The following is a 68404-nucleotide window of genomic DNA, read 5'->3' as shown; positions in this document are numbered from 1 at the left end:
AAAAAGTTCTAAGATTCGGCTCAAAAGCTCATGGAATCCTCATCGAACATATAAATCCCCATCGAAAATCCCTTAATCCCAACAATAAAACTACTCAGACATAATGAACGAAATCAAAAACATAGTATTAATAAGTAGAATAGAAACCGAAATTGAAAAAGAAAGAACAAGGGTTCAAGAGAACAGATCTCTCTCTCCCTAAAACCTAAAACTTAAAAAGTATTCTAAAACAATAAGAAAGATAGCATATCCTCCGAAATAGGGTTCCTAAGACATGTATTTATAGTGCTCAAGACATCTCTGGACGTCACTTAGGGTTTCTCCAAATGAGAGAATCATTGTGGGCTTCAGAAATGGGCCTTCGGGCTCAGAGTTGGCTTGCCGCGGTCGGGATGGATGTGACCGCGGGGAATGGACTGCTGGCCGTGGTCGGGATGCTTATGACCGCGGGAAATAGCCTGTTGGCCGCGGGTGGAATTGCTTGTCGGCTGGTTTACGGGACATCTTGCTCTTCGCGTATCTTTTGATTGAACCGTTGGATTGCCAAGCTGTAAAGTGTGCTGGAAAGCTGATACTTCCATCTTTAAGATCTTCAAATTTGAAATGGATCAGACGGTGAGAAGGCCTTCAATCAGGGGTGAACTTTTGACGGTTTGACTCTAAGCTGAAATCTGGTTTTCTATCCATTTTGTTAAGCTTTTCCCTAAGTTACCTGAAAAGAGTCTTGGAACTACAAATACTAGAAAAACGTGATAAAAGTACTTAAAAGCAATTAAAAACATAGAAAAAATATTTCAAAACGATCCATAAAAGTGGTCAAAATACGGTGTTATCAGTACCCCTATTGCGTATCCACCACTACACGGGAGTAATGGACTGACTGCATTTAACCAAATAAATGTTGAATCTTCAGAGATTATAGTCGAACCGGCCTTACACGAGAGGGATGCACCACCGTACTTTGACGATCCACTTTGCGAAGGTAATATATAAGTAACCGTAGTTAACAGTATAATATTTTAGTTAACATAGTTATCGGGAGTGACATATTTAATAACTATGCTGGATCCACCAGAGTTAACCCTGAACAGTAGGTCCAGGATAGTGTGCTTGCGGTTAATGTTGTTGTAATCTACACAGAATAACTGATATCTAGATTTTAGAAATTTACTATTATCCCAAACCTTGCATTGGAGTTGGAACAGTAACTTTTGCTAAACATAACCTTTCAACTCTAAAACCCGAAAAACAATTATTAAAACCCAAACTATAAATAGAAAACACTAGCTCCCAGAAAATATAACAAATAAGGTTGTTCAGTTAACTGTGTTTCCATCTGCTAACTGTAAGCGATAACTATTTTACAGATTGTACTATTATTCAAAAAATTTGTATTTGATTTGGAACATTAACTTTTACTAACAATGAAATTATATTTTTCTTCAGCAGATGAACTGGAGCGTGCTGTCCGTGATGTAGACTATGAGGGAGACGATATCTATGTTAGACATATCTTTAAATCCCAAGAGGAATGCAAAATGAAGTTAGCCATACATGCAATTAAGCGAAAGTTTCACTTCAGATACGTGGACTCCTGCTCCAAAGTTGTAACAGTAGTTTGCATTGGACCTACATATCCATGGAGGGTATATGCTGTTAAGATGGCTGAAAGTGAGCGCTATGAGGTGAAGACTGTCAGACCTTTACACACCTGTAGTGTTGACGCCCGCAGAGATTTTCACAAACAAGCGTATATCCATGTTATCGGCAACATGATGCGTGAAAGGTACAGCCTTGGTGGAAGGGGCCCAAGAGCTTGTGATTTAAGAAGACTGCTGCGTCAGGAATATAGCCTCCATGTTAGTTACTAGAAAGCATGGAGGGCACGGGAAATTGCAATGGACAACGCACTAGGGTATGCAATTGGGAGTTTTAGATTGGTTGAACCTTACTTCAAAAAACTCCTGACAACAAACCCAGAATCTGTGGTGGCGCTAGAAACAGAACAAAGCCAAACAGGACAGGACCGATTCAAATATTTGTTCTTCTTGCTTGCTGCGTGCGCTAATGGTTATTGGTACATGCGGAAGGTAGTAGTTATCGATGGTACTCATTTGAATGGTCGTTTCGGAGGATGTCTTATAGCTGCAAGTGCATAAGATGGAAATTTTCAAGTGTTCCCGTTGGGATTTGCGATTGTTAACAGCAAAAATGATGACTCATGGGAATGGTTTTAACGTAAGCTAACTGCCATTGTGCTAGACGAGCCAGATTTGGTTTTCATCTCGGACATGCACTCATCAATATATGCTAGCATTCGAAAGGTAATTATGTTAACATCATTGTTTATGTTGCTAACATGGTAACCCTTGTTTTTAGGTCTTCCGTTGTAACATAGTTAAGATATAATTATGTCGCTTTATGCCAGGTGTATCCGATGTCCTTGCATGGAGCTTGCATTGTTCATCTGCAACATAACATTGTTAGCATCTTTAAATCTGCCCATCTCAGTTTCTTGGTATCAGAGGCAGCTCGTGCTTACCGCCTGTCAGAGTTTGATAAGTACTTTGCTGAGATCAAGTCAATTGATCCAGCCTGCGCAGAGTACCTTGAAAACATTAGATTTGAGCATTGGACAAGATCACATTTTGTTGGAGAGCGTTACAACGTCATGAAAAGTAACATATCAGAGACTCTAAACAAGGTGATTACTATGTGTCGTGAGTATCCAACAATATCAATACTTGAAACTATTAGAACTACTTTGGTTAGTTGGTTTGCTCTACGAAGGAGTTTTGCTCAAACAAAGACAGACATTGTTAATCCAAAAGTCCAAGAGATGCTGATAGAGAGTTTCCAGAAATCGTTAGGATATTTTGTCATGAAGATATGTAAATCTTTATATACTCGTATTGTTAACACTGGATATCTTTACCTGAAGATAAATGTTAACAATGTTAACATATAAATGACGGCGTTTACGAAGTCCGCGACGAGATGGATGTTGCTTACGCCGTCCACCTATAGGAGGAAACATGCACTTTCCGGGAATTCCAGCTACTTCATATCCCCTGTAAACATGCAATCGTAACTGCAATAAAAGAAGGAATCCGAATAGATACTCTGGTGGAAATTCATTACACAACCGAATACAGAAAGTTGGCATACTCCGGACTAATATTGCCAGTATCAGATATGGATTTCCTCGCACCATCGGCAACTGATGTCGATGGAGATAATCTTGGACCTCTAGCAGTTCGTAGGCCACCAGGTAGACCGCGTAAGCAGCACATTCTCTCACGAAGAGAGTTTAAGGTAAATAAAACTTATCATATTATTGTTATCGAAACAATGAATAATATTGTTAACAATCCCTGTATACCTTAATATTCAGCGTGTTAGCCGAAGGCAGTGCACTCGTTGCAAGGGTCGTGGGCATAACCGTTCTACTTGCAAGGCCCCACTCCCGGTTATTTGACTCCTCTGATGCTATTCTTTTTCATATGTTAATGTACAGTTTATATTCTTATGAATACCTTAAATTACAGGAGCCATAGGTGAAAATGTAGACGATGGACTTCTGTATTTTGGTTTTTGGCATTGAAGAGGGCTTCTTTTGAAGGTGATGGCGAATGGTTATGTAATTTAGTTGGTTTACCGTTTTAGTTGGTTTCCCATTTTATGTTATGTTCTCAAAACTTACAAGGATAATTATGTTTAGTAAAATATTCTATTTTCGTGATGCTAATGTGAGCAGACCATCATATTTAACTATATTTGCAGTATCTCTGTTTATCGTAAACCTTTGTGTATCCTTTTTTAGTTAAAAAGCTTTGTGTAATACAAATTAAGCAATCAATATTATGTTCTCACATAAATACCTTTATGCTAACAGGTCCTATCTACTTGTTATTATCACAGTAATATGTTTAATAAATTAACCTAGATATCATTATAAATCATCATGTTACTAATAAATAGGATAGTGGTAAAGGGTAAGAGAGAAAATAGAGCAATCCGAAAAAAATATCGAACAAACCCTTAAACATAACGAAATTATCCAACATAGTCCTAAACCCAACATAATGGTTAACGGTTTAAAGGACGTAGTCCTAAATCCAACATAATCCTAAATGTCTGATAACAAAGATAACAACATTAAAAATAGTGTTCACGAGAGGTTGTAGCATGACCTAATTGTTAAAAACCTCAATTAAAACAGTAATCAGTTTACGCGCATCCATCTCCAAATCCGAAAGATCCATCAGTCTGCACTGCTCGACACCACCAATGGCATGAGCTTGCATCAGCAATATAGACACTAACCCAGAATCATTTTGGCTAGTGATCTGTGGGATGCCGGATACCCTTTCAATTGCCAACTGCGTTAACGACATGTTCGCCATTAACTCATTACCACCGATCTGCCTGCAAAGATAAGGAAACATGACCGAAATTGGACGCAGCTCATTCTGCATGCTAACATCTGTCCTAAGCTGTACGTTGCAGTCCAAAACCTCAATCTTTGAGGTGAGGAGATGAAGCGCTAGGAAAACCTAATGTTTGCTCTCAAGGTTGAAAGGGAGGTATAATATGTCCACCTCCGTGAAAAGTGGTTGCAAGACAGTCAACTTTTCCACAACAGCTTTGCTGAACAGATATGCATCGCGGTTATCAGCCTTTGAAAATCTGGGAAACAATTTAACGAGTCCAGCGACAAACTTAGTATCAAACACTTTAATCCGAGGTTTGCGATCGTCAACTTTGAGAAGATGACGGCTTAGTTTAACCAAAGCATCCATCACCTGTAATGTTAACTAGGTTATCCGATAACGTAATTTGAACGGTAATTGGTTATATTCAGTGAGCCATAACTGATATATAAGATTTGGAAATTTACCTTAGTTGACATGCATTTCTCTCTTCCAATGATGTCTGTAACATCTTTTGCTGGCAACGCAAGCCCATCCCCCACAGACAGAGATCTGCAAAATACATGTAAACAAGATTAACAGTTTTTAGATCGGAAATTATCTGTTAACCTGTTAAACAAGATTAACAGCATATTACCTTTTCAACAATTTGATAGACTCCTTGTAATGTTCTACAACGCCGTCCACAGACTTTTCTCTTCATACCCTTATCACAGATGAACCGATTATCGATCTTTGTGGAAGCAAACTTAGTCCGCTTGCTTTTCCTATGACCTTCCACATCAGTTGCGTCATCGCCGTCATCCTTTTGAGGGGCCTTCTCGCTAACAACGTCAGAGATAATAACTTCATCATCATTTCCATCAACGAAATCGACATTGACATCGACATCATGCTGACCCTAAAACAAACAGCAACAGAATTAACGAGCTATTGATTTAGAATAATATAAAAATTGGGTATCGAGACAAAAAATACTAACTCCATCAGCCTCATTCCCCGATAACATCGACTTTTCATTGTGTATAGCGGTAACTACATTGCCAGTATCTCCCCCAGCCGGCAAAACGGATTCAGCAGATGCCATATTTGAATAAGGTATCGGAGTCTGTGCCGTTTTTGCCTCTTCTGCTAACGTAGGGGGAACAGACTTCTCTGACGGTTGGGCTGTTGTTGGTAGCTACAAAAACTTGGAAAATATTGATCAGACAATACACGTATAGTATATTTCATGTTATATCAGATTTTAACATCCCGTGGAATGAAATAAATCTAAACGTGTTACCATTCCTGATGTTTCTTCCGACGGTAACATGGGTGACGGATTCTTATCCCTTTCTGTTGCCTGACAACTTGGGTTTTCCTGATTCAGATATAATATTATAAGAACAGTTTAAAAGTCTTCTCAATGTAAACAAAATTAAATACATCTGTAATAACAAAAACGCTTACAACATTGGTTTCGTCCATTAAATCAGCATGGTCCGCGCATTAGTTACCGCCAACTATGTTATTAGGCATAGGGATATCATGGAAAGAGTCGCCGTCTCCATCCTTATCATGAGTACTTTTGTCACCATCACCAGTAAAGTTAACTGTATCGTTGTTAACAATGTTATCACCAATCGGGTCAACAGTTGGAGTTCCACTAGCTGACGAAAAATCTTTCAAGCTGGTCTGCGAGTAAAGAGCAGCAATTTCGTCGACGGATAGTTCTTCGTTAACAGGGTCCTTGGTACCTGATAAGAGAAAATAAATGTTCAGAATTATAATCTAACAACTAACAGTCCATCTACGTTTATATATCCCATGGAATTAGCAAAATCAAGACAAAGTTGATATTTACCACCACCAACCGCAGATGGACTCGGTTTTGAAATTGGACCTGTTAACATTAATCAAAATAAGTGATTTGTTACCGAAACACATTGACCAAATAACTAAGAAGAGTGCTATGTAGATTATAGACCTCGAGGCGGTCCAGATGGTTTCGGTATCGACTAACTTGCAACCGGCTGAACAGTCTCTTTGGCGACAACACTTGGACTTTGACGGGCTCCAACAGGATTATCGATGACTTCTTCGACGATAACGTTCTCCTTAAACCACTTCGTAACCCCCTCAACAACAATCTTGTTGTTTACGGTTGACTGGTTCGCAGCAACCGTCTCTATTTTCTTCTCCAGTTTGTTAATTTTATCAGAAAAATAGCTCTTCAGATTACCTTCCACCAAGGAAGCTAAAGAAGCTAGCTTAGTGTCAATCATATAAGCAATCACATCGAGATCAATGGCAACATTCCCAGAACCTTCGCCAGCAGACCGAGAAGCAGATGGTTTCCTAAGTTTTCCTTTGACTTTCTTTGAAGTGGCCGCCTTAACCTTTCAAGAAACTCGTCTTTTCTTAGAACGAGTAGCAAGTTGTTCAGCCGTCAAACAAGGTCCAAACATCTCCTTAGAAAACTCCAAACCCTGATTATACAATTTGATCATGTGCTCCACCTTAGGGTCTTCTTCGTCATCCGACCACGAAATATCTTCCGCGTCTTCAAGAAACTCGAGTTCAGGGCGAATGATCATCTCGACTTCCACCTGTTATAAAGAATGAAAACAGTTTTAAACTGTAAATTAAAATGAAAAATGAGGAAAAAGGTATTACTTAAAGTGCTAACTAGATTATATAACATTAATGATGTTATCATTCACGGTAGTATACTCAGAGGGATGCTGCACGCTAATGTCAGCAACGTCAACATTATCAATGTTAACAATATCAAACTAATCCTATATCCGCATCAACCTAAAACCATGAGAGTTAACAGACCCCATCATATGTAACTACTCGTTAACATTGTTATCGGTCACTTAACGTTATATACTAATCATTAATTTAATTTCAGTTAAAAGCTCTCCACTTAATATTGTTATCAAGTATAACAAACAACCGACAATGCTGGTCACAGGTGGACCCATCACTCTCTAGGTAAGCAGTTTTCTACACTAAATGATGAAATCCGTTAACAGTATTATCAACGTGTACATAATAAACGCTTCTTGCCAGTTTACTAAAAAAAAAAAAGAATGTAAGCAACGTCAACACTAACATAATTACATCATTACTTCTAATATAATTTTAAATGATAACAATTTTAACATTATCATAATTGTCGATATCATGCTAATCATATAACTGCATCAACATAACCATCCCCTGTTAACACATTCAAGATATGTACATTATCGTTAACAATGTTATCATGCGTCTAAGGTTACGTTATTTCCTGAATGTGCACTTCAGTTAACAGTCAATTCAGATTATATATCAATTAAGATTATTGCATGCTAACATTATACACGCATTCTTAGTTAACGAAAAAATATACAGCTGTGTTAGCGAATGTTACCTCATCTTGTTCGTCGAGGGACCGAATCTTCTTCATTGACAGCTGAAGTTTCTGACCACCACGACGGCTAACAAAATCATCATCCTCACTCCCATCGCTTTCTTCAACAATAGTGGGGACAGCCTCTAAAACAACCATCTGAATTGCCAGAAAGAATCCTTGTACAACAACATTAGCAGTGGCGAAGTGAGCAAAATCCCTCGTTAGCAGAGACTCCATTATTATTTCATAAGAAACTCTTCCCCATGGATTCGCAATGAATGCATTTAAATCGTCCACCATCTCCGCATGGTCGACATCAATCTTAACTCGCGGAAAATGGACCGACGGTAACAGAATTGCATCTACGATGAGGAGACATGCATATCGCAACCTCAACTCTCTGTCTTTTACGGACCAATTCTGAAGCATCTGGAGCACCTTCTCTGCAGAAACATCTCTGGCACCACCAAACAACTGCTCGTAAAAGTGTTCCCCATTGCCCCTTCTTCTCTTCTTCCCAGACGGTGGATATTTGCCATAACAAAGACCTGTCACGATTTTGAACTCCCGAAGACTAAATCGGATTGGTTTCTCCCCCCCCCCCCCCCAAATAACACCCAGATTTCATTGTCTTTGTCGACTTCAAGCATTCTGGTCAGGGTGAAGAGCGCAAAAGCACCAGACCAAGCAGGCTTCCCAGAAATTTCGAACAGCTTCACAAATTGACTCTTGTAGATGAACTTTTGTTCCTCCTCATCAAGTGCATGTTTGATTTCAGAGAGCACGGATAGTTTCTGGTAGATGTTGACTCTCTCGCCGGTTGGAACATAATCGGCGGCAAGAATTCGTTGAGGAAGTTCTAGATCTGCCATTAAACCTGCAACTATAACTCTATTAGCATCATCATCTGTAACTAAAACTCTATAATCTCCATTTTTAAGATAAAATACTAGAGAAAGAAGAAGGGAAAACTCGCAATACCTTAATTCTGAGAATTTCAGACCACACTGATATGAAGTCTGGAGCATTGAGAATCGAAAAAGGTCGCCGGAACTAAAATGGTGGAAGAGAAAATGAACACGGTTAAAAGTAGTTTTGGAGGGTTGAGGGGAATTTAGTTAGATCCGCATAAACAATGGCTAATAACTACTCTCTCTCTATTGTCTTTGTCGTTTTATCTTTCCTTGATTTTGTTTCGATTATAGCGAACAGTTGCGTGTGAAATAGATATAATATTTACTAACACATTTTCGTATTTTTTGGATTCACCGAATAAAATAAAGTATTATTATTCAGATATGTGTTTTAAAAGCTTTAAAGAGTGCTCAAAAATACTTTTTAAGACCATTTAATTTTGTTGTTATCTATTAGTATATAATAATATTACTCTTATGTTAGGATTATTTAACTTTTTTTTGTTGCAACAAGTTATTAACTATTACTAACAGTTACTAACTTTAATGTATGACCAAAACAATTAACTTTAATAATACGACAAACGAAAATAATAATATACTATACCAGGAAGAACAAAAATTAAACATGTATTAATCGGCGAAGTTGGTAGACACATCAATATAAAATATTCACAAGCCATGTGTTTGACTCCAACTTGTTAAGTTTTTATAATCCATTATATGACTTCTTCTTCTATGGTTTTGTTTTATTGTACTTTTATTATATATCAAAACATGTAAAATATATCATAAAAATCGATGGGTTGGTAAATCAAATTCTTATATTCAAGAACACTTGTTCTTATGCACAACCAAAAATCGCCGTAAAAGTAGAAGAAAAAAAATATATTTTTTTTAAAGATATCAATACTATTATGTTCTTTTCTTGTAGGAATTGATGGCTGCGATTTGGAAATTTTGGAAAACCCTGAAATTAATAGTTTTGGTTTTCTTTTGTAATTTATATTTTCAGACACTATTTAGCTCATTTTTCGGATGTATCAACTGGCCTTTCAGCAGTTGTTTTCATGGTTTTATCACTGCAAAAGGTCAGTTTGCAGGAAAACGCCTCTCTTATGATAACACTCTAAGATTTAAAGTTAAGTGAGTTTTTCCAACTCTAGGTTTTAATCAGGAGCTCCTTAACATATTATACTGTCACAAACACATACATGATCAATTGATTAAAATTATTTTTTGAATTCATATTTGGGCAATAACTATTAACTTTAAGATGAGAAAAATGAAAACGTTTAACCCTAGTTGAGCTTAGATTCCTTTTCACACTTACAATTATGAAAGGAACATATATGCGATTATTTGCAATATCATGTCATGTTTGTTCTTAAAAAAAAACTACCTCATTTTTTAATAGGAAAGCAACTTGAGAGTCTTTAGTCATGTTACTATGGAGTATATGGACGCATGTTTCACAATAATTATTTTAATAAAAACGGGTTGGTGGATAGAGATAGTTTTTTTAAAAAATTTTATAAATAGTAGTTAATTATCAATTCTTCTTTTCAACCACCTATGATTTAGAACTTCATTTCTATATACATTTCATATTAAAATATTAACCGCAGTTGCTTTTCTGAAGAAAACAAAATATACATGATATTGATATTTAAGTAAAAACTAATTGACTCAAGGTTACATAAAGTTCATACCGTATCATTTGTCATTTCTTCAAAAGCTTGTATTAAAATTCCGGACACTATAATGTTTTTCTGTTCTAGGAAACTAAGGTTGACTAAATCTCAAAATGATAGAGGACAAAATAACGCATACAAAAACAAATGGGAGAATTGATTTTATAATGCTAATTGAATTAGTCCTCTTAATGTTTTCTATTTTTTGTCACTTTTTGACATAGTTGTCTTTTTTTAAATCAGTTATGGCAGTTATAATTAAATATAAATTTAAAATAATATTTTTAAAATTTCGAAAATATCTAAAAAGGAATTAAAAATATTTTTGTTTATCATTTATGAAAAAAAATATTTTTATTATATAATTAAAATTCGTTCTACGCTTAGTAGAATGCATGTTCTATGTTCTACGTCCACGTAGAATCATATTTCTATAGTTCTTCACATATTCTATTAGCATGTAGAAGTTATTTTCTATAAGTCTTTATATATTCTACCGATTGATAGATTATAACTTCTACTAGATAGACTATATTCTACATGTTAGTAGAATACATCTTCTACATGTTAGACCAGGTTCTACGTTATTGTAAAACGGTTCTTCTACCTGTTAGACTTCATTCTACATTAACGTAAAATGCATCTTCTATCTGTTAGACTTCATTCTAATTAACGTAGAATGCATCTTCTACATGTTAGACTGCATTCTACATTAATGTAGAATACATCTTCTACCAAAGTCTGAGAAAATTTAGGAAAATTACTTAACTTCCAGATCTCAAATATTTCGAAAATCTTTTTTTTTTTTTAATTTTCAATGTTTTTTTATCAGTTTTGACGTTTTTTTTTCTTTTTTGGCTGTTGTAAACCCTAGAATCAAAATCAAAATTGAATGAGAATACTGAAAGAAAAAGTGAGGAATACGACCAGACAGAGGAGGAAGAAGAACAAATAAGTTTTTATTTACAGGAAATTGTTTTTGCCGGTGACTCTTACTGGAGAAGATGGAGACACACGGTGAAGAAGATGGAATATCGGGGTTTCTCCCTTTTTTTTACGCTTGGTAGAAAGTCTTTTCTACTTGTTTTTTTTATTAATAAAACATTTTTAAAAATAAATTAATTTATTAATTCATAATTAAAGGGTATAATTTGATTAAATTTAAATTAAACATTAAAGGGACAAATTTTATTTAGAAAACATTAAGGGGACAAATTCTAATTCAATTAGCATTATAAAACCAATTCTCCCAAAACAAATAGATCAGAGCGAGGTTAAGAATAACTATAATTGGAATCAGTGACATCCCAACTACCTATAAAATGATGTTCTTAAGAACGAGGAAGAACAAAATATTGCCTCTTTAAAAAAAAAAATCTTCAACATGATTAATACATCCCTTAAATCAACATAGTTTTGATCTTGGAAATATTGTTTTATTAAAAATGTTGTCGTTTCAGTAAATTACGTAGCATCTATAGTTTGTGTATAAGAATTAACATGACAACATTATTTGTATATAATCTGGATGGAGATAGTTTGGATTGGAATCGGCTTTTTTTCTTGTGATATCATAGTTAAAAATTTGATTATGTATGTTGTTTGAGTGATCAGAGTTCAATTTTATTTTTTTAACTGTTAGTTCAAAACTTCAAATCATTGTTAGTTATGGTATGTTTTAGATACAAGAGTATCCGAATTTTGTCTTACAATTTCTAAATACTATTTGAATTTTAGTTTGGAATATCTATGTATATAAACAAATCAAAATAAAAGCAGATTTTTTTTTTTAAATATGACTATGAGGTTTTAGAACTAGACTCGAAAACAAAACATGTTATATAATGTCATTCCAAGTCCAGAACCATAGTATATTATATAGTGTATTTTTTAAAAATATTTTTTTTAGTTGGACTAACGAGTAACGACACTTAATAATAGAAGCAAAATTATTGTATAATGATTTGTTGAGCAATGAATTGTTTAATCTACTAAAATCTATTAGTGTTTCTAAGATAATGAATTATTGACTTTCAACTTTCAAACGCTCTATATTTTTTAGTTCTTTTGAAATTTTCGGCCTGAAAAAAAAATAGTTCATCAGTTCATAGTTCCTAGGATTGGCCGGAGGAGTATATCACGGCATATCTTGGAGAATATCTTTAGGATATATACGAATATGTTAACATATATCTCTTGTATATATTTTAGGCATCTTTCCTATATTCTCTGGTGCTTACATCGACTCTCTAAGATGTATATATACCTTGTAATTACGTTCAATGGAACACACACAGTTCTTCCTAATTCTACATGGTATCAGAGCGTAGATCCCTCTAAAAGATCTAGACTCTGTTTTCGTGGTGTTTTTCATAAACTCTTGTTCTCAAAATAAATTTCTACGACTCCTTTCTTACGTGATAAGAAACGATGTCTGACGACAAAACCTCTGCCGGCGTGATCGGTGAGAAGATGGTGGTGGCCAGTGATAAGGCGAGCCCTAGCACGACGTTGTCAGCTTACTCGCTTTTCTCCTCTGATAACCCTGGTGCGATGATTACGTCGGTGCAGTTAAAGGGTGACAATTACAACGAGTGGGCGACGGAGATGTTGAATGCACTTCAGGCAAAGAGAAAGACGGGTTTCATCGACGGCACGTTGAAGAAACCAGCGGAAGGTCATCCAGACCTAGAATCATGGCTCAGCGTGAACTCCATGATTGTGGGATGGATACGTACCTCAATTAAACCAAGGGTGCGGTCGACAGTGACGTTTATCACCGATGCTCACAAGTTGTGGGAAAATCTCAAGGAACAGTTCTCAGTTGGAAACAAGGTGCGTGTGCACCAGTTGATGGCTAAATTGGCATCTTGTCGACAAGATGGTCAAGCGGTGATTGATTACTATGGGCGGCTCGCTAAGATGTGGGAAGAATTGCAGACGTACAAACCTCCACCTGTGTGTACTTGTGCAGCAGCCGCAGCGTATGAAAAAAGAATGAGAAGATGAACGAGTTCATCAGTTCGTGATGGGACTCGATGAATCCAGATTCGGACATGTCGTGACAACGATTATTGAAGCGGATGTGTTGCCTGATCTGGGTAAGGTGTACTCAAAGGTGATTCGCGAAGAGGATCGCCTTAACTCGGCCAGAGCTCGTGAACAACAGCAAGAGGCTGTGGGGTTTCTGACACGGCGTGAGCAGACAAAAGATGAGGCAGGAAATAAAGATGGTGCTCAGTTCCTGCAACAAGGAGGTGGAGGTCGAAATCGAGATCGGTTGTGCTCACACTGTGGAAGGAGCGGACATGAAAAGAGTGCTTGCTGGCAACTAGTTGGTTATCCTGAATGGTTTTCTGAGCGTGGAGGTCGAGGCGGACGTGGTGTGAACAGAGGAGGTGGTCGCAGTGGTGGCAGAGGAAGAGGACAAGCAAACGTGGCTTATGCTTCAAGTCCTCAAGCTTCGGTGACGCCGGAGTTGACTCCGGAACAGTGGAAGGCGATTTCTCAGATCATCAATGAGAAATCTGGAGGTAGTTCTGATAAACTTGCTGGTAAGAAAAACGGTGATGTGATCCTCGATACAGGGGCATCACACCACATGACAGGAGATTTATCTATGCTTGTTAATCTTGAAGATGCTTCGACTTGTTACATTGAGTTTGCAGATGGAAGCACTACCGTGTCTTCTAAAGTGGGCGTATTACCACTTACTAGTCAAATATCGTTGATGAATGTGTTATATGTGCCGGATCTCAATTGCACTTTAATCTCCGTTTCAAAGCTTTTGAAACATTCCAATTGTTTCGCGTTGTTTACTGATACCTTATGCGTATTGCAGGACCGTTTTTTGAGGACCCTGATTGGAGCCGGTGAAGAACGTGATGGTGTCTACTATTTTACGGATGTCAACATAGCTTGTGTCAACAAGACAGTTGCTTCTAGTGATCAAGACTTGTGGCATCAGCGATTGGGTCATCCTGCGTTTTCTGTGTTATCGTCTTTACCTTTTTTTGCTGGTGTTTCTGTTTCTGCTAGTCCCAGTCCTTGCGACACATGTTTTCGGGCTAAGCAAACTAGAGAAATGTTTTTTGATAGTTCAAATAAAACTACAGAATGTTTTTCCCTAATCCACGTTGATGTTTGGGGTCCATACCGTGTTCCTGCAACCAATGGTGCAATGTATTTTTTGACTATCGTAGATGACTTTTCTCGGGCCGTATGGACGTATTTGCTACTTGAGAAATCGGAAGTGCGAAATTTGCTTCAAAATTTTTGTGCTTATGCGGATAAACAGTTTGGAAAAACAGTTAAAACAGTTCGTAGCGACAACGGCACGGAGTTCATGTGTCTTTCTTCTTTCTTTCGTGAAAAAGGAATTGTGCATCAAACGTCATGCATTGGAACGCCGCAGCAGAACGGCAGAGTGGAAAGAAAGCATCGCCACATCTTGAATGTTGCACGCTCTTTGTTGTTTCAAGCACATTTACCAACAAAATTCTGGGGTGAAGCTATTTTGACCGCTGCACATGTTATCAACGTCACTCCTTCAAAAGTACTTCATGGACTGTGTCCTCATGAAGTCTTGTTCGCCCAACGACCTTCGTATGATCGTCTAAGAGTATTTGGGTCTCTCTGTTACGCTCACAAGCATGATCCCGATAAATTTGTATCACGAAGCCGGAGATGTATTTTCGTGGGTTATCCCTTTGGGGAAAAGGGATGGAAGCTATACGACTTGGATACTGAGGAATTCTTTATTTCAAGAGACGTGATATTTAAGGAAACAGAGTTCCCCTTTGCGAGTACTGCTTCATCGGTGTCGTCCCCTTCTATCATGGTAGAAGCGGCTGATGAAGACTGGGTTTTGTGCCCTTCCAGGAATTTCGAAAGCAGGGGGAGTGAGCTTGGTACATCGGATACATCTCCCGATTCACCTGAAGCTGTGTCTTCATCCTCTGTCGATCCGTCGTCTCCTGCTGCACTTGATCAAGCCATTTTGGAAGTTGGTCCTGTTGTGGAGTTACCAGCAGACGCCACTCCTGCGACATCTGATGGAGACAATTTGGGTCGTGGTTGTCGAGAAAAGATCAAATCTGTTAAGCTAAGGGACTTCGTTACATATAATGCCATCCGTAATGACACTAATCACGTTCCACCGGCTCGGCTCAGCTCCAGTCCCGAAACGGTTCAAGGTATGTCTCTGTACCCCCTCACTGATTTTATCTCTGATGAGCGGTTTTCTGTCAGCCATAAGGCTTTTCTCGCAGCCATTACTGCAGATGTTGAGCCACGTAGCTTCAGTGAAGCAGTTCGTGATAAAAGATGGCGAAATGCAATGGGGACCGAGGTACATTGGCTTGAGGATCTCAAGACTTGGAGTGTTGTTGATTTGCCTCCGGGTAAAGTGGCTCTAGGAACGATGTGGGTGTATAAAATTAAGTATCGCTCAGATGGTAGTGTTGAGCGATACAAAGCACGTTTGGTGGTACTTGGTAATCGTCAGGTCGAAGGTATTGATTACGACGAGACGTTTGCACCCGTCGTCAAGATGACCACCGTAAGGAGCTTACTTCGTATTATTGCAGCACAAAACTGGGAGGTTCACCAAATGGACGTTCACAACGCGTTCCTTCACGGCGATTTGCAGGAAGAAGTTTACATCAAACTTCCACAAGGGTTTTCTCATTCGGATCCGAACAAAGTTTGTAGATTGCACAAGTCTCTATATGGTCTACGTCAGGCTCCACGTTGCTGGTATGAAAAGCTTACTACAGCTCTTACAAAAGCAGGTTTTGTTCAATCATACGCTGATTACTCGTTGTTCTCCTACTCTCGCGGTGAAGTTGAGATTCGAGTGCTTATTTATGTTGACGATTTGGTTATTTGCGGAAATGATAATACTGCAATTGTAAAGTTTAAGGAGTACCTAGGTCGTTTGTTTCATATGAAGGATTTGGGCAAACTTAAGTATTTTCTGGGTATTGAAATTGCTCGCAGTGAGGAAGGGATAATGTTAACACAACGGAAGTATGCTTTAGACATCATCACAGAGACAGGTTTGCTTGGTTCAAAGCCAGCTATTACTCCTTTGGAACAAAATCATCGTTTGGCGTCTGATACAAGTGCGTTCATGGCTAACCCTACGCGCTACAGACGATTAGTTGGGCGTCTCATTTATCTGGGTAACACAAGGCCGGATCTTTGTTATTCAGTCCACATTCTTTCACAGTTTATGCAGAAGCCTCGAGAGAGACAATGGGACGCCGCTTTACGAGTAGTGCGCTATCTAAAAGGGACACTCGGCCAAGGCATTTTGCTGCGTTCTGAGTCAGACCTTCAGCTCTCGGTTTATTGTGATGCCGACTGGGCGGCTTGCCCTTTGACGAGACGTTCTTTAACGGCCTATGTTGCATTACTTGGAGGTTCTCCCATCTCATGGAAGACCAAGAAACAAGATGTCGTCTCTCATTCTTCTACAGAGGCGGAATACCGCGCCATGTCTACGGCTACGCGTGAGATTAAATGGCTTCGTCAGTTATTTACAGACTTGGGTTTTCCACCTATACAGCCAGCTCGGTTATTCTGTGACAGTAAGTCCGCAATTCACATTGCTGCGAACCCGGTTTTCCATGAACGAACTAAGCACGTCGAGGTTGATTGCCATCGAGTTCGAGATGCCATTAAGGAAGGAGTACTTCAAACGGTTCATGTTCGTACTACGGAGCAGCTGGCAGATGTTTTAACTAAAGCATTGGGTAAAGTTCAGTTCAACAACTTAGTGTCCAAGTTGGGCGTCTGTAATCTGCACGCTCCAACTTGAAGGGGAGTATTGGCCGGAGGAGTATATCACGGCATATCTTGGAGAATATCTTTAGGATATATACGAATATGTTAACATATATCTCTTGTATATATTTTAGGCATCTTTCCTATATTCTCTGGTGCTTACACCGACTCTCTAAGATGTATATATACCTTGTAATTACGTTCAATGGAACACACACAGTTCTTCCTAATTCTACACCTAGCTACTACCCCTCAATCGTTTCTCTAAGTTTGTTTTTTCTAGGGTTATCTATAGTTTATAAAACAAATAATATCATCGTAAACAAATCATTTTTTTTAAATGATGATTAAATTAAAGAGAAATTAATTAATACTTTAATCAAAGTACCTCTTATATTGACAAATTATTAATAGATTACAAACATGTTCCCTCTTTGTTCACGCATAACAGAGAGGGTCCGTCCAAATCTATCCACCCGTCTCTTCGCTGTCTAAAAAATAAAAGTCCGGACCCTGACCCGGTTTGACCCGGATCCGAAACTCCCACAATCTGCATACCACCCAAATTTTCTTTCCCCTGAAAACTTATTCCTTTCACTTTCCCGGGAAAACAGGCGACGAAAATTGGGAAATGTACTCGGCGATTCGCTCGCTTCCGCTCGACGGTGGCCACTCCGGTGACTATCATGGACCTCTGGACGGAACCAATCTTCCCGGCGACGCTTGTTTGGTCTTAACCACTGACCCAAAGCCTCGTCTCCGGTGGACTTCCGAGCTCCATGAGAGGTTCGTTGACGCCGTCACGCAGCTCGGTGGTCCCGACAGTGAGTGTTCTTGTCTACTTATTGATTGTAGTACCTTTCGGTTCTGTCTCTCTGATTTCTTACTGTCTTTTTCAAAACATTTCTGGATCTCTGAGTGTGAGACGAAACTGAGTTTATTGTACAATTTTGCGGATTTTTGGAGGGTTTTTGGTTATTTTCAGTGCTCTGTATTAGATGGGTTTTTCCCTCAGAGTTTAGTTAGCTTGATTTGGTGAAGTTTTATTGTTCTTGAGACTTAGAATAAGGTTCTTGGGAGATCTTTATACAAGTAGCTCCTTTACATTCTCTGTGCATCCCAAAATAGAAAGATATGCTAAAGTCTATAAATTTATTTCCTTTTTTTTTAGATTTATAGTCCAGAGTAATTAAGCAGTGTCAGTATCGTCGCTGAAAATCTGAAGCTTATGATTTGCCTATAGTTAAACGGGCACATCTTGTTCAAAGTTTTGTCTTTTTTTTTTGCTCACACTTGTTAATGGAGATCCTTATGAATCTCTCTGTCTGATTCATCTTGCAGAAGCAACTCCCAAAACTATTATGAGAACAATGGGAGTGAAGGGCCTCACCCTCTACCACCTCAAATCACATCTTCAGGTTTGTCTGTTTTACTTACTCGTTTTACCGTGTTCGAACTTAATCCAGAGTTATGGCTTCTAATTAACCGTTCCCAGGGCTATTGGGTTGATGAGATAACACCTTAGATTCTGAGATCTGATAAGAGTTTTTTATAGTTTTAGGCTGGAGTTATAGCTCCTTAGGTTCAACATGATATAGCAGCAATAATTTAAAGATTTTATGGGTGTTTGATGGTGTTATGTTTCTCTCTTTTGTTTGTGTTCTGCTTGACAGAAATTCCGCCTAGGGAGGCAAGCTTGCAAAGAATCAACTGAGAACTCCAAAGATGGTATTTATTCAGTTGACCTTATTTTGTGTGTCTACTTTTCTGTTTTTAAAGTGGCTATTTGTGTCCATATTTGGGAATCCTGTTTTGATGATCCCAGTTGTGTATTAATATCTCATGATTTCCACTAATTATGTGAACTTGGTTCTGCAGCTTCTTGTGTTGGGGAGAGTCAGGACACAGGTTCATCTTCATCATCATCACTGAGAATGGCAGCGCAGGAGCAGAACGAGTATGGTTTACATTGTATTTTTCCACAGCTTTTCTGCTACTACATTTGTATGAACCCTTCTTATTTGTTTGCGATCCAGGGGTTACCAAGTCACTGAAGCTTTACGCGCTCAGATGGAAGTCCAAAGAAGGCTACACGAACAATTGGAGGTTAGTTTTCTTCATTTCTCTTGCTGTTGTTCTTGACGATACAAACAACCCTGTTTATAAACTATGTGACTCAAAATGCTACAAATCACATTAGAACCATTATCCCAAGTTCCCAATCCAAAAATTAGGATGTGGTTATTATTGCCCATATTCTTCTTTCTCGGTTGTACAAATAAACAGTGATCCTTGTTTGAACAAATGTGCCATTGGAACTGAATCAATGGTCATAACTTTTCTTGGAGTTTCTGCAAAAAGTGCAAACCTTTTTTGATTGGTCTTTTAGTATGGTCAGGTGCAACGGAGACTCCAGCTGAGGATAGAGGCACAAGGAAAGTACCTGCAATCAATTCTTGAGAAAGCTTGCAAGGCCTTTGACGATCAAGCTGCTGCTTTTGCCGGGCTTGAGGCAGCTAGGGAAGAGCTATCGGAGCTGGCCATCAAAGTCTCCAATAGCACTCAAGGAACAACTGTCCCGTTCTTCGACGCAACAAAGATGATGATGATGCCATCTTTGTCGGAGCTCGCAGTAGCAATAGACCATAAAAGCAACAACATCACAACCAACTGTTCAGTAGAGAGCTCTCTGACTTCAGCCACCAATGGGAGCTCAGTTTCTGCTGCATCGATGAAGAAGCGGCATCGTGGAGACAACGTGGGCATTGGGTATGAAACAAGCTGGATAATGCCTAGTAGTAGTACCATTGGATAAAGTTTTAGGAAGGAAAGAAGAAATCAACTTGGGAAAAGTAGAGATAAGATTTAACTCTTCTTTACTTGCTTTGGGGGGAGACTGTATTGTTGGATACGAAACTTGTCATCAAAATATCATCTTAGACTACTCTCATGTATATATATATTTGATGTTAAAGCTTTGACCTTGTTGCCTTATTATTTCTTGTATTCAATTGAAAGCGGTTGAAGGCAGAAACAACAAAGAGTCAAAACATTGAAATGATAAAAGTGCCACCAAAGTATGAGCCTTTTAACTTTGAAATGATGAAAGCATGGATATGGTTACAACAAGGGAAAATCTCTCGTAATTAAGCTACTTGCTTGCTTGTTGACACCGTCCGTGACAGACGAAGCCTCGAAATCTTTTCATCATTAGGTATGTTAAGATGCAGACGTCTAAACACCATCATCAACCAGAAAAGAAAACCATAATCCACGGCAGCAGAGTTTGACCGCTTTAGCATGACGTGAGGGGCAACGAGAAAAAGCACCCAGCAGAAGAAGGCAAAAGCACTCATGGAAAAGATGGCTACAAGCCATTTCACTTGCCCAACTGCAGTAATTACGCCAAAAAAGAATGCCAAGGGCATGGATAGCAGAGAATATTGCATTAAAGGCAAGACCACGTCTATGGATGCATGGAGGAGTGCTGGATCACCCACTTGCGCCCAAATAAGTATAGCTATTGTTGCAACCGAGCATACCAATGCCAAGGTGTCAAATAGCAGAAAAAGTATGAGAGTTGGGTTAGTGGCCAAAGCTGCTCTTCCCAAATGCGGGTTGGAGCTGGTAAAGCCACCTGGTATTGTAAAACCTGCAGCAAACGTCATGGTGGCTACAAGAGTTGCCACCAGTAGAAAAGTGTTGACGTAATCCCTCTCTTTGTCATCTGCTAGTGGCTCTGCTGGTCTTCTCATCGACTTTATCTTTTCATAACCCTTTATGCCGCGAGTAGCATATTTTAAGTATGCCAATGTCAACCTCTTTAATCCAAAACAATGGTCAAGTTAGTATATAAATCATAAATGCGTTCTATGATATATATCAGACATACCTGCTGAAAGATGTAGTATGGTTTCAACTCTGTCTCAGCAATATCCTGAGCTCTCAACCCGCTTTTGTTCCGTAGTTGCAGTACCCTTTCATCAGTAGTAAGTAAATCAACGGTTTCAGCGAACCAATTTTTGGTGGCAATGTGCAAAGGCGTATTCCCATCCACATCTTGCCCAAGACCCAGAAGTTTTATCACATCAAAACCCAGAAAGTTTATTTTGTGCCCCATCTGTACTGCAATATGGAGTATGTTCTGACCACGTTTGTTAAGCAAGTATTTTGAATCTGGACAACATTCTATAAACTCTTTAACAATCTTCCTATTGTTTTTCTCCATAGCCAAATGGATTGGAAATGAACCATCATCATCACACACATAAACGTTCTTTGTTGGTCGGTCTAAGAGCTTGCGCACTCCTTCATAATTCCCTATGGATGCCCCAAATGAAAGACAAGTCCTTCCTTCTTCATCTCGCTCATCCTCAAGACTTGAATATTCTTTTAGAATAACATCAAGGATCTCTGCTCAAGCAATTGGGAAACATAAATTACTAGTACAGTATATCTATGAATATCCGTTGAAGTACTAACTAGGAATTAATCCACATAATATGCAGAATTATAATATTTTAAATATTATTTTAAAAATTATTTTCAAAATTTTGATAAATTAATTTTGTATATATAAATATACATATATTAACATCACACAAATAAATTTTACATCCATCAAATAAAAATTTAATTATTGATGACTAAAAAATTTTATAATATTTTTAATATATGATAATAAACAGTACGGTTAAAACAAAAAAAAAGCTTTTTATTTAACCAATTAACAATGAATTAAAATATTATTCAGATTAATTGACAAAAAACACTTAAATTTTTTAATCATCAAGTCTACTTAATAACTGAGTTTAATGGTCGCAACTCTACTTAATAATGGTCAATCCACGAATTATTAAAAAAAAAAAAATTTATCAAGTTTAGCTATTTATGAAAGTAGTATAATATTTTTAATTTAGTTTTAATATATACTCAAATAAAAAATACAACAAAATATAGTTAATTTTAAAAGACAAATCATAATAATTAGTAAACTTAGCGGACGCACGGGAATGTTTTATTTTTTTTATTTCTAATATAAATTGTATTTATCTTTTTTTTGTTTAGATATAATTTATTTTGTTATTTATTTTTTTAAATCAAAAATTGTTATCATATTTTAATTTTAAACAGTAAAATTTGTATATTAGTAGAATAAGAGTATACGTTAATTAAGTATACATTGATCTAATGTTAATTATAAACTTTGTTATTATGTGAATTTAGATTTACACATAAACAATCTATATATCTATGAATTTGTTAATCCATCCGTTTAGTTGTTTTAAGTCATTTTTAATATCTTACATGTTTTGACAAACTAACACGTATAAGACTATAATTATAATTGTATAACCTTATAAATATGTACTAATATGGAATATTTGGACCAATTGATTATGAAAAAAATATAATAAGATATTTATTTACTATTTGTATTAAAAAAATGTATATATATATATATAAATAGGCTAACCTGTTAGTTTAATTATCTCAAATCATCTTAATATCTTACATGTTTTAATAAATTAACTCATGGATCTTAAATATATATATATATATATATATAACTCTAATCAGTTCGATCATATTATTGTATAATAATATTTATTAATCTCAAATATTTGATATTTTAGACCGATTGTTTATGATAAAGTACGATAAAATATTTATTTAGTATGCATTTTTATAAAAATTTTATTTAAATTTAAAATTTATATTAAATCTTTCCTGTATTTAAGAAATTCTAAAGTATTAAAATTATTATCTAAATTTTCGTGATAAAATTTAATTACAATTTTTTTTTGAATTTTTTGAATTTAAATTAAATTGAATGCAAATTTTTGTAACTAAATTTAATTAAATTTCTAATAATTTGAAATTTAAATTAAAGATGACCTAGATTTTAAAAAATCTAAAAATATCTAAATTAATAACTAATTTTCAAAAATTAAATATAAAAATAAAAAAAAATATTATAAAAAAAACTTTATGAGTGTTTGGATGCAAGCACTAAATGTAATTCTGTTTTAATAGAATAGATATTTTGAATTATGCATATGGCGTTCATACTACATGTTGGAGATAAATTTGATCATTTCTACGTGGACAGTCGCATGCTTGCATGTGTGTCTATAGCTTTTTTGCAGGTATGACTGTCCGAGCCAAATGAGGATACGTATTGGGCATCGGGTCCAATGCGGCCTAAGCTTATAGCATCGGGTCTCGAATCCATTCGGATTCGGGAGATCCAGCACGATAGGCCACCTGTTCCTGGACTCTTCGTATTTGACAGCGTATGTCACACTGTCAGGAACAAGGAACTCGAAAACTGAGTGGTCAAGAGGAGAAAAGGTCACATTCTCTATGTCCTAGATCTAAGCTCGGTGATCCGGAAGGGTCAGGATATAAGGAAGAGTCGCCCACACAGGTATCCGGAGGGCGAGGTCATCCATCTGCGGTAGCCCGGTCCCAATATGGTCCCAGTATCGAGGGATCCAGGCCAAGTATGAATGAACAACTTGGGCAGGAACGCTATACAAAATTCTCTCTATTCAACAAAGAGAATATGTTTCAGTTTGATTTGATTACCCATACCCTTATAAACCGACGAGATTGGTATTTAATGCGTTTTTCAGGTGTTAGTGAGTTTTCGCAAGAGCTAGGAGGAAAAGCAAAGGTTCAGCAAAGAGCCATATTGTGTCTGAGCCGCCGACCCAACTCATACACTGAGAACAAAAGGAACCTGCCAACGGACGGTCAAGTTGCAGGCAGAACATGCCAAAGAAAGTTGGTGAGGTCATGAGAAGCGTGACGCCATCACAAGATTCGAACATAGTCAAGTCGGGTCATGGGTCGATCCATCCAATTCGTCATCCATGGATCGACCCGGTATATTAACCCAGGTCAAGTAACTTCTTATAAATACTTTACCTTTTCCTACAGGAAAGGGGTTCACTTTCTCAGACATCTTAAACCTCACAATATCTTTCTAGATACTTGTGGTTCTTAAGTCCAGGTGTTCTACACTTTCCCGACCAATTTTTCGTTCATTTCATTTCATTTCTTTTCTATGGCGGTTCCTAAACCGTGGAGCATTTCTACCTTAAAATTCTTCTTTTCCTCTCTTTCCACCAAAAAATCCCACTCTCATTAAAAGACCTGAGTGGATCCGACCATTGTCAAGGATTCTCGACCTACTTTCCTTCATTTGTTTTCTGACTTCTTTCTGCTTTCCGATTAGCCGCTTAGTGATTTTTTTAGCTGTTTTCTGACTTGAGCATCGGAGAGCCTTCAGAAGACACACCCTCATCGTGTTTTCCAGGTCTTCATGTTTTTTCTGTTTCGCAGGAGACTTGCCCCTACTCAAAGACCAAAAATCTCCTAAACCGTTTGGCGCTAGAGAGAGGGGGGCAACACTCTCGAAGCAAAACAAACTTCCCTTTCCTAAGTCAGAAAACCACCATAAGACCCAGAATTGGGGGAAATGACCCAGAGATGAAAGAAAAGCGGGATCCACGCGATGACCCAATACTAGCAACAGGCGACGAGCTCAAAGAGAAAAACAAACAAGACCGAAACATCTGGCGATCCGAAGAATCCCCCCCCCCTCTCGGAACGGAAACCGCACATAAAAAGAAGGGATCTGAGATTGCGGCAAATCAGTTCGACGAAAATCCGGTTATGCTCAAGGATCCAAATCGATACGACAAATAAAAAAATATATCTATACGAAAAGGAAAGGAGAAAGGGGCAGTAGGAACGTGCTGATCTAAATAGATAAGCGTAAAGAAAAGTTCTAGATAGCAAATACAAAAGTTCCACAAAAGGAGACAACGACAACGAGAACGTAAAATAGATGAAAAGGTCAAGGAGAGCGACGTGGAGACCATTGTACTTAACGCAAGCCGCCAACAAGGCATCCAATGACTCTGAGGATCTCAGAGAAAGGAGAAATCTGTTAGCGACAACGGAGGAACTAGAAGCGATCGAAAAAAAAAACAGAAGGGGAAAAATATTACCAAGAGGAACAAAAGGAGACTCGAGGCAGGAGTTGATCAAAGTGTCATCCACCACACGGGGTTTAGCAGAAAAGCCGAATCCCTTTAACTCCTCGTCTAAATCGAAGAGAGCCTCAGGGTACGGGGCGACGAGATCGCGTGTTTCGGGAAAAGAACCTAGAGAAGGCGGAACAATAAAAAAAGGTAAGAAAATAGTAAACAATATTGAAATGGGGGGGGTGAAGATCGAAAATGCTCACCAGAAGGAGTCCAGTCAGACCGAACGACTCCTGCAAATTGGGGGGTTCGATTGGAGAATGACGGCATTCTTGAGAAACCAGGTCAAACCGGCAGGAGTCGTAGCCCCAGCGAGAGGCACGAATGGCATTCAGTACCATTTCTCCGGTAATGGCTATCTCGAAGAGATCGTAGAGGACTTGTAAGGTGTGGATTAAACCCCACGTCTGCAACTCTAGTTGACTGGAGGCGAGGGCTAACAGTTGGCAGACATCGACCATAAGCCAAGAACAGGTTCTGCCGGAAACCAACAGTGGTGAAAGGCAAGAAAACGGTTATATACCCCCTCGGCGGGTCTGCAGGGGTAGACTCAGGTCCAGGGGCAAGCTCTGGCCCGACATGCATAATAAACATCTCGAAATACTGTGATTAGAGGGAGGGGCCGCCGTTACAAGAATCATTGGGAGAAGACATGTTAGCTAAAAAAAGGATGGAGAAACGGAGAAACATGAGAGAGAAGAGGAGGCGAATGCGAAGATGTTAGAATAGGATAAATAGGAAATAGAGGAATACGCCGCTTATATGGATAACCGTCGTAGTGAAAGTTAAAAAGACAGCCAACTGTAAGAGGCCACGTGGACACCCAAGAGAGAAGGTGGGCTTAAGAGAGTCAAGGATCCCCTTAGGAAGAAAGGTAAAACAGCAAAGAGAGAGAGTTCCCCAAGGAGTTTGATGATAACTTTATAAGGTCGAAGTACACATGTCGAAGCAACGAACGAATATGGACGGTTGCGATGCAGAAAAAAGACGTAGAATGGATAGTGAAGCGACAACCAGTGGGTGCCCTATCACGCACAGAAGGTTGAATGCAAGAAGTAACATCTGTCTAGAGAAAGGAAATAAACATAAATAGGAAGAAAAATAATGGAGGAGAATGAATCACAGAAATAAAAGAAGGAATTCTCCCACGCGGTTATCTCGCCACCAAATGTGCCTCTCTGATTTTCCTGAAGAATCTTGGTTATGTTATTCGGGTGTTTACCCCGACAAGGCCAGCATAGTGGAGGGTTAGCCTGTCCATTGATGCCGTGTCCTAGGAATGACACCCTTTAATCGTGCCACCCGGAGGCATGCCGCTCTGCGAACTGTATGATTGTCCATTTGGAACCTTGTCGGGTTCGCATCCCACAGCGTAGGTCTGGCTCCCTTTGCCGATTGGCCTGTCAGTTCAATATACTTTCGTGGTGGACGAATCTCTTTTAGATAACTGGATATCTCTAAGGGATCGACTGAAGGGTAACTGGGCTAGCCGGGCGACATCCCCTGTAGGAACTGTGTCTTCATGTTACGAGCCCACGTCTCCACGTCACTTCGCCCATAGCAGGTGACTCAGGCATCGCATCCTTTGTGACCCACGGTTCCAGGTCATATCACCCACGGTGTCTCACTCAGACAACACGTCCTTCGTTTGGGCTCACGGACCCAGGCCATGCTGCCCACGGCGGATGACTCAGGCATCGCGTCTTTCATCAAAAATGCTTCACGCGCCTCAGGTCAAAGGGTGACTCAGGCAACACGTCTTTCATCAAAAAACGTTATGCGCTTCAGGCGGATGCCCTGCCACGTACGGCTAATGAGAGGGGTAAACGTTTGTTTCCGGCAAAAATAACTTCTACATCACGGGTTAGCTTTGCTAACCCGCGAAGGGGTTCACTTTCTCAGTCATCTTAAGTCTCACGATATTTTTCCAGATATTGTTGGTTCTTAAGTCCAGACGTTCTACACTTTCCCGGCCAACTTTCCGGTCATTTCATTTCACTTCTCCTCCATGGTGATTCCTAAAACGTGGAGCATTTCTACCTTCGAATTCTTTTTTTCCTTTCTTTTCACCAAAAAAGTCCACTCTCGTTAAAAGGCATGAGCAGATTCTACCATTCTCAAGAACTCTCGGCCCGCTTTCCTCCATTTGTTTTCTGACTTCTTTCTGCTTTCCGATTAGCCGCTTAGTGGTCTTTTTGAGCTGTTTTCTGACTTGAGCTTTGGAGAACCTTCGGAAAACACACATTTTTTTCTGTTTTGCAAGAGACTAACCCCTACTCGAGGACCGAAAATCCTTAAATACCATACTAACCCGTTTTGCATTGGATTAAAATGTAATCTTAAAAAACATCAATTATAATATGTACCGTTTCATGACTTTATTTCACCACAAAATTTAATTTTTCAAAAACAAATCAATTTTTCGTTTTACAATTTTGGTAAAAAGGGTTTTAAAATTATTTTATATAATCAAGTAAAATTTAGAAAATTATAGTAAAAATAAAATTTACCACTTTTTAATATTATAAATTTTTAATTGAGAAAATATTTGTTTTTCATGTCTTTTAAAATAACTATAATTTATGATATCATTTGAAATAAAATATACTCTATTAAATAAGAAATAAAAAAAAATTTCTATATTTTTATTAATATTTTCAAAGACAATTATAAACTTTTCTATTTTATTATTTTTTGTTATTTGTAATGATATTTTATGTAATAATTTATAAAATAATATTTGAAAAAACAATAGTTGTTTAAATAATAGTATGGAAATACTCAATTTATTTCATAATATAATATGTTTAAGTTAAAAGTATGGAGATTAAGAAATTATTGTTCTTTAAAAATATCATTTATAATATTTAAATCATCCAATCATCTTATTTTATTATACAAAGTATAAAGATTTAAAATTGATAACTTGCATGATCGTGAGATGTATTAAATAAATCAATCAGATTTTAACACATGTTTAATTAAAAATTATAATTGGTTTCCAATCTTAAAAAGTTTATAAAGAGAGAAAAATTATGTCTAGATTAAAAAAAAAAAAGAAAAACCATAGTTTAGGAGAAAAAAAAATAAAAACTATATTTTCATTTAGCAAGAAATTAATCACTAGATTACAAATTTATAACTAAAAAATCTTTTACTAATATTTTTAGTTTATAAGCTACTAGTAATTTTTTATTCATGTTACTCACGTTAGGTTAATGTATTAAATAACTATTGTTATATTAGTGTAGTCATGTAGAATAGTCATGTAGAATAGTCATATAGAATAAATTATTTATCTATAATAGCTAGTTAGTTTCCAATTAACAATTTTTAAATTTTAGTATTATCATTATATTAGGTATATTCTATGTATTTTATATATTATTCTGAAGAAAATTAATATTATATTCATATAATTCATCATAAAAACACTAACTAATTGACCTAGCAGTTTAATCAGTTTGACAATTTCAATTTCAATATTCTTTTAGGGATAAAGATATTCAGAACAATTCCAACAAAAATTTTGTCTGCAAATAGTTGGAATCAAGCCTGCCGACGAACTGATAAATTTCTGACGAATAATATATCTGTAATTTTAAACAACTTAATTGTCATTAGTAATTTTTGACGATTTTCTTTTTGTTAGAAATTTCTGACAATTTACTAACGAATGTCTGACATAATTTCGATAACTCATATTTGTTAGAATATTGTGACGAGTTTTCAACGATATTAATTTTTGTTAAAATATTGTAAGATTTTTGTTGGAATTTTTCTGATGATTACTATCGTTGAAATTATTTGTTGGAACTTTTGATGTTTTTTTGTAGTGTATTAAACACAAAATAATGGTACTACGAAACTACAATAATTAAAGCATGACTATTATACATGATTAAAGCATGAATATTCTGTATAACTACAATATTTTAATAATAGTTATTCTGTGCATTAAGTTAACATGAGTAACATGAAAAAAAAAAATTTGTAGCTTATAAACTAAAAAAAATAGTAAAAGATATTTTTGGAATTAATTTTGTAGCTTATAAACGAGCTTCTTTAAGATAATTAATATCTAATTTTTGGGATAGATTTATATGCAAACGAAAATATATATTTTTTTAAAAATAATATTACAACAAAATAAAGTAATTTTAAAATAATTTATCAATAATTTTTTTTGAAAATATTTGGGAGTGTTTGTATGCAAGCATTTTTAGTGCTTTTGTTTTATTAGAATATAGATAAAGTTTCCAAAACATCTAGTATTAGGAGACAGAGAAACTATAGAAATTTGAACAAACAAAATTGGTAAAAGGCAAAAGAAACCTGTACTCTCAGCCTTCAAAGCAGCGTGTGCTAGATATTTTCTCCCTTCCAACTTTGAATCTAAGCTACACTTCTCCCTTTCAAGGCCATCGTCGTCCGTAATGTCTAAAATTGCTTTCACAAGTGATAAATCTCCAGCTTCTATGGCCATATACAAGGGAGATATTCCCTCGTTATTCGCAAGAAACGAAGCTTGGTTGTTCGCCTTCACCAGGGAGGAAGCTATCTCCATATAGCGTCCTTTCAACGCCAAATGCAGAGGAGTATCTCCATCTTTGTCCTTGACAACATATAGATTCAGCCTCTCCTTCTTTTCTTCAGACACTTTAGCTGAAACATAAGTTAATGTCGCAACAAGAACCTCAACAACAGCTGAATGGCCGGCATAAGCCGCAACATGAAGGGGAAACTGATCTTTCGAGTTTGGCACCAACACAAGGCATGGACACTCAGAGACAATGCTCTTCACTAATTCTGAATGACCCCATGTGGCAGCAAGATGAAGAACAGAATCTCCATTATGGCTCTCGAGACGTGCCATTTCAAGACTTCTCAACTTCTCCACACATTCTTTGTTCCCACCACTCACTCCGCAAAAAGTTTCCGGATCCATCTGGACATATCCACTAGGGAGATTGAAAAGATCTTCTAATCTGAGATTGGTAAGGAACTCTGCCACAGATTCGGTGTTTGCCACAAGTTCGATGCCTCCATTAGATGGTCCCCTCTCGTCACGCAGAGAAACAAACCTCTGAGACTCGATTCTATCTAGACGTGCTTGAAAACATGCCATCTCAAACCTAAACTCACTGCACAAATCTTACCAGGTGGAATAAAGAGATCAGACATGCAACAGGATATGTTTTATAAGCTTGATGTGTGATGCAGAGCATCCTTGATCCTTATCTACTAAGAAACGTCATTGGTGTTGGTGTTGGTGTTTTTAATGGCGGGCCTAGTAAGAGGGATAAGGGTTCATAATTTCATTGATGACAACCAATAAAACTGAAATTTCTTTGTAATGTATTTGGATTTGACAACCAATAAAATTGAAATTTCTTTGTAATGTATTTGGATTTGTCAACAATGACAACGGTCCATTGACCCATAAAATAAATTTTTTTCCCAGGTCAATTTGTTTATTTTGAACTCACAAAACAAATTATAAACCTCTCCCCATATTGGGTCTTTTCCATGCAACACACTTACAGAACCTCGTTTGAGTTTTTAGCCTTTTAATTAATCTTACCAAAATTTTAAATAATTAAACATAATTTTGTTCTTTACAAACAAACAACCCAATAGAGAGAGAGATAACGTTCTCCTTTGTTAACTCTAACATGACGTCTCTTCACTTTTTTTTTCTTTCTTTCTTCGTCTATCTTCACGGGTTTACCGTAATGCTGAAACTATGGCGAACTTCAATCAAGTAAATACATATTTTGAGTCATAAGTTTTAATTTCGATGTTTTTTTGTATGATGTTCTATATTTATATTAAGGATACGTTTTTAGATTGATCTATATATTGTAAATCACATCGGAGGTGTTTTCTAATTTTTCAAAGTGGACATTGTGGATCAATTCTCGTGTTCTTAAATTCATAAATCTAAGATAGATTTGTAATATGATTAAAGTTTAAATTCTTAAGAGATACAAAACTCATCAAAATTTCATGTATATACAGTAAAACCTCTATAAATTGATAATATCAGGACTATAATATTTTATTAATTTATCGTGAATTAATTTATCTATAAATTAATCATTTTCTGTCTATAATTTTCTAAAATTTATTTCAAATAATATTATTTTTAAAAATTTAAACAATTTTGTTAATACAAATTATGATTAACAATCATAACTATCACATTTGAATAATTTTTAATAGTATATTGGATTGTCTATGTAAAAATACATGTTTATAAGTTTATTTATCGTAAAAATTTATTTTCTGTCTATAATTTTCTAAAATTTCTCTCAAATAATATTATATTTAAAAATTTAAACAATTTTTTTAATACAAATTATGATTAACAATCATAACTATCACATTTGAATAATTTTTAATAGTATATTGGATTGTCTATGTAAAAATACATGTTCATAAGTTTAAAATTTAATTAAAAAAATCATGGCTACTATCCATATTATTGATGATAAAATTAAAGATAACAATGTAATACATTTGAAACATTTAAAAGTAAGAAAATCAATTATCACATCAAAAAGTATCATATATTTTGAATGCATACCGTAAAACAACAATAAAAGCCACTAATATATAATTAGAGAGATGAGATACAATGAGGTTTCAACTTTAAATAAAAGTAAACTCATTTAGTCATATTTTAGAATATTATATTTACATATATTTATATAAATATATATAATTATTAATTTATATTTTTGTTGAGACCATGTATTTACATAGGGATTTCAAAAAAAAATTATTATTTTATTATCTTATCGAATTTGATGAATTTTTAAATTGGCCCGACTTGGGACTAATAAAATTTATTATTTTCTAATGATTTTTAATTTATAGAGGTTTTACTGTATTTGATGTTAATAGTTTAACTTTGCTTTATTATTTTTTTGTATTGTATTCAGTTGAAAGTGTTGTGAAAGTCTCACCACATTGGTAATTGAACAATTTGTGAAGTAATATATAAAGGGTATAAGGATCAATTCACTTATCATCAATTGGTTTTGAGTTGAAAATCCATAAACTCATATTTAACATGGTATTAAAGCCATCCGATTTTTGGGCCTTCTCCGGTTGGATTTCTCCGTGGATATTTGTTCCCACAAGTTTCCATACTCTAATCCTGATTGACTAAGAAAAAAAGATGCTTGATTCATTCTGTAATCTAAGTTTTTCTATGTTTCGTTTGTTTAATAGTTACACTTTTGAAATACAAAAACTGCGTAGGGAACATGCTCTGCTGCTGTGTTAACTTGAAGCACAACAAGAAGTATGCTGAGCTGGATGCGACGCTTGAATGGAAAATGGTGGAGAGCCGGAGAAATGATCCGGGACACTGGAGTTCAAAGTCCATGGATTCAATAATTATCAAGTTTTCTAAGCTAAGAAAGGGACTAAGAAACATAAGAAACGTTTCGAATCTTATGGTAACGTTTTCTTGAGCTCTTTTAGCTCTCAAGATTCCACCGCTAAGATCTTTTAACATGTTGGTTGATGAGAATCCGCAGTAAAGATGGAAATGGGATAATCGTTATGTAATAGTTTGCGTTGGAACCCCTCCACAAAACGGTAGAGCAAAATTCAAAATTCAAAATGTCTCATGAATTATTCCATGCTCAAAAATGAATTTTGTCAACTATTCTATTGTCGTTTCTAACGTGTTTAATCATAAAATGTAATGTTGACATGACATCATTTAGAATGCAAATTATTAGAATGTTAAGACAACCCACAATGGAAACTGAGACATTTTTTAACAAATATATAAGGTTTAAAGGTTCTTTTTATTATCAATTCGTTTTGAGTTGAAAATCTATGATTCCTAATATGATATCAAAGCCAAGGTAGCCGAACAAAGGATTTTCCATAGAAACGGTTTTCGGCATTCTAAATGATCCGTATAAATAGTCAATGGTATTTCCGATATGATTGATTTATGGCCAATCCACCCAAAAACCAATTGGACTAATACAAATATGCCAATATTGAACTAACAAGGGACCGACTTTTTGGCTAAATTGGTTTGAACTTTGAACCGGGTTTAGTTCCAAGTGGAAGGAAACAAGTTGAATCAAAACCAAACTTTTTGTTGTTTGATTCTGTTTCTGTTTGATTACTCTCCAGATTACCCCTAAACTGCATCAAAATCTCTTTAGAATCTTTAGCAATAACACATATCACAGCAAAATTCAATAAGATAACGTAAATGTAGTGTCACAACTCACAACAAAAAAAGCAAGTTGGAGAACTTTTTGAGTTATTGCTAAGTGGCGACCAATGCCTAATTTATAGAAAGAGAGAGAAAGCAGTTGTAAACTATTGTAAACTACACGAGTAAAAGATCAAAAAGGACAAGCAAATATACAATTATATACTCTCCTAAAAATATACTCCAATATGTATCCATTCCACGTTCTGAAACCAGCTCATAAAGATGTAGGTTGTAACAAAATAAAATCTGAAAGATAAACGACGAGAATATGTCAAAAGGTGTTGGAGATGGGTAAAAGAGAAAGAAGATGGACCAAAAATACTGTACTGATGCGGCTTTTCTATCCACAAATTGAAAGATCCTATCACAAAATATCTTCTTATATAAAAGTTGCTCAACTCTCTCCATATGAGTGACACATCAGCATTTGAGAATTGATATGGAAATGACATGTGTCATTTTAAAGAAAATTAATTAATAAATTTTAAGTGTTAAACCACTCAAAAAATAAAAAGTTTTTTTAATTGATTCTTAAATAACATTTATATAAATATTAAACAAGAATTTATGTTATAATTAATTAAAAATTGATGTTTTTAATAACTTCTTGATTTTTAATGATATTATATTTTTAATTAATTGATTTATAATAAAATATTAACAAATGATGATCATTTAAAAAAAAAAAAATTACAAAAATATATAAATTTGAAATAGTTGAAGAAAAAATCTATTTAAAATTACAGTTTTAAAAAAGAAAATTAATTAATAGATTTTAATATTAAATTTTAAACTACTCAAAAAAATATCTATTAATTGATTTTTAAATAACATTTATGTAAATATTAAACAAGTATGTTATAATTAATTAAATATATTGATAGATAATTAAACAAGAATTTATGTAAATATTAACTCTTGATTTTTAATGATATTGTATTTCAAATTGATTGATTTATAATAATATACTAACACATAATAAATAATGTTTATATTTTGTTTTAAGAAAATACAAAATATATAAATTTGAAATAGTTGAAGAAAAAAACCCGCACGTCACCTAGTATATATAAATCATAAGAACTCCATAAATATCAGTATTACTGAAACACAACATTTCAAGGCTGTTTATTGTATAACTGTTTATAGCCGGATAGGGGTTACATCAAGTAGACAGAGAAAGCTAACCAAGGCTCCATCTATTATTAATTAAACATAGAAATTTCAGCTACTTACTGCTTTTTCTAATACCATCAAGAGACTCCATCTTCTTCACATACGTATCATCAGGTATAAGAGGAAACAGACTTCTATACTTCATCATCATCTCGAGGGTTAAACCATATCTCTCAGGAGAAGCGTTTGACATCTGTAGCAGGACGTGAGGGCCAAGGAGAAACAACCCCCATTGGAAGAAAGCCAAAGACATAACGCCACCGGTGATTGAAAGCCATTTCACATGCCCAACCACAGTAATCACACCACAATAGAATGCCAAGGGCATGCATATTAGTGCACAAAGCATTAAGGGCAAGGCCACGTCTAAGGATGCGCGAATGAGTGCTGGATCACCCGTTTGCGCCCACATAAGAATAATTACTGTAGCAACCGAGCTTAGCAATGCCAAAGTGTCAAATAGCAGAAAATTTATGAGAGATCTGTTAGTGGCCAAAGTTGCCCTGCCCAAGTGCGGACCGGAGCTATTAAAGCCACCTGGTATTGTAAAACCTGCAGCAAACGTCATTGTGTTGCTACAAGAGCTGCCACCAGCAGAAGAGTGTTGACGTAGTCTCGGTTTTTGTCATGGTTTAGTGGCTCTGATGGTCTTGTCATTGACCTTATCTTTTCATAGCCCTTTTGTTTGGTATTAGCAGATAATAAGAGTGCCAATGTCAACCTCTGTAATACAAAAACAATGGTCAATCTCTCTCTCTATATACATGTGTGTATGTGTTGTGTAATATGGGAAATATATCGGACATACCTCTTGGAAGATGTGGTTTGGTTTCACCTCTGACTCAGCGATATCCGGAGCTCTTAACCCATTATTGTTACGTACTTGCAGTATCCTTACATCCGAAGTAAGAGAAGTAATGAGTCCAGAGCACAATTTTTTTGTGGCAAGGTGCAAAGGTGTATTCCCATCCACATCTTGCCCAAATTCCAGAATTTTCCTCACATCATTTTTGATTATATGGTGGCCCATCTTTGCTGCAATGTGGAGAATGTTCTGACCACGTTTGTTAAGCAAGTGTTTTGAATCTGGACAACGTTTTAGAAACACGTCAACAATCTCCCTACTGCATTTCTCTACAGACAAGTGGATTGGAAATGAACCATCATCATCACACACATAAACATTCTTTGTTGATCGGTCTAAGAGATTGCATACTCCTTCGTAATACCCTATGGATGCTCCAAATGAAAGACAAGTCCTTCCTTGTTCATCTGGCTCATCCTCAAGACTTGGATATTTTTTCAGAATAGCATCAAGGATATCTGATCAAGCAATTAGGGAACATAAATTACTTGTATGCATGACCTAGGAATATCCATCTCAGTACTAGTTTAATAAAGAAAAATTGAACAGACAAAATGCAACCTGTTATTGATTCAAAAACCAAAACATACCTGTACTTCTGGCCTTCAAAGCAGCGTGAGCAAGATATTTTCTCCCTTCCAACTTTGAATCTAAGCTACACTTCTTGCTTTCAAGGCCATTATCGCCTGTAGTTTTTAAAATAGCTTTCACAAGTGATAAGTCTCCAGCTTCTATGGCCATGTACAAGGGAGATATTCCCTCGTTATTCGCAAGAAACGAAGCTTGGTTGTTCGCTTTCACAAGGGAGGAAGCTATCTCCATATAGCGTCCTTTCAACGCCAAATGCAAAGGAGTATCTCCATCTTTGTCCTTGACAACATATAGATTCAGCTTCTCTTTCTCTTCTTCAGACAGTTTAGCTGAAACAAAAGTTAATGTCGCAACAAGAGCCTCAATAACAGCTGAATGGCCGGCATAAGCCGCAACATGTAGGGAAAGCTGGTCTTTCGAGTTTGGGACCAATATAAGGCATGGACACTCAGAGACAATGCTCTTCACGGAATCTAGATGACCCCATGTAGCAGCAAGATGAAGAACAGAATCTCCACTATGGCTCTTGAGACATGCCATTTCATGGCTTCTCAACTTCTCCACACATTCTTTGTTCCCATCACTCACTCCGCAAAAAGTCTCCGGATTCATCTGGATGCATCCAACAGGGAGATTGAAAAGATCCAACAATCTGAGATTGGTAAGGAACTCTGGCACAGATTCCGTGTCTCCCCTTTGAGAGGAATTTCTTGAGCTGAATATGCCTGCGGCTTTGTAAATCAGATTCATAGGAAAGCATCTTTGTCTTCTTTGATCTTGAAAGACAACCGTTGACCTCTGAGACTCGATTGTATCTAGATGTGCTTCAGAAGATTCCATCTCAATCCTAAACCATGCACAAATCTTACCAAGTAAAAGAAAGAGGTCAGAAATGCAGTAGGATCCCTTTTTTCTTTGGTGCTAAACAATGCAAAGCTGCTTGATGGGAGAGAGAGAGAGAGAGATTTACAACTTCGACCATTTATACAAAAACGTCTCGAGCCATGTGCGTGCAAAGAGATGACTTTGAGTTACCATTTACCAATACCTGAGAGTTTTGGTGAGAAAAGTCCGAAGATTTCCTAAAAGCTAAACTGTAAAATAAATAAATAAAAGACCAGTGTGATTGTCGTGTCTTAAAAAAAAGACCGAGAACTTTGAAGTCGTTTTTTATTAAGTTTATTAAGTTGTAGCTTGTCGGTAAAACGTGACAAAACTGATACTGTCGTGGCACCGAGAAGATGGGAATAAACCATTACTTTTGAAGAAATATCAACACCAAGATCAGATATTAGGACGAATCAAAATTTCATCTTACCCTATTCATGCAGTCATGCTTATATTTAATGTTAAATCTTGAACCTTCTTGCCTTATTATTTCTTGTATTCAATTGAAAGCGGTTGAAAGCAGAACCAATGAAGGAACAACAGAAAGATATAACAATAATAATAATGATGACAAATAAAAACATTGAAATGATGAAAGGGCCACCAAAGTTTGAGCCTTTAACTTTGCTACTATATTCCTAATGCCTTTCTTGATGATTCTTTATGCTTTACTTAATCTGCTACGCCTTGTTCCTTTCAACCATCAAAATTAACATGAGTGAGTTCTTCTTCTTTTCATAATATCCATCTAACTTTTCTCTGATTCTTTGGTTTAATACTTACTTTTGGAATACAAAAACCGAGTAGGGAGCATGCTCTGCTGCTGTGTTAAGTCGGAGAACAACAAGAAGTATGCTGAGCTGGACTCAAAGCTTGAACGGAAAATGGTGGAGAGCCGGAGAAATTATCCGGGACACCGGAGGTTAAAGTCCATGGATTCAATAATCATGAAGTTTCCGAAGCTAAGAGAAGGATTGAGAAACATCAGAAGCGTTTTCGAATCCTACGGTAACGTTTTCTTTAGCTTTCAAGATTCCACCGGTTTCAGTTTTAAACAATTTGATTGTGGTGAAATCAACAGATAAAGATGGAAACGGAACAATCGATATGGAGGAGCTGAAGAAATGCTTAGAGGAACTAAAGCTGAGTTTGTCGGAGGAAGAAGTGAAAGGTTTATATGGATGGTGTGATGTTGATGGAAGCAAAGGAATAGAGTTCAATGAGTTTATAGTCCTTCTCTGTCTCATTTATCTTCTAGCAAAACCTTCCTCTGAATCAAGCCTGGTAATAATGATAATAAGATAGATTGAATGTTTTAGGTAATGAAAGAAACTAAAATTTTGTTGTTGTGTTTCTTATAGGAATCGAGGGAGATGGGTCCGAAGTTGGTTGAATCTGTATTTGATCCAATAGTGGAAGTGTTCTTGTTTTTGGACAAAGATGGAAAAGGGAAACTGAACAAGGCTGATGTGATAAAGACATTGAATAATGAAGACTATCCTCTAGAGAGATCTCCTTCACATGTCACCAACATGAGATTCGGTATATATACATCGCTCGATCTCTTCTTCTCTCTTTTTCTTTTGTTCTCTATGCGTTTTATTCAGATGATTACTCATTGGAATCCATCTGTATTCTCTGGTTTGTTTGTTTGTGTGGTGCAGAAGAAATGGATTGGGGAAGAAAAGGGAAAGTGGGTTTTAGAGAGTTTCTATTTGCTTTCATTGGTTGGGTGGGTCTTGATGATGCAGATGATTGTATATGAGCAGCTAAGAAACAACTTAAATCAAGAGTTGCACAGATATTTATCTTTGGAAACCATATCTTATTATGTACTTATATATGATCAAGATGATTCTGTAAGCTTTATAAACCTACAAACAAAACTATCAAGAAGCAAGATGTGTCTCAAATCTCAATCAAGAACAAGTATACTTCTAATCTACTCTCTAATGTTTTAACACCAAGATAAACACAGATGGATGCTCAAAGAGTCATTATTCAACATGAAAGCAAAACAATCACCACAATTCAAACATCAAACCTTTCACATTCAAAAGCAAAGTTCCACATAGAAGCAATGCCAATTTTCAAAAGAAAGAAGTATTACAGAAAATATTGGAATCATTGTTATTTCTTGTTATTGTTTCCTTTTGCTCCTCCTCCGGAACTAGCTGCTCCTGCTGCTTGAGCAGCTTTCTTGGCTGCTTTCTCTTGTAATGCTTTTGCATCCCTAAATCATTACAAAACACAAACACAATTGGAATCGATTAATCCTCCAGAGAGTATATTAAAATCGGATTCAAAAAAAGTTAGTACCTTTCACGCCGTTGCTCCGGAGTTAAGCCGTCGTCTTTGGTCTTTCCTTTACCGCCGGTACGAGCTTGAGCCCTTTCACGATCACGCTCTCTCTGACTTCCTCGTGCAAATTTTCGCCAAATCAGAAAACAAAAGCCAGAATCAAAGAAAACAAACTAATTTGGTGCGATCAAATCAATGAAACACAAAAAAAAAATCATCAAACCCCTTGAGAGTATCATCACCCTCAAGATCAGATCTTGCATAGAAGATCGAGTTAAGTGGTTCAATCCAAAAAGCTTCCGTCTTGTACAACTTCAAAACAATCAGATAATGGAGATTAATAAATCGAACAAAAACAAAACAAACCCTCGTTAGATTCGAGGCAATTCACACGGAGAAATCAATGACAATTGGTGATCCAAAACAAAACCTAAAATTTGACAAACCCTAAAAAATTTGTTAAATTTTAGGTGTTTTCAGCCTTGTAGAACACGCTAAACCTTTCCAATGCACATGATTTGAGCAATCGAACCATCAAGAACTTAAGGAAGAAAGAAAAATCAATCGAGATGTAAGTAAAACAAGGGAAATCCAAAACGAATAGACAAGGATATGAGTCATGGTGAGCTTAGCAGAGAAATCCGCGTAGCAGATCCGGAGAGATCTCCGATGCAGAAAAGCCGAAGCCAGAGAAGGAAGATGATAGTTGGAATAAATTCGCTTTTTATATGAGTTCTTCCATAATCGACTAATCGTGATTTCTGGATTCTTTATCGGTTTGGTTCGGTTATTTCGGGTTTTTTGGGTTTTTTTTTCAATTTGAGGGGAATTGGTTTAAATTTCGGTTTGTTTAAAATTCGGTTTGAGTTGCATTACTGACAACATATAATATATGTCAATTATCATCTTTCTCGTTGTTTGGTCAAATTTTTAAATGGATCTATGTTATTTTTTGAACTAAAAAAACCTTTTTTCTTTTATTTTAACTATTAAAATTACCATAAGGCGTATACAAAGACTTCATCAAAACATTTTTCGTAGTTTATAATTTGACTATCATGGACAATTTGGTCCACCTTGTTTAGTTTTCAAATTGTTGTAGCAAGGACATTCTCCATTATTGTCATATGTTCCTGATGGTACGCACAAGCATTTCTTGCAACATTGGTTACAATACATCAAACATGCACTCTTGTGAGATGTTGCTGAACATCGAAATTTACATGCAGCCAGACACTCTTGCAAAATATATATATATATATATAAAAAAAACAAGAACGTAAATATTTTGGATATTTATCAGTTTTATCAAATAATTTTACCTCCAATACTAAGTGAACCCTCTCGTCCTTTCTGCGAAATAAATTTTGTGATGATATAAATGATAAAAATATGAATACATTCGTCTTAATTCTATATGTATTTGCTTTCTATTGACTTTTAAAGTTTAATGAATACCTTGTGGATTGGATCTGATGGATTTATTAATTCCTTTGTCTGCAAAAAATATATTGTAAAACCATATAATTCTATTCGATTCACAAATAAATCGAAAGGGGAACATTTTTTTTGGCAATCTTACACTGGAAAATTGAGTAGTAAACAAAAAGTGAAATACAATTAAGACGGCAATGAACTTTGCCATTTTTTTGTTGTTGATTGATTTGGATGTTAATGTTGAATTTATTTATCAACCAGTAATATCCAAAAGAAAGGTAGGGTTTTTTTTTTATTATAGTAAAGTAGTCGCCAAAATTCTTAAATGTTGCAAAGAAAAGAAATGTAGGGTTTTTTGTGTGATCATTGACATGAAAACTATATAACTAAACTCGAATTTGTAAGATACTGTTGAAAATATCAATAATTACATCTTCTAATTGAATGTTCTCAGTCAAAATATTAATATGTTATTATTTTTGCACAACGTTGGCCAGACATCGTGAGGCGAACAACTGTGCTGATTTATTAGCTAAGACAGCAATACTTTCTAATTTACCATGGTCTCTGTACCGTACTTGTCCTTCATTTTTGCAGTCTTTTGTAAACAATGATATGTATTTTGATTACTAATAAAGGAATTTTAGACGGAAAAAAAAAAAAAAAAGAAGGTACATCACCGGTTTAAACGTAATGCTACCAAATTCCCTCGTTCAGTCAAAAGTTACCAAGGGTAATTGTTAGAGTCGCAACCTCGATTTAATACTATCTTGTATGAAGCCTGATTTCTCCATAAATCAAGCCCAATAAAATTAAAAATAAGTAAAATATACTCCAAGTTCCAAATTAATTAAATCCTCCTGACTAATCACACGTGACCAGCGGCGCACCGCCACGAGCCAGGCCTAGAGACTGTATTTCCGCTTTTCAACAAAAGCAAAAATTCGCTCTCTATCCAATCACCAACAGCCACGTCATTATTCCTGACACAAAATAAACAGACAAAAATATCCAAACATGTGCATCCTATTTACAAGTCAAACCCAAATCTGAGTCAAAATTAGAAAATCTCACCGTTCCATTCCTTCTTCTTCCCTCTCATTCTTTCCACGAAACTCTCAATAATTGTTTTTGAAAGAGATTCAGCGAGAGAGACAATCAATACACAAGAATGTGTGGAATCTTCGCGTATCTGAATTTCCACGCGAACAAAGAGAGACGATACATTCTCGAGGTTCTCTTCAATGGCCTGCGTCGTCTCGAGTACAGAGGCTACGATTCTGCTGGAATCGCCATCGACGATTCGCTCTCTCGCCACCCAAACCAAAAGTGCCCTAGCTCTTCTCCTCCGCTCGTTTTTCGTCAGGCCGGGAACATCGAATCACTCGTCAATTCCGTCAACGAAGGTCACTTTCCCTCAATCTCTTCTCTGGATCTTCGATTTTTTCATTTTCCAGTTTTCGACACCGCTTGATTTCAATCGTCCTTGTGATGATTTGTGTGTGCAGAGGTTACGAATATTGATTTGAACCTGGACGAGGTTTTCTATTTCCATGCTGGAATTGCACACACTAGGTGGGCTACTCATGGTGAGCCAGCTCCGAGGAACAGTCATCCTCAGTCTTCTGGTCCTGGAGATGATTTTCTGGTGGTTCACAATGGCGTTATCACTAATTATGAGGTTTCTTCTTCTTCTCTTCTTTTGTGTATAAGAGAGTTAAAAAAGGCTATTGATTTGATTATGTACCTCTTGTTATTGTTCTTGAGTTAGGTACTGAAAGAAACGTTAGTCAGGCATGGATTTACTTTTGAATCGGATACTGACACTGAAGTCATTCCAAAGCTTGCTAAATTTGTTTTTGACAAAGCGAATGAAGAAGGTAATGCTTCTTTAGGTGAGAATTGCTTACTAGCTATGTCCATATTGTGTATGAAATTATATGAGTTGAGGGAAGTTTGGTTAAAAAATTTTGGGAGATGTTAGTTGTAGATCCAGGGAGTTGATTTCAAGTAGTTTTGTTTCGATTTAGCTAGCATGCACTTTTTTCACGGGTACATCTGTTTCCTATGCTTTGTAGGTGAACAGACCGTAAGTTTTTGTGAAGTTGTCTTTGAAGTGATGAGACATCTTGAGGGAGCTTATGCTCTTATATTTAAAAGCTGGCATTATCCGAATGAGTTGATTGCGTGCAAGCGTGGCAGCCCATTGCTTTTAGGCGTTAAAGTAAGTAACCCTCAGTCACTAGAATCACGAGGCTGTTTCATTTTGCTCGATCGAAATGTAGCTTGAGTTTTCCTTTAGGTAGTATGGTATCAAGCTCTGTAACATAAGAACAGCTCTTAAACATGGAAATCTAATATGCAAGGGATATATAAATATACTTATGAAAGTTTTCTTGACCTTGGTGTGTATACAAAGAGCAGAATATTACATCTCTGTTCCGAGGGTATTCTTCTCTTAGCTACATAGGAGCCCAGTTGCTTCACCTGGGTCCTAATTTTGCATTTTTAAGATTCAAACTAGACAACAATATTAATGATAGTTTTTGTCTTTTCACCCTGGTTTTTCATCGACAGAAGCAAAACATTTCCGAGTAGTTCAATTACCTAAGCAACTGCGGTATACCTCACTTTTGCGTGCTTTCGTAGGAGCTAAATGAAGACAAGAACAAAAATCATGTTTTCAAGGATGCCCACTTTCTTTCCAAGAATGAGCATCCAAAGGAATTTTTCCTATCAAGTGACCCGCACGCTCTTGTTGAGCATACAAAGAAAGTCTTGGTCATTGAAGATGGCGAAGTTGTTCATCTCAAGGTATAACAATCATTCAGTTTTATTTTACTCAGTGTGTAGTCCTTCCCTGCCAAATTTTAAGTGTGAATGTTGTATTCTAGCATATAACTAACGAATCTGATTGACTAACCAATAAGTAGCAACTGAAACATTTAAGAAACATCATGACCTATAAATGTTATTATTGTCCAATTTGGAGGAATAAGTGTCTTTCAGGAGATATGAAGTGGTTGTTATGTAACCTATGCATATTCTCTAGATATGTGCTCACCAATTCTACTTTGATTAACAGGATGGAGGCGTGTCAATACTTAAGTTTGAAAACGAGAGGGGAAGGCGTAATGGTTTATCTAGACCTGCTTCAGTGGAACGTGCGTTATCTGTTCTAGAGATGGAGGTGGAGCAAATAAACAAGGGAAAATATGATCACTACATGCAAAAAGAAATCCACGAGCAGCCTGAATCTTTGACTACCACAATGAGAGGCCGGCTTATACGCGGTGGTTCACGCAAACCGAAAACAGTCCTCTTAGGTGGGTTGAAAGATCACCTAAAGACCATAAGACGCAGCCGGCGTATAGTTTTTATCGGGTGTGGGACAAGCTACAACGCGGCTCTTGCATCAAGACCTATCCTTGAAGAACTCTCTGGTAGTTGCTCGACTAGATTCATGTGTTATCTTGATTACGGATTGAATCTGCTAACTTTAGGTCTTTCCATAGGTATACCAGTCAGCATGGAGATTGCTAGTGATCTCTGGGACAGACAAGGTCCAATATACAGAGAGGATACTGCGGTATTCGTGAGCCAGTCTGGTGAAACTGCAGACACATTACTTGCTTTGGATTATGCTCGCGACAATGGTGCATTATGTGTTGGCATAACTAACACCGTTGGGAGCTCCATAGCTAGAAAAACACACTGTGGTGTCCATATCAACGCAGGAGCTGAGATTGGTGTTGCAAGTACAAAGGTAATAAATTAACTTTCAGAGAACTTTCATGAAAATCTCTGAGTATATTTATCTTTCCAAACTTTAAAACCCAAACATTTATCAGGCATACACAAGTCAGATTGTGGTAATGGTAATGGTAGCTTTAGCAATCGGAAGTGACACAATCTCCAGCCAAACTAGACGAGAAGCTATAATCGATGGACTACTTGATCTGCCGAGTAAGTTGAGTAAAAATGTCAACAATGGTTAGCTTCTTCTTAAGACTCTTTTGAGTATATATCATATTTGATTGCAGATAAGGTTAGGGAAGTACTAAAGCTAGACGAGGAAATGAAGGATCTTGCGCAACTGTTGATAGACGAGCAGTCACTGCTTGTGTTTGGGAGAGGATACAACTACGCAACAGCTTTAGAAGGAGCGTTGAAAGTAAAAGAAGTATCGCTCATGCACAGCGAAGGAATACTTGCAGGAGAGATGAAACACGGGCCTTTAGCTTTGGTCGATGAGAATCTACCCATCGCTGTGATCGCAACTCGCGATGCTTGTTTCAGCAAACAACAGTCGGTGATTCAGCAGCTTCACGCACGCAAAGGGAGGTTGATAGTGATGTGCTCAAAAGGCGATGCTGCGTCTGTGAGCTCGAGCGGGTCTTGTCGAGCCATCGAAGTTCCTCAAGTGGAGGATTGTTTACAACCTGTTGTTAATATAGTTCCCTTACAGGTAAAATATAAACTCTTGACATAAAAACTCATCTGTTTTTTTTTTTTTTTTTTGGTTTTCTGATAAGTGATGGTGTTTTTGTTTTTTTCTTTCTTGGGACAGTTATTGGCTTATCATCTGACTGTTCTGAGAGGTCACAACGTTGATCAGCCGAGGAATCTAGCGAAGAGTGTAACCACTCAGTAGAGAGAGCGAAGAAGACATGACTCTGAGTTTTGTATAGTTTTTCTTTATGCTTTGGAGTTTTATGTTACACTCGCTTAACCCATCGTTTACCTTTTGGAGTCTGACAAGTGGAAACTAAACCGAACTAAAATTTCTTTAAGTGCCTTTCATTTTTACTTTTTTACCTTTTGGAGCCTGACAAGTAAATCACGAATGTGATTGAAAACATGGAGCTTAGGTATGGGCATTCGGATATTCGGTTCGGTTTCGGTTCGGAACCAATCGGTTTCAGATATTTCGGGTAGAGGAAGTTAGGATCCATCGGATATTTTTATAAATTTCGGTTCGAGTTCGATACCTTTATTTCGGTTCGGTTCCGGTTTGGATAATCGGATCCGAATCTTTTGCCTCAAATATTTAATTCGACTCACATTTTTTTAATAACAAAAATTCAAAAATATATATATCAAAACTTAAAAGTATACCCAAAAGTTCCAAAAATAAAGAAAATATATCTGTAAAACCAGAAATATATATCAAATATAAAAAATATCAAAAAAAATTAATATTTAGAAGGATATATAATTATATTTTGGATAATTTGGATACCCAATCGGTTCTCAGTTCGGTACTAGTTCGGTTCCGGTTCTTCGGATATAAGAGTTTAAGATCCATCAGATATTTTTAAAAATTTCGGTTCGGATTCGGTACCTCCATTTCAGTTTGGTTCTGGTTCGGATATTCGGATCCTGGTTTTTTGCCGAGGCCTAATGGAGCTAGTTGCAAAAAGAGGAATGGTTTTTTCTATACGAAAAAAAAATGGTCATGTGGTATTGTTTGCTATATATTGATCAAAACTGTTATAGTTTGCGTAAGGTATAAATACTTTTTGTCTGATTTGTGACAATATATAGGAGTGTAGGGATGAGCTGCCCGATTAACCGGTCCTGTCCATTGAAAATTGGTTTCAATTACGTAAGCTGGAATCTTTTATGTTCTAGTGAAATAGTGGTCCGGTTCAGTCGTAAATTTTGAACCGGTCTGGTCTAAGTCAGTACATATATAAAAAACCGAAATGCAACTAACTGGATCAAAAACCCTAGCAGGCAACAAGTCCAGTCGACCTCAGAAGATCGAATGAGAATGCCGTCGAAGCTGTTTGATGATGACGATGGCGACTCTCCGGTGAACGAAGTCGCCGATACGCTCCCGATAGATGAGAAATACGGTAGTAGGTTAATTCACAACAGAGAGCGCGATGATCTCCGGCGATACGAGAAGGCGGTGGCGGAAGGTGAAATCGACGACGAAGACGACGACGACGAATCAGAATCCGAAGAAGAAGTGCCTGAGCCAAATGACGATGAGGATGATATCGCAGAGTTTATCGATTCGTTGGTTAAGGTTAGAGCAAAGGACCCTGTGTTTAGGGTGACCGGCTTGACCGATGGGGTTGATGAGGAGGAACGAAAAAGGAAGAAGGAGGAGAAGAAGAAGGAGAAGGAGGAAAAGAAGAAGAATAAGAAGAAGAAGATGTATCTGAAAGACGTCCAGGCAAGGCAATTGCTTGAAGGAGGTCCAGATTCTCTCGAGGAAAATGAGGAGAGGAGAGGGTCTCAGAGTTACGCTGAGAAGAATGAGGAATTGAAGCGAGCAGTACGCGATGCTGTGGAGACTGGAGAGGGTAATGATGATGATGATGATGAAGATTTGTTTAGAGTAAAGGAAGGAGATGAGCAGGAGGAGGAGGAAGAAGACGAGGAGCTGAAGAAGAAAGCGGATGAGTACTTTGGTGAAGTATCTCAGCTTGGCGAGAAAGATAAGTTTTTGAGAGATTTCATTGTGAAACAGATGTGGAAGGAGAAAGATGGAAAGAGCAAGATTGATGAAGATGAGTTGGATGAGTTGGATAAAGATGAGGAAGCTCTTTGGATGCAAGAGGATTATGAGTATAGCTTCAGGCACGAGGAGAATGCAGGGGAGACAGTTATGGGTCAGTCTAGGATCGTAGAAGGCTCTGTTAGGAAGAAGGATAATTCGAGGAAGACACAGAGGAAAAACAAAGAGGAGAGGTTGAAGATGGTTGAGTTGGAGAGGCAAGAGGAGCTGAAGCGGCTGAAGAATGTCAAGAAGAAGGAGATGAGGGAGAAGATGAAGAAGGTGCTCTCTGTTGCTGGTTTTAAGGAAGGAGAAGAGTGTCCGTTAGATGCGAGAGACCTTGAGGATGAGTTTGATCCCGAGGAGTATGATAAGATGATGAAAGCTGCGTTTGATGACAATTACTACGGTGCGGAGGATGAAGATTTGTGTAGTGATGATGATGATAATGAAAAACCAGACTTTGACAAGGAAGATGAGCTGCTTGGACTTCCAAAGAATTGGGATGTGATTCAAGGTGGAGATGGTTTTACAGTCGCCAGAGAAAAGGTTTTGAAGCTTAAGGAGAATGTCGCTGGTGATGAAGAAGAAGAAGAAGCAGAAGTAGAAGAGGTGGAAGAAGAGAGAGAGGGTAAGAGGAAGAGAAAGCGGAAAACATCTCTTGTACAAAGAGCCAAGGAGGCTTTGATGGAGGAGTATTACAAGCTAGACTATGAGGATACAATTGGAGATTTGAAAACAAGGTTCAGGTTTGCGAAAGTTCAACCAAACAACTACGGGCTGGAGCCGGAAGAGATACTCTTTTTAGACGACACAGAGCTGAACCAGTACGTGCCATTGAAGAAGATGGCTCCTTTCATGGAAAAGGATTGGGAGGTGAATAGTTATAAGGTTAAGGACCAGAAACGTAAGGTCAGTGAGTTATGGGAGAAGATGGATGATAATCATGATGATGAGAAGAAGAGAAGCAAGAAGATAAAGAAGAACGATGTTGAAGAGAAGAAGACGAAGAAACCAGTAGAGAAAGCAGCAGATGAGGAAGGCGAGGCTGAGACGAGTAAATTATCGAGAAGGGCAAAGAGAAGAAGGCGTGAGGCAGAAAAGAAGCTTCCTCCTAACAGAATGGCTGCTTATGGTAAGGCAAATTAAGAAATGAATTAATTAAAAGAGAAATGTTTCGTCATCCATTTCTCCATGTTTTGTTTAGACTCAAATCCTAGGTTTGATCTGTTGGAACTACTTTTGTTTTTCAACCCTGTGATATGGTTTTTGTTTTTTCTCTCTGTTTTATCACTTTGATATGTTATAAATCATCAGAAACTCCATTTGAATATCTATTGTCTACTAAATGTCTACTACACAGAAAGAGAACACAATCGTTAAGAAATTGCAAACTTCTCCGTACATTGATTCTCATAACTTCATAAAAAAGAAAGATGAAACAAAACAAACTACTTTCATTACTTAAATATTGTTTACTACATCCGTTGCATAAGTTAAGTCATAAGGACACTTTAGATAAACACAGCAAGACACGACCATAAATGTTTCATAATGAAACACTTAATTCCAAAACCTAGATAAAAGCTTTCCACAAACTTGAAAACATATCTCATAGCCAAGCTAAAAGCTCCATTGCATCCATCACCAAAAACCTACGTGGTACCCTTTTCTGTACATACTGTTCTATTCCATTTCGCTTCTACTGAAAAAAACACTATGATGCAGACCCTTGACAGTTCTAACCTTCTTAGGATCATTCTTCTCCAAGTGGTTTGAGATTAACCCCTAAACCCTCTGTTGCATCAGAGCTTCCTCGAATCCGCTTTTCCAGAATATCATCAGCTTCCTCCACTGCTTCAAACTTCCTCTTGGACCCTTCAGAAGATGTTCCACCGATTTCAGATTTAACTTGCTTATCGTCAGCTTCCTGAACGCCATCAAGACCTTGCTGCTTCTGCTCAAGGTCCCCATCAGGTAAGTCCTGAACCGCATCAGAAGATCCGTCTACCTGTTCGAGCTTCTCCTCCCAGGTAAGAGTTCCATTTCCACCATTGTTCTCAGCAGAGCCATCAAAGCTAGCGTCAGGAGGAGGTGGAGAAAGAGCACGTTCAAGAGGGTCAGGAACATCAACCCAAACATGTGAACAAGACTTAGCGAGATGATTCAAATCCCCACAATTACGACAGAATCTAAACCTCGACGTGTTCCAAGCAACATCCTCATAACGTAGCTTCACAATCTTCGTCTCTCCCGATTCAAATCTAACAACTTTCTTGAAACACAGCTTCGTATCCACAGAAACGTTCACACGAACACGAACGGAACGCAAATCAACAGTTTTATCATCTAAATCAATCTCCATTACCTCACCCATGGACGAAACAATCTCGCGAATCGTCCCTTCACAGACATACCGAATCGGAATCCCACGAATTCTCAACCACATAGGCACCGATTGAAGAAACTCAGGACCTGGTTCGTCTTCCCACTGCTGCAACACGACGAGCCATCCGTTGTGAGTATAAGGACCGGACCAAAGAACCATCTCCAGATCACGATCCCTCTCGAACACGAACTGAAACTTTCCTCCGCCGATTACGCGGCCGCGAGATCGAGATCCGGCGGCGTTCCACTCGTGAGGGAGAGTCTGGATCACTGAGTAGAGATCTGGCTTTCTAGGACCGAGAACTCGACCAACAAGGCTTCGACGATTGGTTTCAGTGGCTTCAGCGTAAGCGGTTCCTGGGACTACGATTTGAGGATCGGCTAAACCTAAAGCGAGATGTCTCGACGTTGCTCTTCGCCGATTGTTCAAAGCCATAGCCGCCGGTTAAAAGAGCTTAAGCGAGAGACGGTGGATCAAACTATCGAATCGCACCCGATCGTCGGAAATGGGAATCGGAATTTAGCCCTAGAAAAAGATGATCGATGAGTATTTATATTTACAGTTATTTTATTATTTATTAATTAAAAAAATACTAACCGCCGATTACCACTAACTAGTACGGCCGCTAAAAGTGAACCAGTTTACAGACGTTCTTGGGCTTACTAAGCCCAAAACATGATTTATACTAAAACAACATACTTCTAAGGTGCACATCTAAATCTATGATATGATTTCGTTATATCCCTCATGTATTAAATTATTTAATTCTTTAGTTTCTAAAATAAAATTTGATTCGGAATGTCGTTTTTATGTTAAATTATCGATTTAAATTTTTTAAATATTTTTAAATTAATAAAACCAGATTTTTGTTTATCATATACAAATCTTTTATATATCAAGTTGGATTTCGAAATAAATTTGTTTCTCTATTTTTATATTAGATATTTGTTTATATATGGTTATGCTCTACTTTATTATTATTTTCAATACTAATTATGTTGCTTTTTTCATTTTTTTCTTAATAAGAAACTGACAATGTAAGCTATTTTCTATTTAATTAGCTCTGCAAAGATATGATTAAATCCATATGAAAATCTAGTTAATTATTGTGAGATTTCAGAGTAATAAAAATATACATGTATATATAGACACTATCGTAAATTAAACTCTCCCGGATATGAATCCACCTGAAATTTAAAAACCTCTCTCAACAGAAACACACAAAACAAAAAAAAAATGTAAAAACTGCACCTTTGCATCATTTAGGAAAAACAAAACATGAAAACTCCTAAACAAATCATTTTTCTACTTATCATCATATTCTTCACCTTAACGATCATCTTCACGTCGATGCTTCAGCCACAAACCATGCTATTGGGAAAGGAATACGACGTACGTGTAATCAACAGCTTCAGAGACAACTCATCTCTCCCTCTAGTGATCTGGTGCAACTCGCCGCAAGGAGAACTCGGTGGTCGTGCGCTTCAAGAAGGAGACGACTTCAGATGGACGGCCAGGATCGAGTTGTGGTCGTGGAAAGCAGACTATACATGTACAATGAAGTGGGAATCTAAGAGGAAGAGGTTCGATGCGTTTAAGATTTCAAGGGACATCAATAGATGTGGATTTACAGGGAAATGTTCTTGGTCCGTTAGAGAAGATGGGTTTTACTTTAGTAGTGATGAGGTTTATTGGACCAAAGATTTTTCTTGGTTGTAAGTTTTTGTCTTTGTTTGGTTTTGTTTAATTTAATTTGAATAGAATCGCCAATCTTCTCTAAAATCTGATTATAAATCCGAAAAACTCAAAATGTGGTTCATCTAAATATTTTTTTCCAAAATTCTTGCAAAGGATTCAAGTAGTGGTCTAATTATCTACATCAACATGATCAATCAAAGCTCAAGCGGGATAAGATTAGATTTGGCGTGGTATCTACTCGAGTTCTCTTTGTCATTGTGCTCTCTTTTTTTTTTCTTTCGATGAAATTAAAAACCAATAGACTAGGTTCAAAGGTTCATGTCATAAAGAAAGCAATATCATATTAGTATACTTGTTGGACATTGAAAGAATCATCCAAAAAGGGATAACTATATTAAAAGGCCTCTAAAAATGTAATTAAAGGCTGTTTATAGTAGGTAATCTCATTTGGAATGAGTAAGTGAGAATGGCTTAATTTAGTTAAAACAATGGGCTGAAAATGATTAGTATCAATGTCCTTAAGGGGGAAAAAAACTCATTTCCATTAATAAAATGTGTTTATAAAAGCTCAGTAATTAAGTCTCAATAATGAGAAGGATACAAGTTATTGGAGCCAAAAAGTTTACCAATTTACCTTTTTTTAACAAACCAGTCAGTTTTTTTTTTACCAGGTTACTTTTCAAATCACTGAAATTTTTTTTTCAGATCATAACGAGTTTTGTGTGTATTTTGTCATCGACCAAAAAGAAAATATCATATACTAAATTTAGGTCATTAGTCTCGAATTATTGTAGGTTAAACAAAATTAGCCGTAGAGTTATATTAATAAGAGTTTCAGAAAATCAAATACAATTGCTTCTACTCTTGATATCTAAAAATAGATTAAAAAAAAAACAACTCTTTTTAGTCTCAGAATTCGAAATAGTACTAGATGTTATAACACATATCATATATGGACTCTTATACCGGCCCATTAGGCCCATCAGGGCATTGTACTTAACCTAGATTTTCTATGTACTCTATATATACATTCCAGTGATTAATAAAGTTTCTAAGTTTTCACAACACGTTATCAGCACGATAAGACTCTCTGAGCGAAAAACCCTAATAAATCCGGCCACCACCAAAACCCTAAAAGCAAGTCGAAACTTAAAAGACGCATATCTTCCAAACCGTGAGGAACCAGAAGACGATCTACATATCAAATCGAAGCCCTCGACGAGACGAATCTACTGGTGAAAACCGTTTGTCGATCCAACGTCGGACGCGCCCTCACGCACACTTACAGTACACGACGATCAACCGAAAAAAAAAAAAAAAATCCAGATCCGAGTTTTTCCTTCTTCAACCAGCAGCTTCTCCAGTTTTGGTGATCAATCCTTGGAATTTGTAGCGGCTAACTGAGGTCTATTAGCTCCCAGTTTCATTAGCCTGTCAGAAATCCAAAGGTGGAAAAGGTATCTTCTAAAACTGAGAGCCATAGAACCTGTTGTTTAAACACTTCAAAACCCTATCGATCTCTAATTGATTGAAAGTGTTTGATACTCTGATGATTGATTGATAACTTGTTGATTGATTGTTTAAATTACAAGTTTATGCATGTTCAAAGGTTTTAAACTCGTTTTATAAAACCCTAATTTACAAAAACCTAACAACTGTTTTTGGCCATGTTTATGGCATAAACCTATTTGATTTTCTTCATGTTTAATAAGCTTGTTGCAGCTTATTTGATTGTTGATTCTCTTGCTTGAAACACTTGATTGAATAAACTAAGAAAATCAACCCTAAATCCTAAGCTTGATTCACGATTTTGTAATCTTCAAAATCGTAAGTCATAATGCTTAAACCCTAGTCCTTTTCACGTGATTTCTTTGTTGTCCTTGTGAAATTATTAAAACCATCGACCACAGATCCTATAGATCTCGAAATCACATCCAAAATATGTTTTCCAAACCGTTAAAACCCTAGATAAAACCCTAATCATATTCGGCTCCCCTAGGGTTCCTCCTAAACCGCCTAAAACCGGCTAAACCTGGTTCTCATTAACCGAAATTATATTCGGCTTTAACCGATTAAATCACAGCTATTAAACCGACATCATGTTCGGGGTAACTAAAACCATACCCTTTAAAATTTACTATTTCCGAGAAAGTTCCCTCTAATAGAAAGTTTCCTCATATAAAAACTTTCCTCATATAGAAATTTTTCCGACATAGAAACTTTCCTCATTTAGAAAATTACCCAAATTAGAAACTTTCCAAATTTAGAAACTTTCCTAAAATAGAAATATTCTCAAAATAGAAAGTTTCATCATCAGCATTCAAAATTTTCTCAAAACAATCCCTAACAAAATCAATCTCATGTTTCAGATGTCAAACATTCAGAAATGTGAATTCGAGGCCCTTCACGTCTCCGGGGATAACTACCTCGAGTGGGCCCTAGACATGCGCTTGTTCCTTGCATCGAAAGAACTCGATGCGTGTATTACCGACGGTAACACCGCATCCCGTAAGGGACAGTCTCAGGCGATATGTCACATACGCCATCATCTGGCCCCGAGCCTTAAGCAGCAATATCTCACTCTTGAGAATCCACTTGAATTGTGGCAAGCGCTGAAAAAGCGATATGACCATCAGAAAATGGTCCAGTTGCCTCAGGCAGATTTCGACTGGAAGAACCTTCGGTTCCAGGACTACAAATCCGTAGATGATTACAACAACGAACTCTTTCGTATTGTTGCCATCCGGAAACTCTGTGGCGAGGATGTGACAGATAATGATCTCCTCGAGAAAACATTATCCACATTCAGCACAAAGAATGTTGTGCTCCAACAACAATACCGTGCAATGAAACACACATTGTACGAAGACTTGTTGTCCTGTCTTCTCCTCGCTGAGAAGAATAACCAGCTGCTTATGAGGAACAGCGCTATGAGGCCCCCGGGATCGGCTCCTGTCCCAGCTTCTCGTCAAGAGTCCTACCATGTTCAACCCGATAGATCCTCAGATCACCGCCGTGGACGTGGTAATGGACGTGGTAATGGCCGAGGACATGGACGTGGAAGACGTGGACGCGGACATGGTCGTGGCAACCGACCTAACCTCAGTTATGGTCCTGGTCGTGGTCGAGGCATCACCAAGCCGACCCGCCACACCAACCCCGATCACTCTGCTTGTACCAGATGTGGGATGTTCAACCACCCAACAAAGCAATGTCGCACCCCCAAGATCCACTGCGATCTATACCAGAAGTACGGAAAAGCTCCTGCTGAAGCCAACATGACTCAGCCAGTCGATGCTGCTAACCTGGAAGGTGACGACCTCCTTGATGATGAGAACACCACAAACGAGCAGACCGACCCCATGAACTATGAAACAGCTGATCTCCTCGATTAATTCAATCATCTGAAACTCTGATACAATTTGATTTTGTTCTTTATTTTTTTTTCATTTTGGGATTTGTTTCATTTTTTTTTTCCATTTGCCTTTATTCTCAGACACTGCTTTACTTTATGATTTATCACATTTTCTGAATTCCTCAATACTGAATTCTATCTTCTATTCATAATAAAGCACACCAGCAAATGGAAACCATAGTCGTAGATAGTGGATCCAGCCACACTATCTTAAGAAACAAAAGTTACTTCATAAACCTAACCTATCAAACCGCAAATATTAGCACCATCGCGGGTCCCTCAAACCTTATCGAAGGATATGGCCATGCCTATGTGTTGCTATCAAATGGCACACAACTTGAAATACCAGATGCTCTATATTCTCCTAGTTCGAAGAGAAATCTTCTGAGCTTCAAGGATATAAGACAGAATGGTTTCCACATAGAAACCCAAGGTCAAGAGAACAAAGAATCCCTCCTAGTCACTAAAACCGTAGACGGCCATAAACAAATCCTCGAAACCATACCCGCGCTCTCTACTGGACTTTACCATGCTAAAGTCAGTATGATTGAAGCTAATACCACTCTCAAAGCCCGGTTTACTGATTATACTATTTGGCACGACCGGCTCGGTCATCCCGGTGCAAATATGATGCGTAAACTAATTCAAAACTCTCAAGGGCATACCCTCAAAGAAAACCGAGCTTATCCTCAACACCTCATGTGCACAGCTTGTTCTCAAGGCAAATTGATCACTCGGCCCTCACCAGTTAAAATCTCTAAACAAACACTTCATTTCCTAGAAAGAATCCAGGGCGATATCTGTGGACCTATACATCCATCTTCCGCACCATTCCGGTACTTCATGGTCCTTATAGACGCATCGACCCGTTGGTCATATGTTTATCTTCGCTAGGTTCTTGGCCCAAATCATAAAATTGCGGGCCCATTTCCCTGACTTCCCACTAAAGACTATCCGCCTTGACAATGCTGGTGAATTTACCTCACAAGCGTTTAATGACTACTGTATGGCCATGGGGGTAACCGTGGAACATCCTGTAGCACATGTCCATACTCAAAATGGATTGGCTGAATCATTCATTAAACGCATTCAATGGATAGCCCGACCATTACTCATGAGATCAAAGCTCCCGGCCTCAGCATGGGGACATGCAGTATTACATGCTGCTGAACTCATACGCATCCGGCCATCTAGTGAACACAAATATTCCCCATCCCAACTACTCTCGGGTCATGAGCCAGACATCTCCCATCTCAAAACATTTGGGTGTTCAGTATATGTACCCATTGCTCCACCACATCGAACCAAAATGGGACCTCAAAGAAGGATGGGAATATATGTTGGTTTTGACTCTCCCACCATCATAAGATATCTCGAGCCAACCACTGGAGATCTCTTCAAGGCCAGATATGCGGATTGCCAATTCGATGAATCGGCATATCCCTCTTTAGGTGGTGAGACAAACAAGCTGGTCAAAGATCTTTCATGGAATCAAACATCATTAAATTGGCAAGATCCTCGGACTCTAGAATGTGATTCAGAGATCCAAAAGATTATTCATTATCAAAAGCTAGCTAATCAATTGCCAGATTCCTTTGCTGACCCGACCAAAGTAACCAAATCGTACATCCCAGCTTGTAATGCACCAGTACGAATAGCTGTCCCAACGGGACAGACCCAAGTTGCTACAGAGTCTGCACCACGTCTCAAACGGGGCAGACCTCTCGGTTCCAAAGATAAGAATCCCCGGAAATCAAAGAAAGGTGCAATAACCGAAACCGGGATTCCTGCAATATCAGACATAGCCGCGGCTGAGACTCAATCTAATGAACCCTCAATGGAAGTTCGGGACGCCGAATCTCCAGGTTCAGAAGATAACAATGAGATCTCCATCAATTACAATATGTCCGGAATACAATGGAATCGAAAAGAAGTCGACTTAAATGCACTCTTTGCATACAAAGTAGCACTTGATGTTGCGCTCACGCAAGAGGATCTAGAACCCACGTCAATAACACAGTGTACACATCGAACAGATTGGCTAAAATGGAAAGAAGCCATAAACGTGGAGTTAAAGAGTCTCAAACTCAGAAACGTGTTCGGTCCGATCATCCGGACCCCATCACACATCAAGCCAGTGGGCCACAAATGGGTCTTTGTGCGTAAAAGGAACGAACTCGGTGAAGTCGTTCGATACAAAGCACGGCTTGTAGCACAAGGATTCTCACAGAGACCCGGAATCGATTATGAGGAGACTTATTCTCCAGTGGTGGATGCAACAACATTCCGATTCCTCATAAGTCTGGCCATAAGAGAAAATCTTGATCTGCGGTTAATGGATGTTGTAACCGCATATCTTTTTGGGCCCCTGGACAACGAAATATATATGAGACTCCCAGATGGCATTGAACTAAAAGACAAAAATGCATCTCGAGATCAATACTGCATCAGGCTGAATAAATCCTTGTATGGACTGAAACAAAGTGGGCGTATGTGGTACAACCGCCTCAGCGATTACCTCATCAAAGAAGGCTACAAAAATGACCCCATCAGTCCATGCATCTTCATCAAGAAGTACTCAAACAAAGGATTTGTAATCATAGTAGTATACGTGGATGATCTAAACATCCTCGGAACATCTGGTGAGATCTCCCAAACAGTCGACTGCTTAAAAGCAGAATTCGAAATGAAAGACCTAGGCAAAACAAAGTACTGTTTGGGATTACAACTTGAGTACATCAAAGGAGGAATCCTTGTGCATCAATCGGCTTATATCGAAAAGGTACTCAAGCGATTTAATATGGACCAAGCTCACCCATTGACCAGCCCAATGGTAGTTAGAAGCTTAAGTGATGACCCTCTTGGTCCCAAAAAGGATGATGAAGAAATCCTTGGTCCTGAAAAGCCATACCTCAGTGCTGTAGGAGCGTTAATGTACCTGGCTAGTCACACTAGACCAGACATATGTTTCGCCGTGAACCTCCTCGCTCGATATAGTTCATCTCCAACTCAGAGGCACTGGAACGGTATAAAACATCTCCTAAGATACCTTCGAGGTACTCAAGACTTAGGACTCTTCTATACAAACTAAAATAAAGATGGGTTAGTCGGCTTCGCCGATGCAGGATATCTATCAGATCCGCACACTGCCAAGTCTCAAACTGGCTACGTTTTTACGCATGGAGGAACAGCCATCTCTTGGAGATCAATGAAGCAGACACTCACTGCCACTTCATCAAACCATGCTGAAATCCTAGCCATTCATGAGGCTAGTAGGGAATGCGTCTGGCTGCGCTCCATGACTCAGCACATCCGCAGAGATTGTGGTATGGACGAAGACACACAGCCCACGGTGATGTATGAAGACAACGCGGCATGCATAGCTCAGCTCAAGGAAGGATATATCAAAGGAGATCGGACGAAGCACATTCTACCGAAGTTCTTCTCAACCTCAGACTGGCAGAAGGACGGCACTCTCAGCGTTCAGCAGGTCCGATCCAGTGAGAATTCAGCTGACCTCTTCACCAAATCATTGCCTACTTCAACACACCGGAAGCTCGTCAAACAGATAGGAATGTATAGACTTAGAGATCTGCAGTGATGCTACAATCAGGGGGAGTAATGCGTCTTGTACTCTTTTTCCTTCACCATGGTTTTGTCCCACTGGGTTTTTCCTGGTAAGGTTTTAATGAGGCAACATTCCCCAGCGCATTATCGAGATCCCGATTGAGTAGCTGACCCGGTTCACTCGTCCAAGGGGGAGTGTTATAACACATATCATATATGGACTCTTATACCGGCCCATTAGGCCCATCAGGGCATTGTACTTAACCTAGATTCCCTATGTACTCTATATATACATTCTAGTGATTAATAAAGTTTCTAAGTTTTCACAACACTAGATAAATTATGTTCAAGCACTCATTTTTCTATAAAATTGTAGCATTTCATTTAGTATGAAGGCTGCAACCTAAACAGACAACATTTTCTAATGAATTATATAATGTTTGCTTATATCGATTTACAAAAGTTGGTATATTCAATGAATAAAGAAGAAAGTGTAAGTTTTTAATAGAAATAAACGTATATTTTGTACGGAGACAGTAACCACGCATACAACGTTAGACATTTACCTCGAACGATGGTCATTGAATACATATCCAAACCGATTCTTTATTTTTTTACGGCTCCAAACCGATTCTATACTTGTTTGTTTTCATTTTCTTAAAAAGTTGTAAAGGACGATGCACAAAGACATGTATATATTACGTATACCTTTGATTTTTTAATTACACATTGTGACGTTTATTTTTTCGGGTTGAGATTTCACCAAGACTGGTTGAGACGTGTGTGGGCTATAAATTATATTAGACTAGATGTATTCCCGCATAAGTTTTTTACCTAATATATTTGGTAACATGTTATATGAGAAAAAATATCTTCTGAATACATTGATGCCTCTTCAAGGTAAAGAATAAGACCTCCACTAATTTTGAAAATCTGGAAAAAAATACAAACAAACTTTTGAAAATGGTTTGTCATTTTGTATTGTATGGAGGCAACGATTATATAACTATATTTATCTTATTTGCTGTAAGTTTCCTCTTTCTCATAACATTTTTTATATTAAAGTAAAACAATACAACTTCTGGTTCAATCTAATCTGATATTCGTATGATGTTATGTATTTTCACTATTCAGAATATAGACTACCTTTCAAAAAATGAACAAAAAGTTAAGACATGGAAGCCTCTTTAATTGAGTGATTGATCAAAATGTTCATTAATGTTATATCAAAAGATATTTTGGGGTTCGAATCTTAATATATATAATTTCTACAAGTTAATGGAAGTAAGTTTACATAAATCTTCAGCGAATATAAATAAAGTTGTTCTTCATGATCTCGATTATAGTAAAATTGATAAATTGTTGGTAAAAAGAGAATTCTTTTTCTATTGAATTATTATTTTATCATTACAAATTATGAGAATTGTTACCCCGACGATTTTGTAATGAAAAGTTTATCGCCTTATGAGACTTCACGCCAAAAATTTCCATTTACACCATATTGAAGATTTTTCGTAAGCTTGTCTCCATAAATCTACATAATTGATAATAAATTGCACTTTTTGGGATTCGAAATCCAAATCTTTTAATGTTAAAGTATAATGGACATTTGATCGGCTTCCACTTATAAGTATTCTTCTAATTTGTAATAAATTTTAGACGAAAAAAAAAAAAAAGTTGAGATCTTGCGTTTAGGCTACAGAACTGGCCCATAATTTTTTTTCCATCTAAAAGTCCACAAAAGATTTGTTACACCTAAGACGAAAAACGCACTGCTACTTCAGCCCAATCGTTTCTTATTTATCTATTTATTAATAATAATTGTTTTGAGTAGTAATATCTTCTCTTTTCTCCTTTGTATCTAGCACAAAAAACTTTGCAGTCAAACAAAATAAAAACTTTATATATTTTAGTTGGTCAAAAGATGATAAGAGTAGCGCATTTATGTTAATCTAGGAATAGTCTAAGATTATTATTTCCAAATTTCTATTATAGTTAGTAAAATAAAATAAAAAATTGTGATACGAGTAACGAGTTAATTTTTTTGTTAAAGAAACTGCGAGTTTGGTTTTCCTAAATAAAGGTAGTTAGATGCAACTATTGTTAAATATAAATAGTTATCAATAAAATAAGGAGATTTTATGGGGATGATGATGTAGTATGCAATGAAAGAAAATCAATATTTGATGTACCTAAACCTTTATAAAAACTTAATGGCTTAGAACAAAGTCATTGTGCTAACAATCATCTAGTTGGATTTGTTTAGAAATCTAAAACAATATTAATCCTGTTATATAAATATGTAGATACTTATATATTTACTGGATAATATAGAGAGAAAAAATGATGCTATGATTCATGGCGTAGAGTGGAGACAATGGAGTTGGTGGAATTGGGAGGAAGAGTAAAGGCATGTGCAATGATATTATCTAAGTATCAACTCTCCCATGTGACTACTACTTCACAGACACACTGACTCCTCAATCATACGTTACTAGTCTAATCTTTTTTTTAATTCCCTTAAAATCACATTAAATTATTCCAATTAGCAAAATGTTACATCTAATCTAATTATTTGGTCTGTACGCATCATCAGTTTTTGTCTCTATAGGTGATGTTAAATTACTTCTTATTGACATTGTAATCTAAAGTCACTTTGTTCTTATTAGAAGGGACGGTATTCACTATGTTATTGAGCTTTTTATACATATAAAAATCAAGTTAATAGACTAATGATTTGTGATAATATTGTCACCATATCAACATGATAAAAATTACTTTTGGTAATGCGATTTGGTAATGAGTCACTGAAGCATAATTTTGGATCATATGGAACGATAATTTTTTTTTTTAAAAAAGTATGAAAAATCCAATCCTACAAAATATATATTTGATAAACTGAAACACAAATAATTTCTTATTCTGTTTTTGAACCACTAAAAAAACTATAGTTATACATTTTGTTTCGCTCAATAAACAATTCCTCAAAGCTTTAATAGGTTTGGTTGTTAGTTGATAAGTGGTTGCCAATTTTTTTTCTTTCTCGTTTTTCTTTCTTCTCAACCATAAACAATCTGAATTTCTTTATCAGTGATAAAATACAAATACAATGCTTTGCTTGAGCTTATTGCATTCTTTACTTTATAGAAAAACAGACTATTATATCAAATTTAATAGTTATGGTTACTATCTCTGCTTTTGACAATCACATTTTTTCACCTAATAACCTTTCATGTCTTTTCAGTACACGGAATCGTATATTTTTGTTTTTCAACAAACATATCTGTATGTTATATTAGAGAATATGTCAGTAATTAAAGGGCAAAAGTAGAATCAGTGAATCACTCAATCAAGACATACCGAAAACCCCCAAAATTGACTTCACTTTTCCAATTTCTCTCATAGAAACTATATACTTGGTTTGGACCAAAAGGGTCAATTTATGAAATTATCCATCAAAAACTTACTTATAAGATTTTTTTTTTTTTTAATTTATAAGATCTATTTTTGAAATTACCACACAATAATGAGCAAGTTATCTTCCATTCACTGACCATAATATTCCCTAAAATAGTAATTACCCCTAATTTCACAAATAAAAAAGTAAACAAAAAAACCTAAATTTCAACTGCAAAACCCTAAAACAAACTTAAAAAGAGAAATTAACGTAATTGAAAAAAAAGTTTCTCAAAAAAAAAAAGAGAGAAAAAATTTATCCTAACAACTTTTTTTTTATCCACAATCTTTCCGATCAACAACAACATCACCGGACTGAAACTGCTTCCTCATCTCTACAATCTTCCGGTGAGAATTCGAATGTAACTCCGCCGAGAAAGTCGGACTATTCGCCGGCCGATACTCCGGAACAAGCCTCCCTGACTTGTACCTCACGCCACACGCGTTACACAGCGTCTTCGGTCCCGACGGTCCCGCCCTCCATTGCGGCGTCTTCTCCGCTCCACAGTGTTGACACTTCCTTCCCAACGAAACCGCCGCCGCCGCAACCGACGGCGTCTTCTTCTTCTGCGGTCCTTGCTCGTTGTTCCCCGTCCACAAAACTTTCAAATCTCGCCGTCCCGTGCGGCGGCGCTTGCTTCTCGCTTTTCCCGGCACGTTTAATCCTACGCAGCAATTCATCATCGTGGTGGTGGTAGCTGCCGTCGCCGTCGCAGCCACCGTGCTTCCGTTACTTCCGCCGCTGCTTGTCGTCGCCGTCGTTATAGAGCTATTATGGCTACTCGTTTCCAGAACTGAAACCGGACTCAGCTGTTTCCCTTCCGTCGCCTCTCCCTCCGGCGACGATAAACGGAAATGTTCCGACGGTAAAACGCCGACGAATGTTTCGATTACAGGGAAAGCATCTTTGTTTGATATCCATTCCAAATCTTCCTCAACCACTCCCTGCAAAAATTCCAAAACGAAAATAAAATAAAATTAGACCGAGCGAACTCGTTAACTCGACTGAGTCGACTCTCTCCACGTTTTTCAAAAAAGTAGGGAAGAAAAAGATAATGGGTGGGTGAAGAAAATTAAAAAAGGGAGGGTAATTATGTAATTTGGTGGATTAGATGCATCGAATAATAATAATAAAATAATTTTTTCAAAAAAAGTGTGTGTGTGGGAATGATGCTTACTACAACAAACAAAAATTCGAAATTAAATGGTTGAGAAAAATTGACAAAAAAAAAAAAAATGGTTGAGAAAAAAAACTTAATTTTGTGGGTAGCTCACTCTCATGTGAGGAAACAGCTCACGAAACAATGACCCTCTCAAAAAATAAAAGTATATTCCCGAAAACACCCTCCAACTAACTCCCGAAGCGCATGGGTTTTCAAAAAACCAAAGGGTATTCTCGTCTTTTTACACGATACAAAAACGAAACCGGCAAAACGTCCCCACATGACGTGACGTTTAATTTCTTAATAAATGAAAACGCGTTTCCCGACTTTTGACCCGGCCGAGTCAACAGCCCCTCACCGCCGTGACTCGGTTTAATCTCCGACGGCGAGTCATCTCGACCAAGCCGGTGGTTTCCAGACCAATAATAAACGTTTACGACGGCGGTTTTTATTTTTTTTGGGGAAGAACTTACAGGGTCATCGGGATTGAAGAGACCGAAGGAATCCGTTTGCCGTAATCCTGTTTTCCGGCGAGATATATTCCTCGGAGAACGGACAATCTCTCCTTCGTCTTCGTCTTCTTCCTCCTCCGGTACAGAGAAGTTTAGAAGGTCGTCCATGAATGATTCCATTTCCATAGTCTGGAGAATTAAAAATCGCTTCGTCGTCGAAGGTTTTTTTTTCGTTTTAAGAGAGAGAAAAATGTTGAAAAAGAGAAACAGAGGAGTTTTTAATCTCTCTCTTTCTCTCCCTCTCTCCAAATATCACAACGGCGTTTATTAGGGTTTTCTTTATTTTTTTTTAATTTCGAGAAAGAAAAAAAAAACTTTTTAATTGATTAATTACAAAAAACAATTATTTTGGAGTATTTTTTGGTTGGAAGTGGGGAAGGGGATGACACGAAAATGAATTTCTGGCTTTTTTTTTTGTTGTTGTTGCGCTTTCTCTTTTAAAATCACCTTTCCTACAACGTATACTGACGCTACAATCAACTACGACGCAGCTCACACAATCTACCGTGGAAACTTAGATCAACGGTGCGATCTAATGGCATTATGTAATAACAGTAATAATCTTGTCGTTGTTTTGTCATTTAACACTGTGGACCCCATAAAATGGAAGGGGAAGATCGACCGTACTTATGATAGAGGCTTTTCCATCTAATACTTTTCAGTCCTCTCTCCCCCATTAGATTTTCTCTATTTATTATTTTTTTTCCAAAAAAAAAAATTTAAAAAGAGCTGTTACTATAATGGCATTCACGTGATTACTGTTAAAGTTGAGGGGTGATAATAGCTATGAGTGACAAAGCGGGTGATGCATATCAACCAATAATATTTCAAAACCGTGAGTGTTGGACGAATGAGAATGAAACACTTGTTTAATTACTTTTTTTGACTTTGTATAAAATGCCACCGCAAGTTGCGGGGTAGATTGGAGATAATCTACGCGCACCACACTATGATGTTTTATTTGAAAGCTAAAGTGATTCATTACTTAACAACAAAAATTAAAGGTGTGAATAATATATGTTTTAATATGTGGCAAGTGAATCGTAACAATTACGCCATTTTCGTTTAAATTAAGGGATAACTCTTTTTAGTTTTTAACCTTAAAATATTGCAAAGATTAAGATTCTAAATAATCAAATAATTAATCTTCCCTAATTTTCTTACAACATTCGACTTTTTAAAAATGTGTAATTATGTTAGTAAATTAGTTAGATTTGAATACATCTTAAGAAGATTATATCCTAGTCAAACAATCTTGAAAAATCTATGACTTCTTTGTATGTCCCCTATAAAAACTGAACTGATTCGGTCAATTTAATTTTATTTTAAAGGAAATGATATCTAGGAATCTAATTACAACTCACTGAACCCATTTAATATAAATTATAGAAAGTCTAAATAAGTAAATATATTCATATGTAAACGACTCGCATTAGGAGACGCGAACTATGGGCTTGGCACCCTATAACGAAATGTTGCCGTTCATTGTCTAGATTTAATTGCTTGCTTTTGCATGCTCAAATCTCTTTGCACATCCAAAATAAAAATTGACATAGATTAGAGTTTAGAATAGGAATCTTATCAACAATTTTATTCAAAAAAAAAGGAATCTTATCAACAACGATCGTTTCAAGTATAACTCTGCAAAGAGCCAAGTAAAGAAGAATCAAACGGAGTATCATTGTTAATTAATCATATGGAAACATCAGTTGTTGTTTGATCTGTTTCCTTGTCCAAGAAAATCCACTCCACTTTGTAAGTTTTAAAAAGTTGATGTGAATTTAGTATGCATTTATTAGAACATATTAACATATATCCTAAGGTTTTATGCAAATATATGGAGTATAAATATCTCCCTTATGAAATTTTTAAAGTTTTAGAAGTATAAGGTAATATAAGTTGTTACTTTGCAAAATGTAGCAATTCAGAAGTTAGTAAATCAAAAGCAATAACCACAGGAAAAAATAAAACCTCAAATAGTCGGGTTGACAAATCATAATCTTCATATGATAAGCGTCAATTTTCATAATTAAGACTTTTGATCTATAAGCTTGAACTTATCTCACCTCATTATTTTGAATTTTCCCCCTACGACTATATTTACTTAACAATTTTCTAAATCAAACTCCAACATTGTAATTCTTCTCTTTTCAATTTTATCATACATTGATCATGATAAAACATTGAGTTTGGTTGATTTAGTTTTTATTTTTAATCATCAAATTAGTTTAATTATTTTTTTACGTACTGTTTTTGCACCTAAATAAAGTTCATATGAGCTATTTTTCAAGATAAATAAAGTTTGTATGAACTATTTTTTATCTAATAATTCTTTTTACATAAGATCTTCCTATACTATCTATATGTTGCCTTAAATATAAATTCATGGTTCAACCCAAAATTACAATTTATAGATATAATTCTTCATATAAAATAACAACTTGTGAAAGATATAATTCTTCATATAGAATAACAATTTACTGTAGCTCTTTTGTTTAACTTGATTAAAACTTGGTCGGTCTTCAACACGAATACATTACCGGAAAAATCTCAAACGTAACTGCCAGTGCGAATTCACAAAAGGAAAAGGTATGTTGAAAGAAGTGTTGTCGCCGTTAAAAACATGAATATGAGACAAAAGCTTCTTGTCTAAGTCCCAAACCTTAAAATCTGGTTCTTGACGTAAAATGCTTTCAGTTTGTGGTTTTCATGATGTCAAAACTTTTGGTGGAAAGTTTACTTGGGATGGTAACAGATATCAGCACACTGTTAGAACTCGAATTGATAGGATAGTTGCCACTAGTAATTGGTTTGACATATATTCTACAACTTATGTTTAACTTTTGTCATGGCAGTGTTCTAATCACCGGCCTCTCATTGTTCATACGGAGACATCAAAGTGGAAAGGGTGTAAGCTTTTTAGGTATGATAACCGATAGAGATTTAATCCTCAACTGAAGGATGGCATTCAGAAGATTTGGGATGAGAAATGTCAAGAAGTTCCAAGTAACAACTTCAGCAAAGCCTTACACTTCTGGAAGCTTAAAATTTCTAATTGGAAATCACAAAATATTTATAGTACACAGAAGTTAGTTCATGATCTTAAAGTTTTACTTGGAAAAGCATATGAAGCTACTCCTTTGGATTACACAGTTATTGGTAACATTAAAACTTGATTGGTTCATGCCTACCAGATGGCGGAAGAATATTGGAGACTAAAGAGCAGAACCTTATGGTTGCAAACTGGGGATCAGAATGCCAAATTTTTCCATGCCAAGACTAAGCAAAGAAGATCGCTTAATAGGATTACATCTTTATCTGATGTATTTGGTAACATTCATGTTAAGCAAAAAGTTATTCATAGACTTATCATTGACTATTTATCGTCTTTGTTTACCACTTGTCGAACAGGAAATCAGAAAGACCTGCTCCGAGACATGCAACCAAAGGTCACTGAAGAGATGAATGCATTACTATTCAAACCATTCATCGAACTAGATGTTTATCATGCTTTACAGCAATGGATGCCGATAAGTCTCCAGAGCCATATGAATTAACTGCTGGATTCTGCAAAGATTACTGGTCCACTATTAAAGGAGGTGTGGTAAGTTTTATTAAGCATTTTATGGAAACCACATAGTTAGATCCAGTCCTGAACCGTACCCACATTTGCTTGATCCCGAAGGTTGAGAACCCTATAGAAGTTAAAGACTTTCGACCTATTATTCTTAGTAATGTAGATTATAAGCTATTATCCAAAGTTTTAGCTGAGAAGTTAAAGCAATTTTAACATAGTATCATATCGGAGAATCAAACTGCTTTCATTCCAAGTCGCTTAATAACAGATAATGTTCTTATCTCTCATAAGTTGCTTCATTCTATGCATACTCGTAAGCGATCCTATCCTTTTATGGCTTTAAAATTAGATATCACTAAGACTTTTGATAAGGTTGAATGATCATTTAAGATTATAAAAAAATTAGGGTTTGCAGATGTTTGGTGCCAGTGAATTATGAAGTGTATTACTTCAATTACTTACTCGGTGCTGGTGAATGAGAATCCTTCAGAGTTTATAACTCCTTTTTGTGGTATAAGGCAAGGATACCCTATTTCTCTTTATCTATACTTGTTATGTACTGAAGGACTCTCTTTCCTACTTAACAAAGCAGCATCAAATGGTTTTATTACAGGATTTATAGCGAGCAAGGGAAGTCCTGCAATCACGCATATGCTATTCGCAGATGATTTGTTGCTGTTTTATAAAGCTACAGCCCAAGAGTGCATCTTATTGATATTCTCAAGACATATGAGAGAGCCTCGGGTCAAGTGGTAAACTTTCAAAAATCGGCTATTATGTTTACCAAAGGTATTTATCATGCCCTTAGAGATTATCTTTTGAAAATCACTAACATTTCAAAGATATGAGGCACTGGAAAATATTTAGGCCTACTCGAGTATATAAGACGAAATAGAAACGATACTTTTTCTTATTTGTCTCGGAGAGTATCACACAAGATGGAAAATTGATACACAAAGTTGCTTTCACCTGCTGGGAAAGAGGTAATGCTAAAATATGTCATTATGGCTTTACCTACATATACCATGAGTTGTTTTATGCTTTCTCAGAAAACTTTCATATCATGGAAGCAGCTATGCGAAGTTTTTTTTTTGGAGTACTCAGCAGGATCGAAGCCATAAGAACTGGATTGCTTGGAATAAGATTACTAATCCAAAGGACCAAGGGGGCTTAGGTATCAGAGATCTAAAAGATTTTAATATTGCTTTACTGATAAAACAGAGTTGGCGACTATTGCAGAATCCAAATTTTCTGTTTGCAAGGGTTATAAGTCGAAATACTACTACGCTAACACTTCGTTATTTTTGGCAAAGCAGAAATGGGGATGTAGCT

At 36.8% G+C, this 68404-nt stretch overlaps 12 protein-coding genes and 1 long non-coding RNA gene across 15 annotated transcripts; 5 read left to right on the top strand and 8 right to left on the bottom strand.

Moving 5' to 3' along the window:
- Positions 1 to 4089: 4089 nt before the first annotated feature.
- Positions 4090 to 8690, bottom strand: LOC112084431. The gene is made up of 13 exons (XM_024153565.1): positions 8498 to 8690; positions 7837 to 8366; positions 6935 to 7024; positions 6439 to 6814; positions 6280 to 6318; positions 5940 to 6172; positions 5719 to 5796; positions 5416 to 5613; positions 5156 to 5334; positions 4901 to 4985; positions 4602 to 4805; positions 4209 to 4556; positions 4090 to 4137 (listed from the first exon to the last, which is right to left on the bottom strand). Exons 1-13 carry the CDS (start codon positions 8688 to 8690, stop codon positions 4090 to 4092), a joined length of 2601 nt encoding a protein of 866 aa, XP_024009333.1.
- Positions 8691 to 17826: 9136 nt separating this feature from the next.
- LOC18013703 (protein PHR1-LIKE 2) lies at positions 17827 to 20161 on the top strand. Of its 2 annotated transcripts, none has more exons than XM_006418742.2 (6): positions 17827 to 18039; positions 18557 to 18633; positions 18889 to 18943; positions 19094 to 19172; positions 19252 to 19321; positions 19614 to 20161. In XM_006418742.2, the coding sequence occupies exons 1-6, from the start codon at positions 17847 to 17849 to the stop codon at positions 20028 to 20030; spliced, it is 891 nt and encodes a 296-aa protein (XP_006418805.1). In that variant the 5' UTR covers positions 17827 to 17846; the 3' UTR covers positions 20031 to 20161. The 2 variants fall into 2 exon arrangements, with proteins under 2 accessions (XP_006418805.1, XP_024009232.1); XM_024153464.1 differs by having other exon boundaries at positions 19605 to 20126.
- A 37-nt stretch (positions 20162 to 20198) lies between these two features.
- LOC18013808 (protein ACCELERATED CELL DEATH 6) lies at positions 20199 to 30554 on the bottom strand. Its single transcript, XM_006418741.2, has 3 exons — positions 29608 to 30554; positions 21108 to 21628; positions 20199 to 21036 (listed from the first exon to the last, which is right to left on the bottom strand). Exons 1-3 carry the CDS (start codon positions 30398 to 30400, stop codon positions 20362 to 20364), a joined length of 1989 nt encoding a protein of 662 aa, XP_006418804.2. The 5' UTR covers positions 30401 to 30554; the 3' UTR covers positions 20199 to 20361.
- Positions 23371 to 27755, bottom strand: LOC112084345. The gene is made up of 2 exons (XR_002898240.1): positions 25237 to 27755; positions 23371 to 25146 (listed from the first exon to the last, which is right to left on the bottom strand). It is a non-coding gene; the product is annotated as an uncharacterized LOC112084345 (long non-coding RNA).
- Positions 30555 to 35252: 4698 nt separating the features above from the next.
- On the bottom strand, positions 35253 to 36998 carry LOC18013806 (protein ACCELERATED CELL DEATH 6). Its single transcript, XM_024153807.1, has 3 exons — positions 36158 to 36998; positions 35511 to 36025; positions 35253 to 35425 (listed from the first exon to the last, which is right to left on the bottom strand). Exons 1-3 carry the CDS (start codon positions 36996 to 36998, stop codon positions 35267 to 35269), a joined length of 1515 nt encoding a protein of 504 aa, XP_024009575.1. The 3' UTR covers positions 35253 to 35266.
- A 707-nt stretch (positions 36999 to 37705) lies between these two features.
- Positions 37706 to 38909, top strand: LOC18013845 (probable calcium-binding protein CML22). The gene is made up of 5 exons (XM_006418738.2): positions 37706 to 37764; positions 37854 to 38054; positions 38128 to 38330; positions 38408 to 38588; positions 38711 to 38909. The coding sequence occupies exons 1-5, from the start codon at positions 37710 to 37712 to the stop codon at positions 38809 to 38811; spliced, it is 741 nt and encodes a 246-aa protein (XP_006418801.2). The 5' UTR covers positions 37706 to 37709; the 3' UTR covers positions 38812 to 38909.
- A 39-nt stretch (positions 38910 to 38948) lies between these two features.
- On the bottom strand, positions 38949 to 40083 carry LOC18013844 (small EDRK-rich factor 2). Its single transcript, XM_024153974.1, has 3 exons — positions 39962 to 40083; positions 39366 to 39468; positions 38949 to 39279 (listed from the first exon to the last, which is right to left on the bottom strand). The coding sequence occupies exons 1-3, from the start codon at positions 39966 to 39968 to the stop codon at positions 39177 to 39179; spliced, it is 213 nt and encodes a 70-aa protein (XP_024009742.1). The 5' UTR covers positions 39969 to 40083; the 3' UTR covers positions 38949 to 39176.
- Positions 40084 to 40403: 320 nt separating this feature from the next.
- On the bottom strand, positions 40404 to 40992 carry LOC18013851 (gibberellin-regulated protein 12). The gene is made up of 4 exons (XM_024153564.1): positions 40930 to 40992; positions 40806 to 40844; positions 40670 to 40700; positions 40404 to 40585 (listed from the first exon to the last, which is right to left on the bottom strand). Exons 1-4 carry the CDS (start codon positions 40990 to 40992, stop codon positions 40404 to 40406), a joined length of 315 nt encoding a protein of 104 aa, XP_024009332.1.
- A 908-nt stretch (positions 40993 to 41900) lies between these two features.
- Positions 41901 to 45593, top strand: LOC18013850 (glutamine--fructose-6-phosphate aminotransferase [isomerizing] 2). 2 transcript variants are annotated; one of them, XM_024153932.1, is made up of 10 exons: positions 41901 to 42190; positions 42293 to 42465; positions 42556 to 42679; positions 42863 to 43008; positions 43434 to 43598; positions 43870 to 44227; positions 44300 to 44550; positions 44636 to 44750; positions 44828 to 45252; positions 45355 to 45593. In XM_024153932.1, exons 1-10 carry the CDS (start codon positions 41956 to 41958, stop codon positions 45436 to 45438), a joined length of 2076 nt encoding a protein of 691 aa, XP_024009700.1. In that variant the 5' UTR covers positions 41901 to 41955; the 3' UTR covers positions 45439 to 45593. The 2 variants fall into 2 exon arrangements, with proteins under 2 accessions (XP_024009700.1, XP_006418798.1); XM_006418735.2 differs by having other exon boundaries at positions 41912 to 42190; positions 42556 to 42664; positions 45355 to 45438.
- Positions 45594 to 46516: 923 nt separating this feature from the next.
- Positions 46517 to 48630, top strand: LOC112084342 (protein KRI1 homolog). Its single transcript, XM_024153462.1, has one exon. It carries the CDS (start codon positions 46555 to 46557, stop codon positions 48442 to 48444), a length of 1890 nt encoding a protein of 629 aa, XP_024009230.1. The 5' UTR covers positions 46517 to 46554; the 3' UTR covers positions 48445 to 48630.
- A 104-nt stretch (positions 48631 to 48734) lies between these two features.
- LOC18013849 lies at positions 48735 to 50202 on the bottom strand. Its single transcript, XM_006418734.2, has one exon. The coding sequence runs from the start codon at positions 50117 to 50119 to the stop codon at positions 49052 to 49054; it is 1068 nt and encodes a 355-aa protein (XP_006418797.1). The 5' UTR covers positions 50120 to 50202; the 3' UTR covers positions 48735 to 49051.
- Positions 50203 to 50962: 760 nt separating this feature from the next.
- LOC18013782 (S-protein homolog 6) lies at positions 50963 to 51403 on the top strand. Its single transcript, XM_006418733.1, has one exon. The coding sequence runs from the start codon at positions 50963 to 50965 to the stop codon at positions 51401 to 51403; it is 441 nt and encodes a 146-aa protein (XP_006418796.1).
- Positions 51404 to 61891: 10488 nt separating this feature from the next.
- LOC18013781 (GATA transcription factor 1) lies at positions 61892 to 63757 on the bottom strand. The gene is made up of 2 exons (XM_024153821.1): positions 63457 to 63757; positions 61892 to 62765 (listed from the first exon to the last, which is right to left on the bottom strand). Exons 1-2 carry the CDS (start codon positions 63619 to 63621, stop codon positions 62097 to 62099), a joined length of 834 nt encoding a protein of 277 aa, XP_024009589.1. The 5' UTR covers positions 63622 to 63757; the 3' UTR covers positions 61892 to 62096.
- Between the last annotated feature and the right edge of the window lie 4647 nt (positions 63758 to 68404).

Source organism: Eutrema salsugineum, unplaced genomic scaffold, assembly GCF_000478725.1.
Source record: "Eutrema salsugineum unplaced genomic scaffold, Eutsalg1_0 scaffold_4, whole genome shotgun sequence".
NCBI classification, from domain to species: domain Eukaryota; kingdom Viridiplantae; phylum Streptophyta; class Magnoliopsida; order Brassicales; family Brassicaceae; genus Eutrema; species Eutrema salsugineum.
Note: the sequence above shows the minus strand (reverse complement) of the source record. Positions and strands in the feature narration are given on the sequence as shown.

Bases quoted from the DNA above. Each gene is read 5' to 3' on its own strand.
- LOC18013806 (XM_024153807.1), bottom strand. From the start codon at position 36,998: ATGGAATCTTCTGAAGCACATCTAGATACAATCGAGTCTCAGAGGTCA. The intron at 36,026-36,157 runs GTATGTTTTGGT...TTGCTTGATCAG, and splicing joins TTTGAAGGCCAGAAGTACAG to ATATCCTTGATGCTATTCTG. The intron at 35,426-35,510 runs GTATGTCCGATA...TTTGTATTACAG, and splicing joins CAAACCACATCTTCCAAGAG to AGGTTGACATTGGCACTCTT.
- LOC18013851 (XM_024153564.1), bottom strand. From the start codon at position 40,992: ATGGCAAAGTTCATTGCCGTCTTAATTGTATTTCACTTTTTGTTTACT. The intron at 40,845-40,929 runs GTAAGATTGCCA...TATTTTTTGCAG, and splicing joins TTACTACTCAATTTTCCAGT to ACAAAGGAATTAATAAATCC. The intron at 40,701-40,805 runs GTATTCATTAAA...TTTATTTCGCAG, and splicing joins CATCAGATCCAATCCACAAG to AAAGGACGAGAGGGTTCACT.
- LOC18013845 (XM_006418738.2), top strand. From the start codon at position 37,710: ATGCTTTACTTAATCTGCTACGCCTTGTTCCTTTCAACCATCAAAATT. The intron at 38,331-38,407 runs GTAATAATGATA...TGTTTCTTATAG, and splicing joins CTTCCTCTGAATCAAGCCTG to GAATCGAGGGAGATGGGTCC. The intron at 38,589-38,710 runs GTATATATACAT...TGTGTGGTGCAG, and splicing joins TGTCACCAACATGAGATTCG to AAGAAATGGATTGGGGAAGA.
- LOC18013849 (XM_006418734.2), bottom strand. From the start codon at position 50,119: ATGGCTTTGAACAATCGGCGAAGAGCAACGTCGAGACATCTCGCTTTA.
- LOC18013781 (XM_024153821.1), bottom strand. From the start codon at position 63,621: ATGGAAATGGAATCATTCATGGACGACCTTCTAAACTTCTCTGTACCG. The intron at 62,766-63,456 runs GTAAGTTCTTCC...GAATTTTTGCAG, and splicing joins TCTTCAATCCCGATGACCCT to GGAGTGGTTGAGGAAGATTT.
- LOC112084342 (XM_024153462.1), top strand. From the start codon at position 46,555: ATGAGAATGCCGTCGAAGCTGTTTGATGATGACGATGGCGACTCTCCG.
- LOC112084431 (XM_024153565.1), bottom strand. From the start codon at position 8,690: ATGGCAGATCTAGAACTTCCTCAACGAATTCTTGCCGCCGATTATGTT. The intron at 6,815-6,934 runs GTGGAGCACATG...GTTTCTTGAAAG, and splicing joins ATGACGAAGAAGACCCTAAG to GTTAAGGCGGCCACTTCAAA. The intron at 4,557-4,601 runs GTGGACATATTA...AGCAAACATTAG, and splicing joins TGCAACCACTTTTCACGGAG to GTTTTCCTAGCGCTTCATCT.
- LOC18013850 (XM_024153932.1), top strand. From the start codon at position 41,956: ATGTGTGGAATCTTCGCGTATCTGAATTTCCACGCGAACAAAGAGAGA. The intron at 42,680-42,862 runs GTGAGAATTGCT...TATGCTTTGTAG, and splicing joins AGAAGGTAATGCTTCTTTAG to GTGAACAGACCGTAAGTTTT. The intron at 44,228-44,299 runs GTAGTTGCTCGA...GTCTTTCCATAG, and splicing joins TATCCTTGAAGAACTCTCTG to GTATACCAGTCAGCATGGAG.
- LOC18013703 (XM_024153464.1), top strand. From the start codon at position 17,847: ATGTACTCGGCGATTCGCTCGCTTCCGCTCGACGGTGGCCACTCCGGT. The intron at 18,040-18,556 runs GTGAGTGTTCTT...TTCATCTTGCAG, and splicing joins GCAGCTCGGTGGTCCCGACA to AAGCAACTCCCAAAACTATT. The intron at 19,173-19,251 runs GTATGGTTTACA...TTTGCGATCCAG, and splicing joins GCAGCGCAGGAGCAGAACGA to GGGTTACCAAGTCACTGAAG.
- LOC18013844 (XM_024153974.1), bottom strand. The intron at 39,280-39,365 runs GTACTAACTTTT...GTAATGATTTAG, and splicing joins CCGGAGCAACGGCGTGAAAG to GGATGCAAAAGCATTACAAG.
- LOC18013782 (XM_006418733.1), top strand. From the start codon at position 50,963: ATGAAAACTCCTAAACAAATCATTTTTCTACTTATCATCATATTCTTC.
- LOC18013808 (XM_006418741.2), bottom strand. From the start codon at position 30,400: ATGGCATGTTTTCAAGCACGTCTAGATAGAATCGAGTCTCAGAGGTTT. The intron at 21,629-29,607 runs GTTTCTTTTGCC...TTGCTTGAGCAG, and splicing joins TTTGAAGGCTGAGAGTACAG to AGATCCTTGATGTTATTCTA. The intron at 21,037-21,107 runs GTATGTCTGATA...TTTGGATTAAAG, and splicing joins CATACTACATCTTTCAGCAG to AGGTTGACATTGGCATACTT.